Below are 72,089 nucleotides of genomic sequence, written 5' to 3'. Positions count from 1 at the left end.
TCTTAACTTCACATCTTGTTATTATCTTTGAGGTGGCGAATGTTAGTATGGATGGTGTCATTTACTAGATTAGAGTCAAAGAAGCCCTCGTGTAACATTCTAAAGTCAGAATCAAGAGTTCAGGGGGTAAAGTGTAAGTTTGGAAAAGAGGAACTCGGCGAGTAGGATCTGCAACTCGTCGAGTCTAAGCATGTGCTGGGTACATGTTATGTGACCAGACTAGCCGAGTTAGAGGCTGGACTCGATGAGTCCGTACTGGAATGAGAAACCCTAATTCCTGGGGTTTGCACCCTATTTAAAGAATGATATGCCTTCATTTCAGCCTCTATCTTCCCTGAGTGTTCTAGAGAAACCCTAAATCGTGAGAGACTCCATTGATGAGAAGATTGAAGCTTGGAAGAAGACATTGGTGAAGAGAAGTTGGAGGAATTTGAGGATAGCATCAAGAGAGCTTGTGGATCTGAAGTCTATATCAGTTTAGACTCATCTCTAAGGTAAGAGGACCTTACCTTAAGTTATTTCCTTGTTATTTCATCCATGGTATGTGATTTGGGGTTCTTTAGCATGGTTGGGATCTATTTCGGGTATAGAGACTAGATTTGGGGTTCCAACTTCAGATCTAGGTTGGTTTCGAGCCATGTGATCAGAAAGTGACAGCTTTGGGGCTTGATTGAGAGTGTCCATGCCTTAAACCTTCATTTTAGCTAGATTAGAGCTTGATGAGCCTTGCATGCACGTAAAGTTGGAAACTTTACGTGTGAATCTGGACCTAGGAGTCCAGATCTATGTATTGGAAGCAATAGAATGGCATGTGATCGTCTGAATGAAGATATTACATATGCACTCGGTGAGTCTGGGAGATGACTCGGCGAGCTAGGCTAGATACCAGCCTTGAGTTGCATAGTAACTCGGTGATTCACATGGGTAGACTCAGCGAGTTGTATGAAGATAGTTAGGAACTCGACGAGTTGGAAGAATAACTCGGCGAGTCTGTTGCATATTGCCTTGGACTCAGCGAGTCTGGTCTTGGACTCGACGAGTCTGGTCGTGAAGTCCTAACCACTATGGTTGAGTTGTGAATCGGTGAGTCGGGGGATGACTTGGTGAGTTGAGCAGGAAGGGACTCTGAGTTTTTTGGACTCGACGAGTCTTGGGGCAACTCGGCGAGTTGAGTTGTGGCATGGGAGTTTCTGAGCATAGGAACTCAACGACTCAACGGGTTGACTCGGCGAGTAGGGTCAACCAGGAAGGTTGAATTTGAATGAGGACCTTGACTTGGACCAAGGGTTGGCTAGTTTGACTTCCAAAGGGTATTTTGGTAATTATGGGTATTTATTGGTTTTGGTTATTTGGTAATGATCAATGGTGGAGTTCGTGCTGGTGGTCGGAGCAGTGTGGGCTTATTTCTTCAAGTCGGCAGTTGCAGGTGAGTTATCCTTACTATATCGATAGGGTCTAAGGCACCAAGGCCGGCCCTTTATCGGATGGGAATCTGGGTAGTTGTTTGATATGTTATTGCTTTTCTATGTTTGCATCCTGGTAGATAGGATGGTATATGTTAGAGACCTGGTTAAGGTCGGTATCCCGGTATATAGAATGATGTTATGTTAGTGACCGGTTAGGTCGGTATCCTGGTTAGGATGTTGCTATCTTATGTGATCTGCTAGATCGGTTGATTAGTTGTAAACTGCTATATGATTATATGTTTATATGCACATGGTTGTTGGACTGGGGTTAGGTTGAGGCGGGTCCTGCTTTGTGTTGTAGGCCAACATACCCAGGGCGGACCAGTTATACCGAAGGCCTGGCGAGCGGTCCGGATAGGCTGAAGGCCCCAAGAGGGCGGACCAGATGTGCCGAGGCTCGGGGAGGGGACCAGACAAACTGAAGGCCCGGTGCGGGCGGACCAGTCATTCTATAGATTAGGAGAGAGAGTGGACTGGGTGGACTGAAGGTTTGGCGCAGGCGGACCAGTCACACTGTAGACTTGATATGCATGGTTGTTCTGTTTATGATATTATATGTTATGTGTATGGTATTGTGGTTGGTATTTTGGGGGTAACTCACTAAGCTTTCGGGCTTACTGTTTCAGTGTATTGTTTCAGGTACTTCAGGAGACCGTGGCTAGGCGAAGGCATGATCATACCGCTCCTCATGTAATATGACTTATGTGATATGGTTATGGGAAATACTCTGATGTTTAAACTATTTTGAAAACAAATGTATGAACTTAATGGTTTTGAATGAATTAAAATGTTTTAATTTGGCTCAAATTTTATGGTCGTTACACCTCGGATGGACTTAGACTATCTATTGTGGTTACAATAAAATGGATGATGGGGAGGATGAGGTGCGTGTACATTTTGAAGAAGGGGAGTGATATTTATTTAAATAAAAATGATGATTAATTAAAGGACGCGTTTGGGATTCATGATGCTTTGGAAAAACTCGATCAAGAAGAATTGCAAGCCTTCTAAATAAATTGGTTCGTTGGCGGTGGATAGTTTATCACTATCTTGATTTGTTTTGGGTAAGGGTGATACAAATCTTTATATGGTTCAGATGGAGGTTGCAGGTTTTTGAACCATAGGGTTCTGGTTTGAGTCCTTGTTATGGGATTATTTGTATGTTCATTTAGTTTTGTGATAGAGGTATTGATATTCATTCCTTGTGCTCTATCAGGGTTGGTGATGGGATGTATGCGTATTTTTGGTAGGATGTGTGGATTGGGGAGGCACCTCTTTCTGTCACTTTTCCAAGAGTTTTCTCCTTGGATAATGTCAATCATGCTACAATCAGAGATCAATTGACATTGGGATGGGATCGTGCTACTTTGCAAAGAGGTCCTGAAGGTGATATTAAGCACGAGCAATGGGATGGAGTTCTTTCTCTTTTGCAGGATTTTCAGCTGCAATTGATTCTATATTGATTGGGTTGGATTGTTAATGTCTTTGATACATTTTATGTTTCTTCTGCTTGGTGTTTCCTAGATTAGAGTTTGCTTTTATATGGAAGTATTGAGCCTATATGGAACAATTGGGTTCCCATCAAGCTCAATTTTCTTTTATGAAGGATTTAGTTACTTTGTATTCCCACGCGAGAGATACTTTCTCATAGGGGAATCATGGTCAACTTAATTTTATTCCCTATTTGTTCTCGTACAGTTAAGACGGTTGATCACCTTTTTGCAGGTTACATAAAGCTCTTTGAGATTTGATTTCATATTGATATTTGGTGGGGAATTTAGATCTTGATTCAGATCTTTGTTCCCCAATTTATCATGTATCCTAATTATGTTACGATAAGAAGGTGCCAAGGACAAGCCTTTGGTGATATGATTATGACCTCTTTCTGGTGTATCTAGAATTTTTGTAATACAGTTGCTTTTGGAACGACTACCCCGAAGAAATCCTTACTTTTCGTTAATGTTGTGTATAGATCATTTTTTGGATTTCTAATAGGTGTAGTAAAACCAATATTAGCTGGAATTATTGGCTTCATAATCTTGCTTCTGCTACTTTATTATTGTCATGATTTTTTTCTAACTTCTTCCTATATCTTTTTTTTAATAAAAATCAACCTTTCCAAAAAAAATGATCAAATTTCAAACAAAATTTATAGTATGTATAAAAAAAGGAAGTAGTGACAAATTAAACCTAAGATAACATATAAATATATATAAAAAAACTATAAGTTAACTATGCTTTTAAATAATAAAATACATTTGTTACCCATTTAATATATTTTAGATTTTTTAAAAAAAATTGATTGATAATCTTTTTACAAATGTCACTACGTCGCTGTCAAAAAGTTGTATAATCTTATAAAAATGATACTCTTATCAAATATATAAATGAAAATGGGAATATGACTTATTAAGGTAATTAACTTTTTGGTTTTTTCATTTTTGAGTTACTTTTTTTATATACATCTAGGTCACATATGACCATTATAACCTGCTATAGCAGGTTACATCCGATCATAATGGTCATATGTGAACACTTTCAACAAGTTTGTTACATAGATGTGTACAAAAAAATTAGTTACCCAAATATGAACAAAACGAAAAGTAAGAGTAAATTACACGAAAGGTCCATGTGGTTTAGGGGAATTTGTGTGTTTGGTCCCTAACTTTTTTTTTTTTGTAACTCAGATGGTCCCTTTTTTTTGCGTGCTTGGTCTTGTCTTACCAAAAAAGACTATTGTGCCCATATTAATTTTTTTAATTAGTTTTCTTATTTATGTATTTAATTTTTATATATTTAAAAAAATAATTAACCCTGTATATCTGTATCTCATCACCCTAAACATGAAACCATATTTAAGAAATTTAATATGGGTCCCACCGGTCACCATCTCATCTCTCATCATCGGTGATAGTGTTAATAGAATTTCAGTTTTTATTTGCATTTAAAGTTATGGTTTTCAATTGATCTAGTTCTCCATTTTTTCTTTCTGATGTCAATTTTCTTTTCCTGCAAGGATTGTGATGCAGTGGGTTGTGGTGGTGGAAAATTCGATGAAGAGACAGTGGATTGTGGTGTTGGTTCGTCGGAATTGAAGGATCGAAAAAAAAAAGGACGATGAAGACATTGATGAAAGATGGAAAAGAAATAAAGTTAAGGAGGATGAGAAATGGGATGGTGACTGGTGGGACCCAGATTAAATTTCTCAAATGTGGTTTCGGGTTTAGGGTGGGGAGATATAAATATGTGAGGTCTATTAATTTTTAAATTAGTAAGGGCACAATAGTCTCTTTAAGTAAGACAGTGATCAAGCGCACAATATAAATAAATATTAGGGACCATCCGAGTTAAAAAAAATAAGTTAGGGACCAAACACGCAAATTCTTCCAAACCACAATGACCATTCATGTGATTTATTCTATATTTCGTTTTGTTCATATTTGGGTAACTAGTTTTTTTGTATACACATCTAGGTAACGAACTTGTTGAAAATGTTCACATATGATCATTATGACTAAATATAATCTGCTAGAGTAGGTCATACTAGTCATATGTGAACACTCCCAACAAATTCGTTACCTAAATGTATACAAAAAAAATAATTACATAGATTTGAACAAACTGAAAATTAATCCTCCTTAATAAATGAAGGTTTTTTGCCACTTGTCAATCTCTCATGAGTTTTGACACTTTTCATTTTGTGGTAATTTTGAAATAAATATTATTCACTTGTTAATTTTTAATTTGTTTTAACTTTTAATTAAAGTCATATACTTATATATGTACAGTATTAAATATCATATATATGATATTAAATTCTAATAAATACGTTTCTTTTTTTTTATTTTAAAGTTATACATGAAAAATTATTTTATTTTTATACTTTAAGTTTAATCATTTTTTAAATCAACTCGTATAATATACGAGTCTTACACCTAGTTACCTTAATAAATTATATTCCCAATGAAAATTAGAGATGTGTATTTTAAATAATAAAATACATTTGTTAACTAGTTGAATATACTTTAGATTTTTTAGAAAATAAATGATTGGTAACTCTTTCTACAAATGTCACTAGTGGTTGTCGAAAAGCCGTATAACCTTAAAAAAGAAAAATGATACTCTTTGCAAATATACAAATGAAAATTAGACACGTGAATGATTATTTTCGTTGCTTCCTCGACCAAAAGTATTGAACTTGTTTCTTAGCCAAACAAGTAAAATTGATTTGAACGGAATTTATAAAAAAAACATGTTTTTTAAGTAAAAACATATAAACATTTAAAGAAGAACACAAATAACGAAAACAACGAGTATTAGATTCGAAATTTCATTATTTTTGGAATGGTTATTTCTAGAAAATCATTTGATGATATTGTTTATTGGTCTTATTTTTTGATTTATAATCTCTATAGCAAGACTAAGTATGGATGGATCATGTAGTTACATAATTTTGCTTATGTTTGTCCTTTATTGTAATGTTTTCTTTTTAGGATGTCATTAGTCATACATACTTATAAAGGTAATATTTTTCATTAAACCTTATGTATTTGAAACCCTAATAAAAATTTGCAAACACCTCATGCATTTAAAACTTCTTATTTTAATGAATATCACTCAAAGATCTCTTAATAATGATTAATAATTCAAAGGTTCTATAACTTATATAATATATTTAATAAACAATTAATGAATATTCTACTATATAAAAAAAATCAATCTTTTTGAGTAGACAAACAAATACAAATCACATAAAAATTCACAAAGAAAACAAGTTTAAAGTTTTTTGTGTTGGTTTGAGGGATTTAAACAATTTTCCGAGCCATGTTATTATGTTAAAGTTTTTAATTTGTAAGTTTTTTATATATTAATTCTTTTTTGTATTTTCTTGATTTAAGTATTCTTTTAAGAATATTATTCTATGTTGTTGTTGAAATTTTAATGTAAATTAGATTAGATTCATGTTATCGATCATTTGTTATGGAAGGTGATATATATATATATATATATATATATATATATATATATATATATATATATATATATATATATATATATATATATATATATATAATTAACTATTGTATACATGTTTGTATGTTCATATTACTTCAAAACAATAATTAATTAAAAATCATAGATATGTTATATTATCCATATTATCCATGTAAGCATTTTTTTAAATTGCAAATTGTCTATCTTATCACTTTATATTTTAGTATATGTTTAACTTTCTAATTATAATAATAAGTGTTTTTTTAAAAGTTTCTTTCACGTATTAATAATAACAAGTGATTTTAAAATTAATAAGCAATAATTATAAATAATAAAATCAAATAACATGGATATGTCATATTATCCATACATGTTTCTTTTGAAATGCAAATTATCTATGCTATCACTTTATTATTTAGTGTATGTTTCACATTTTAATAATAATATTAAGTGGTTCTTAAAAGTCTTCTTTAACTTATTATTAATAATAAGTGGTTTAAAATTAATGAATAATAATGTTAAATGATAATAACATCAAATTATAAATTACATTTACCTATAAATAAATTGTATTTTAAATGAACATCATTATTGAAATTAGAAAATGATCGCATAAGTAAAAATATATTTAATCAATAATAATAATTGTTAAAAATAATACTAAATAGATAATTATATTTAATTCTATTAATGAGGAATGTGGGTTGATATTAATGAATATTATTGTTCAAAATAATAGAGATTATATATATATATATATATATATATATATATATATATATATATATATATATATATATATATATATTAGTGTAAAAATATTATCACAAAGTTAATGTCAATAACATAACCATTTTAAAGATATATTTTTCAATATTTTAACAATGTATTTTTAATTTTCGTTGCGCAACAAGCGAGAATTCGTCTAGTTTTTAATAAAATTGTGTCGTTCTAAAAAAACGAGTATCATCTTTGAACAGAGGGTCTCCTTCAAAAGCAAAGACTTATCTCATTTAGTATAAATGGAAAATAACCTATAAGGGTAATATCATTTTTATTTTGTATATGTTTTAGTCCTAATGTTTTTTATTGTAAAATAACTATTTTAACTTCTTGTTTTGTATATAATTAGTACTTATGACTGGCTACTCCAAGTTGAATTCTCAGTTTGTACATATTTAGTCTTTATGATCGATTTGTTTTAGGTTTTGCTCACATTATATCAATAATATAATTCTCTCACTTATGCATAGTTATTCTCTGACTTATATCAATAACATAATTCACGAATCAGTCAAATAATGGTGGTTCCCTAGTTGTCTCCAAGAAAAAGATGTATTCGGCTTTAGTTTCATCTATCTCAATAATAGACAATGAGATTCTTTATGATTGCTTTATTAGAACTTAAATTGGGACTTCCAAGACAAAATAACATCCTAAAAAAATGTTCATAGTCTTCATTAACTCCTTTGTATGTAGATTTTGACCATTTTTCAACGAATCGATTTTTTTTATTATTATTTTCAAATTCACCCCGGATTTTGAGGATGAGTTTGTAGTTGTTACACATGAGGTTTCATGTACTTACGTGTAACCCAAAATGACTATGTTATTATTATTAACAATATAGTTAATTGTTATGAGTGTGAACATTATTTCCAACAATTGAAATCATTATAGCTGGTGTATTTTCTTCATATGATGTAATGTAGTTGATATTACAATTGAATAAAAATTTTATTGTTGTTAAATATATTTGGTATTGCACTATCATAGTTACTAGTATTGAAGTACATTGCTATTACCAAAACCATGACAAGTAACATTTGATTCCAGTATTCAAACGAGCCATGTATGAGAACACATCATTAATTATTGTCACATGTAGGATGCTAAGTGAGCAAAACTTGAAGAAACATATCATAATGGTCGAATGTTTACAAAAATAACAAGGACTTATTTTACAATAAAATATTAAGGACTAAATATATACAAACTGAGAAATTAACATAGAGTAATCAATCATAATTATTAAATGTGTACAAAAACAATAATTTCAAAGGCTTATTTTATACAAAAAAAAAAAGACAATGAGGACTAAATTGTACAAAAAGAGAACTTTATTACCATTTTAGTTCATTTTCCTTAGTATAAACTACGCAACTCTTATTGTTGTGTGTTTTTCAAACTATATAGCATCAATATCGATAGTTACATGGTAATTAAAATAATTAAGAGGTTTCAATCTTCATAGGTGTTTGATTGAATATAAAGTAGGTGAATTCAGATGTGTTTCACATGTTAAGATTATATAGTTATTAATTATGAAATAATAATTTTTACATTAAGTTTATATTTAAAGTTGCAAGATCATAACTTAAAGTTATTGTCACCTCAATTTATTATTAATTGACATCTAAATAAATGACTTCATTAATAGTTCAGTTTATTCTAATACCTTTTTTTATATATAAATTTAACTAATTTACCCCCATCTATCTAAAATGTTTTATAAAACATCTTATTTAATTAATCACATTTTAAACACAAATCATATCTTAATATAAAAATATAAAATAAAAATATATCAGGTCTTTATTTATATACATAAAATATGAAAAATTATTATGTTTTAGTTATACAAGTATAATAAAAACATATAAAATATTATACAGTAGTTATAAAATAAAGTATGTCTAAAATGGAAGGGGTTAAATTTACAACCTATCATATTATATTGACCACTCGTTATATATTTATTGGTCAAAATAAAAAAAAATAAAAAAATTGTTTACACGAGTAGCATTAAGTGATCATTTAAAAAAAACAAATAATAATACACTATAAAAAAACTTCTCATTAGAGATGCTCTGAGGTTTCTTAAATAATATGATAAGATAAATATATATTGTAATGATTAATTAATTTAAAAATTACTTATTTTATTGAATATTATTTTAGGGAAATTGAGTAAACTAACCATTTTTTAATCTTATTTTTAATAATAATAATACTTTTATATTTTGTTTTGCAAAATGACCACTTGATCCAAAATGGATCATTCCGGAGCCGATTTAGTATTTGGTGCACTTATGGGTAACAGATCCGACCCAGAAATGTCCCCCCTCCCCCCTAAAAATATCATTTAATATGTTTCGGATTTTATTTCGAACTCTCTCATTTTGGATTACCCTACAGAGCATTCAGGACACTACTAAAACTGAAAATGTCTCCTGAGAGCGGTGATGAGATGCATTTTTTTTATATATAAGTTTCCATTATGCTCATAATTATATGTCTTTATTTTAGATTATACATTCAAACCTGTATAATTTATGCATTTAGATAGGCAGTGATAGTTTTCCTTTGAATTTTATTGGTTTAAAGACAATTATAGGATTATATGTAGGACTATATGTATGCTACATTAAAAATGCTCATCAAAAAACTTCATTTTCACTAGTCCGGAATAAGTTCGAAATCTGAAAAACATGGCTGGAATAATAAGAACTCATCCGCGATATGATGAACATTTCGCAATTTTGTTCCGGAACTTAGGTCCGGATCTACATTACAGATTGTTGCTCTGGAGTTATGTTCCGGAATTTTGGTCAAGTGTTGTGTATTTAGTAATGTCCTCCAGAACATACATAAAAAATATCTAATTAAATATTCTTTTGATTATAGCACAACAAAACATGCAAAGTGGTTGTTACTACAACATGCAGGCCTGAACTTGGGTACAAAATCATGGCTCGTTTAAATAACCGGCCAGTTTGTGGGCTCTGGTTTAGGAAATCATGTTTAGGTGATTACGTGTACATGCAGATAGGTTTAAAATATCAACCTTTACTCTGCTACTATCTTATGTGCAAGTAATTTACTACATTTGATCCAGTAGACCTACAAGAGCTTCTATTTCTGGATGGCAACTATAACATCCCGATGATAAGGTACATCTAATTTTAATCCTATAATTTATTTAGGTTGCATTTTGGTCCCTAAGTTCAAGAAAGAGTGCATTAAGGGCCCTAGTGGCATTTTTGTAATTTAGCCTTATAGGAATACGCCATGCGTATATGTGTACACTGAGCATACTAGGGAGCGCCATAGTACGTTGGGCAGACATATCGTATGCGGGGCGTACTTGCCAGAGATGGAAACCCTAATTTTTAGGGTTTGGCTCGTATTTAAACACCTTTATGGTCTCATTTCCCCTCACCTCATCAGCCTTCATCCCTCTTGATACGTTGTGCAACCCTATTTCACCTTGAGAAGCAATTCCAAGCCTAAGAGTGTGTGTTTTGTGCTTAGAAGAAGAAGGAAGGAAGCCAAGCTCATCTTAAAGGACTGAATCACTTTGGATATAGGATTTGTATTTCATTTGCAACCCTTGGAAGGATTAAAGTTTGCAACTTTATCCCTCTACCGTATAGATCTAGATTTAGATGTCTTAATGATGCGTTTTGGTCCCAAAATGTTAAATCTTAAGCATGACATGTTCTTGATTCGTTAACTGGTATTTTCAAGCCTTGGTAGAGGACATATGTCATAAAAATGGAGTCCTAATGGTTGGTCTTGTCGCATGCTTGTTATTGAGAGTCTTAAGGCAATAAGAAGTTGTGTTTTTATGGATTAAGCACTTATTAAGCATGAAAGGTCATAAAGTTGGAAACCTTCTTACTCCTAATGACATTTGACCTTGGATCTGCATGTGGACGTACAAAGTTGTTATATTAAGCACTTAATGAAGAATAGAAGAGGACTATGATTACATCGAGCATACCTGGGCGTACGCCTAACGTACGCGGTTAACGGGCACGATGTGGTCAATGAAGGAGTATGTCCGGCGTACCTTCGGAGTACGCCTCGCATACTTGCTCTATGGTGACTCGACTGAGTTGAATCGGTTGGATTGACCTAGTTTGACTCTGGCTTTGACCAAGTTGACCTTAGGGTATTTTGGGTATTTCGGGATCTAATTGTGACTGGTCACCTGATTAAATAGGTGACAGTTGGAGTTGAGATTCGGAGTTGAGACCTCGTCAACTTTTGTCCAGTCTGTAATGTGAGTTTTCCTCACTGTACTTACGGCTCTAATGTACCAAGGCTGGCCCCTGGGATTGATATCCTGCTATACATTAATATGTTGAGCATGGAATAGATCTATATTATTATATGCTAGTTGTTGATATGCGTTGACCGGTAGATCTGTGTGACTACTTGTGATCCTGTTTGCATGATTATCTGTATATGTTTGTTATTTGTTATATGTCGACATATTGTGTTGGGTTAAGGTTGTACTGCTTTGTGCAATAACTAACAAACCCTGGAGCATTCCAGATATGAGCTGAGGGCAATTGGCATGCCAAACTCATACTAAGGGCTCAGGAGCAATCTGTTGGATTATGTGTCTGAGCCGATAACTATAATTTGTATGTACTTGACCCGATAGTAGCATGGTCCTTTTGGGTTGCCTTCACCGGAATAATTTGATAGGATGGATAATTAAGAAAGAGTTATTTGTGATTTATTAATATATTATAAGAATAATATATTAATTGAGAAATCATATTATTTAATTGGTATTGGTTAAGAATTAATTTGGAATTAATTTATTGATCAAAAGAGACTGATTAAATTAATGGGGACTGATTAAGTAAATCAGTAATACATATAGTTTGGGCTAATGATCCATGTTGATTTGGATGGACTAATTTTATGTGGGAGTACATGAAGAGCTAGTCCAAAGGGCTTATTATATGGATTATTACACTAAAGGCCCAAGGAAGTGAATTAGAGTTTACAAGTGAAACCCTAGGAATTCCACACTATAAATGTAACCCCTAGCATCACCAAAAAGGATCCTAAGAGTTCCAAGAAGAATCCTAGCCATTTTTGGTGACTCCATAGCCTCTCTCTCATATTCATCTATTGTTCATGGTGTTTGTAACACATTAGAGGCATCACACTTGAGGTGCTAAGCTCTTGAAATGCCAAGTTCTACAAGCTACAACTAAGAGGTATTCATCTAACTAGTTTTTTATGTTGTAAATATCAATGTTGTATGCTAATTAGGCTTCATGCTTTGGAAAAATGAATATTGCACATATAACTAGAGAAAACATAGATCCAAAGCATTAGGGTTGTATGTGCACCATAGGAGTGTTATAGTACTTAAAACCCATTAGTGGTATCAGAGCCATGGGTGTTTTCTATTATATTGATGCATTGGTTAATTGTTCAAAAAAGTTGTTTTTTTGGAATTTGACAGAGGACCACAACGTGGTCAAAGCTACCATGACATGGTGGACCATCTGTGTGTAGATTTTCAAGTTCTTTGTCCATTTTTTGGATTAAGATCATTACCACAAACTGTTTTGGACTGTCAAAATTCGTTTTTCCTAATAAGGTAATGATTAGCCTCATCCAATTGAAAGATAAATTATCAAATTTTAAGATAATTACTAGATTATATGATAACCTAATTATTTGTATTATTTCATTTGAAATTATCTTGCTATATGAGTAGTATTATGTCAAATTGGTAAAATATAAAATTATATGATTATTTTATTAGTTTAAAATTTGATCTAAATGGTTTTGAAGAGTTAAAAAACTTGTCATCAAGTTTTGGAATCCAAAAGGTTTTGAATAGTTTCAAAACTTGCCCTCAAGTTTTAGAATTTAAAAGGTCTCATTTATGAAACATTAAGTTCTAAAATTCAAGAGTTTTTGAAGAACTTCAAAACTTGCCATCAAGTTTTGGAATTTTAAAAGTTTTAATTTTGAAAGCTTAAATTTAGAACCTTGATATTTTGAATAGTTCAAATTATACCCTTATGGTTTTATTAAAATAATTAAAAGATTAATTAAAAGAATATTAATAAATCTATAATAGAAAGGTTTAATGTTTAATTGAATTAAAAGTCTAATTAATCTAAGAGATTAAACCTCCTAGCATTTTAAAGGTTTAAAATACAGCCTTATACTATATAAAATTAAAAGTTTAATATATTATATATGTATAAGTTAAAATTCAGTCTTACCGTTAGTAGGCCTCATTGGCAAAGCTGGTCTATAGGGGGTGTTTAAGGAAGCTAGAAAGTAAATTGACCGCCATTAGGTATACACTCTTACCCACCGCACCCTTGACTAGTGGAGGGTCGTTAGCCGAATGGGTTTGATAGTACATTTAAATCCTCATTAAAAGTATAATGAAATATAAAGTAACTAAACCTTTTATGAATTCCCAATCTCAGTTTCTTTAGGTAAAATGTGAATTTGATGATAACCCATGAAATTGCACATTGCACCTTATTGTTTTTCAGTGGAGTGTGTGTGGTTAACCGGCACACTAATCTGGGACTAATGTAGGATGAAAATGGGTAACTCGTAGATTTTTGAAGTGCTTAGACATAGCACAAGTTTGTTGCAGTGTTCATGAGTATTCCTGTAGTTAGATTTGAGTATTGGATTAAACCCACTCTCACATGAATCACTTCATGGATTTTATCACGAGTGATTGTGAGATGATAATATCTTATATTCTTGAAATAGATACATATGAGTTATAGTTTACAAGTTGGTTGCGCATTGACAATATGTAAACGGACCCGTAACTTGGTGTTAAAAACATATTGTTCGGTGTGATTGGATGAGTAATTGAGCAAGCATATGAGTCAAAGTTTATCCGTTCCTTTTACCCTAAAAGGACAACAGGGATATTGGTGGGCTTCTTGATGATTTAGTGATGACACCCTAAGTGCTTGGCCAAGCGTGGACTGATTTGATATGTTTAATTATTCAGTCGTCATAAATCAGAAATCAGGAAACAACGCATGGACAAAGAGAATGATTACAATTCATTTCTCAGTTCATAGGATATCTTGAATAATGGAGGAATAATCGATCCCTTATCAAAAGGATACGTCATTGACTAGGTTAGAGTTCGATAGCGGCTTTTCAAAGCTACGATTGCTAGTCGGTTTTTGAAGTCGTACTTGCAGTTATAGTTATTAGACTTATCCAAGTAGGAGACGGTTGGATTAGGTTTCTAAGCTCATAACTATAATTGGTATGTGCTTGACCCGATAGTAGCATAATCCTTTTGGGTTCCCTTCCCCGGAGCAATTTGATAGGATAGGTATTTGAGAAAGAGGTTATTTATGATTTATTAATATATTATAACAATAATATATTAATTGAGAAATCATATTATTTAATTGGTATTGGTCAAAAATTAATTTAGTGATCAAAAGACAATGATTAAACTAATGGGGACTGATTAAGTAAATCAGTAATATATATAGTTTGGGCTAATGATCCATGTTGATTAGGATGGACTAATTTTATGTGGGAGTCCATGAAGAGTTAGTGCAAAGGGCTTATCATACGGATTATTCCACTAAAGGCCCAAGGAAGTGAATTCGGGTTTACAAGTGAAACCCTAGGAATTCTACACTATAAATGTAACCCCTAACATCACCAAAAAGGATCCTAAGAGTTCCAAGAAGAATCCTAGCTGTTTTTGGTGACTCCATAGCCTCTATCTCATATTCATTCAGTGTTCATGGTGTTTGTGACACCTTAGAGGCATCACACTTGAGGTGCTAAGCTCTTGAAAAGCGAAGTTCTATAAGCAACAACTAAGAGATATTCATCTAACTAGTTTTTTATGTTGTAAATATCAATGTTGTATGCTAGTTAGGCTTCATGCTTTGGAAAAATGAATATTTCTTATATAACTAGAGAAAAATTAGATCCAAAGCATTAGGGTTGTAAGTGCACCAAAGGAGTGTTATACTACTTCAAACCTATCACAATCCAGATACGAGCTAAGGGCTGGAAGGCATGCCAAATTCGTACTTAGGGCATGTGAGTAATCAAGACAAAAGTTGTCGGACGAGGGTAAGCCAGACTTATGTTGTGGGCTCGGGAGCAAGCCAGATCTGAGATGTAGTCCCGAGGACAATCCAGACTCATAATGTGGGCTCAAAAGTAATCCAGTCTTCTAGATGTGGACCCAGTGCATGTTGTATTATATATGTTATCTGTTTATTTGTTGGTACTTTAGGGAACTCACTAAGCTTTGGCTTACGGTTTTTAGTTGTGGTTTCAGGTACTTCAGACTATCATGGGAAGACGAAGGAGTGACCGTACACATCCTCTATTTTTATGTATTTTGATAAGTGTTCTAAAAGGCATGCCATGACACGCGCCATGGCGTGTCATGGCATGAGGCATTGTTTCGTCGTTACGAAAAGCCCCATCATGTTTCTATTAGGCATGACACGTGGCAAGGCGTGATCTGGTGTGCCATGGCATGTTATGGCATGTTATGGCACGTGCTTTTTCGTTTGAGACACGGTTTTTCTCTTTATTATGTCTTTTCTAATCAGGGATACAAGTATTGCGTTTTTTTTTAACTTTTGTTATTATTTATTGATATAATTAACACTCCCAAAAAGTAGTTATATTTAATATAAATTTATATTTAAGTGGTAATATAATTATAAATTAATACAAAATCGTCGCCTTACATCACGCCTTCAAAAACGCCATGGCTCTTTAAGCTTGAGGCTTGACCTTGTCGCCATGCTACGCCATTTAGAACCTTGATTTTGATCTATATGATACTCTGATATGGAACACTATTTCGAAAAAAATGATTTCGTAAACATTATATGATGTGGGATTGTTTTAAAAAGTTTAAATTTCTTGTGATTTTTATGGACGTTACAAGTTGGTATCAGAGCCTTGGTTTGAGTGAATTAGAGGAACACTTGTGTGAATTCAATCTCAAACTAAGGAAAAAGGTTTTAAAAATGATTTTCAAATTGTTTTCAAAATAATCAAAGAGATGGTGATGTGTACAATCAGCCGGAGCCAATAAGTAGACCCCAAATTACCATACCATTGTTTGATATTCTGATATTTTAGACCAACATGCTAGTGATAGGCTAGGGATCTTCCAGAATTGCATGATAGAATTTCCTGATTATATGATGCCTGATAGCCTAGGGTTTCCTTGTATGAAATTGACATCATTATTGTAGTTGTTTTGTGTATGCATCATGGTTGTACATAACTAAGATTCTATAGCCTAAAAATGTTCGATTTAGCTTTATTTCTTGTTCCTTTTTTGGTTGTGGACTTAAGGTTACGTTAAATATTCGATTATCTATAGGATCTAGTGTTATGTATGATTAGCTTATACGAGTGTTGTAGGGTTGGTGGAAGTTTCATGGATGAGTTGTGTGTGGTCAGTCGGCCAATTGTGTAATGTTTAGCCTTACTCTAGGAAGTGGGGATAGATAACATGAGAAATATAGTATGTATTATTAGGGTTGTTGTGACTATCCCCTGAGACAAATACGTGTAGGTGTGGAAGGTAGTATGGGTTCATACTACTGGAAGCACAGGACCCGTACACGTAGCAGGGAAGTCACAACCCCTAGATTTTTGTTGGGAATTGGTCCTTGTGGTGTTATATGTGTTTTATATGATATCTCCTTGGTTTATTTTCAGTATGGCGATTACAAGACAATTTGACAGGGGATCCAGATCAGGATCAGTAGCTGGTGACCAAGATAGGCCATCATTAACTGAGGAGTGGGTTAGCGAGATCCTTCAGGAGGAGGTTGTTTCCCTCTTCTGGGTACAGTTGTCGGAGATGTTTGGGTCTATTAAGAACATGATGGTTGAGTGCTTTGATGAGCGTTATGTTTCACTTTGTGAGGTTATTGCTGCTATAGCCACCACAGTCATGACTACTGTTAGGATTTGCGTTGGGAGAGGCTTTCAGTATCAGAACTTCGACAATATGAAGCCCCCAAAAATTGATGGAGTTCAGGACCCGATCATAGTCATGAGGTGCTAGTCTAATATTGACGGATGTTTCTTCACTTGCTCTTTCCCAGCTGACCAGAAGGTCAAGTGCGCTCTAAACCTTCTGCGGTCTGGAGCGAAGGATTGGTGTAGACTTGTTACAAGCTCGTATTCTCCTGGGCAGAGGACTGTAGTGACCTGGGAGCAGTTCTATGAGATGTTCCGTTCTAGATACGTTCCGCTGGTGGAGTGGGAGAGGTTAGCCCAAGAGTTCTTGTATTTGAGACATGGGATGGAGACGGTGATATTTACAAAGAGAGCCATGTTTTGCCCTAGGTTTGCTACTTATGAGCAAGCTCAAATGACCCGGTACTTGAGCATGCTTAAGACGGATATATAGAATTTTGTATCCATACAACGTTATGGTTCATTGATTGCGTTGTAGGAGGTTGCTAGGCAGCAAGAGATCGAGATGGAATTCCAAACGAGGGAGCATAGATAGGCCCCGGTGCAGTCGTAGCCTGCACCGAAGCGGTTTAAGGCTGTTGATGTTAGATCTGGGGGTCCGAGGGACTGCACTTGTGGAAAGTACGGCAAGGTTCATGAGGTTACTTGTTGATATTCTTCTAGATGCCACAATTGTGACAGGCAGGGCCAAGAATGACCTTAACTTGTGTTTACGGCCTGGGGACCACTTCCCCATGATTTTACGGCCGTAAACTCATGGTGGGAAGTACCATTTCGAAGTTTGAAGTCCCTAGTTCAATGGTGGTTGGTTCTGGCCTAGGTTCTAGTCATTTAGAAGGACAAGAGGGAATCAATGCACCCTTATAGGGACTTTACAGCCTTGGGAGGTCCTTGGCCATAAACTCTCATTAAAACCTCTATTCTTGATGATTCTAAGCTCTAAACATGTTAAACCTAGTGTACAACGAGTTATAACAAGAGTACTTACGATCTAGGAGCTTGGATGGTCGGTTTTGGCCAAGAACACTAGTGTGTGTTCTTGGTGAAACTTGAAGATCTACACAATGGAATGATTTCACGGATGAAATCATGTAAGATCACTAGTTCATGTAAGATATCAACTAGTTAGGGCAAGAAACTTACGAGATTTGAAGATCGGGGATGAAGATCGGGATGATACTTGTGAGGATTTGGGAGGAAATCAGCCAAGGGAAAGGAAGGGATGAACAAATGGCTGGCATATAATCATATAAGGGGGAGTTTATGGCCCACATGGAGTTTACGACCGTAAACTCCCATGTGGTGTCCGTGAACGCCTTGTAAAGGGGTTTCATACTTGTTCTTTGTGCTATAACTTCAGCAGATAAACCCCGACACTTATCCCTTAAGTGTACAAGGCTCAGAATGCTCAAACAGACTCCAAATTGTGCTAAATAATAGCAGGAATGAGTTTGACTTTCAATGAAGTGTTTGACTGTACAGGATAGAAAATTTCGGGTTGTCATATCATCCCCCCGTTAGAGGGAATTTCATCCCGAAATTAGAATTTAGGCAAGGGAATAGGTATGAATAATTGAGCAAATAGGTGGGGATAATTCCTATTCGATTGATTCTCGCGCTCCCATGTGAATTCAGTTCCTTGGTTGGCATTCCAAAAAATCTTCATTAATGGGAAGCGGCTCTGCTTCGTTCGTCTGATCTCTCGTTCTATGGTCACTATGGTTCTTTCACGAAGGTGAGGTTCTTGTTGATATCGATCTCATCGAGTGGGATTACAGGAGTCCTAATGGAAAGGTACGCTTTCATGTTCGAGACATGGACGGTAAAATGTACGTTACTGAGTTCGCGGGGTAAGTTGGATTTGTGAGTTACAGGGCCGATTCTGGAAAGAATCTCGGAGGTCCTAACTATCTTGGATTTAGCTTTCCACACTTTCCGAAGCGTATCAAGCCTTCCCACAGTGAGAATTCCAAAAGAATTTGGTCTCTCACATGGAATTCCAAAGGTTTCTTCCTCTTACTTCTCTTCCCAGTCAAGGGTCGCTCCCTTCTGGGTCAAAGCCATAAGAGGTTCCGTAATTCGTGAGGACTTCCGAATGAACTTACGCCCATAGTCAGAGAGACCTAGAATTTGGCGAATTTTTGTAGGCGTCTTCGGTGCTGACCAATTCTCAATGGTTTTGATTTTTGGAAGGGTTCTCAAGAATTCCCACAGCACTAATTGTGTGTCTTAGGAACTCGACTCTTCATTTCCAAAACTCGTATTTAAAGAACTTCGCGTAAAGCTTCTCTGATCGTAATGTTTCCATGGTTTGTTGTAGATGCTTTTTATGATTTCCTTCTTACTACGAGAGTAGATAAGTAAGTCATTTATATGGACAATGACGAAATGATCCAAGTAAGAATGGCGTACCCTATTCATTAAGTTCACGAATACTACGGGAGTATTGGACTCATCTGAGGGGTATCACTACGAACTCGTAGGGTCCGCATCGAGTTTGGAAGATCGTCCTCGGGACATCCTTCTCTAACACTCGTAACTGGTGATATTCGGATCTTAGGTCCAATTCTAAAAAGTAAATCGTTCCTTGCGGTAGGTCAACCAATTCATCTATGCGAGGCAGAGGGTAATGATTTGTAATGGAAATCTTGTTGAGGTTCCCATTAGTCAATGCTCCTACGAAACAATCCGTCTATCTTCTTGAAGAATAAGATTGGAGTTCTCCAAGGTGAGGAGCTTGGTCTTCTAATTCCATTGTTGAGTAGTCGTTAAGCTTTCCGTACGGTTCTTGTATCTCCATAGGTGTTAGACTGTAGGGCGATCTGGTTAAAGGACTAGTATTGGGTTCTAATTTTGTCCGCATGACGATGCGATTACTCATAGTCTTGAGCAGTCTCCGTCCTGAAGTTCATATTAGAAGTCATACATGGTTCATCAATCACAGTCTCATGTATACGAGTCCTATATAATTAAGATTGAAAAGGTAGTCGAATAAATGATTCTTATTTAAGCTCACATCCCAACAAGGATAAGAAGTTATAGTGGTATCATCAATTCGAAACCTGTAGAACCTTGATTATATACCACCCATGTGTATACATTCTTCAGCGATAGATCAATCGTAAGGGTCTTTGGTTTGAACTTGACGTACTGTATGAGTGGTACTCCGGGGAGGTTTGCTGAGGTTTCTTCGGAAAGGATAAGAAACATGAGGTACTCTATGCATGAGTACTTCGGAGTTTTGGAATGACAGCTTCGCCAGAAAGGCGATTTAGGAGGAAGAGGTTTACGCACGAAACTGGTATTGTGCGGATCGAATTGACTCAAGTTGTATGATGATATCAGAATCACTTGGAAATAAAGGCATTAGGTTTGATCATAAAGGCGTTACAGACAAAACACTACAGTGCAACTTTTAACAGAGTTATAGTACTTTAGATTAACTACAAGATTATTGTTGCGAACATGGTATACTACAAAACGCAAGTATACATGGCACGAGGGTCCCTTTGACTGATGGGATCTCTCAAAAGATAAGACTCGATTTGCACTAGTTTTAAACAGTTTATGAGTCTGTTACAACGAACGCCTGAAATACTTTAATGTGGGTCCGGGGTAGTTTCTCCTGCGGAAATGATCCTTAGTATCTTCCCGTCTGCGCTGAAGTTCTTTGTTATTGGGAAATCCTTTTTGAGGTGTCCTATCTCGCCGCATTGGTGACATATCTGGCTTGTACTAGCATAGGTGGTGGAAGTGAGGTGTCGAGTTAGATTTATGTGGACACAACTATTTTCTTTGTTCATCCACTTTGAAAATTTCCTTTTATAGGGTCCGGTTTTACCACCACCATCATGTGCAGGGCTGATCCTGATGTTAGGGACTTGAGAAATGGGTTGTCCCGGTGCTCCACAACTATGGGCATGGTTCCCTAATTTGTGGCAATTGCAGCTTTGCATGTCATGACAAGCCCTATTACACTTCGGAAGTTTTCCATCGTATGGTCTGATCGGTGCTGAAATGGCAGGAGTTGCCACTTGTTGATGTTGCATGGCAAGTCTTTGGGATCGCTTGCGCTCCTTTCAGGCTTGGCGATTTCATTTCTTCTTCTCGGTTTTACGGTTTTGCAAGTCCGTGACTATTGTCATTTGTTGGCTTCCCGGATCGGTACAACAATCAGAATTGTCAACTCCTTTGCCAGTCTTGTTTGCGTTGTTAGAGTTGAGGTGTGCAAGGAAAGCTGTCGTGGCAGTTGTTACCGCGGCTTGTAACATAGCGGCGTCGATATGAAGGATAGGGGTTTCATTGCTCGGTTGACTATTTCTGGATGACGACATGATTCTGTTATGCGGAAAGGAAAGGAGTTCGTGAGCTATTATGGTTGAACCTATATTATTTTGATTCTGACTAAGAGATGAGTTATTATACATGAAAACTTAGCTTATACACGTTATGATATAATCAAGATTGGGCGGATAGTAAAATGTGTGATTCTACTCTAGTTTCACATCCAAACGAGGAAAAGAAACTAAGTGAGAAATCTCACATTCTATTGTCTACCAGGTCTTCGTTATATATAACTCGGGAATGTATAAGTGAGGAAATCATAATAATAAACTTCTTACGAATCCTTTTTAATGGACTAGAATTCCTCGTTAATGTTACTAGAATACCTAGAAAATGTTACCATTAAACCTATATGTGTTTCGATCATTCACGTAAAGGGTAGAAGTATGTTCTCGAATGTTTGACCTACATCCCTATGATGCAGTCCTAGTACGGAGTAGAAGTAAGTTCACAGAATGGTCTCAAGACATTTGTCGTCCAAACCAGGGTTTTATTGGTTAGTGGATAACATGATCCAACCTTTGAAAGAAACTTGGAAATGATTCCAGAGTTAAATTAATATATTCCAATAACTTGACTAGATGAGGTTTTAGATAGACTCCAATGAAAGTATGATGAAATTATTTGAACAAAAAGCGACACAGAAGTTAGCCGACTATCAATATCATCGATGTTTAAGATGTAATAAGTTCGGGGAAAGTTGACCTTGTACTAGGTCTTACATCACATTCGGAGTAGAAAAGTCTTTGACAGCATAAAGGCCTAACTGAAAGTACTTGCAGTACAAGGTAGTTACATAGAAAAGTGCTACACAGAACATAGACAGGAACACGGTTCTTTAAAAAAAAGGAAATTAAGGCATCTCCTACTGGCAACGGTCACCCTTATGGTGAACCCTTAGTTCAGCTAGTTGACGTTCCATATCATGCAGATATATTCCGTACACTCTCTGGTGTACTCGGAGTTCTATGACCTCGGCTCGAGTTTTAGCTAGTGCTTGCAGCAGGGTCTCATGGTCTCTCTCTGATCTCTCACGAGTGTTTTCAAGGCGATTGGTGAGGATGGTATGCATTCTTGCATTAGCATTAACCTACTCAATACGATGGGGAGCCATCATGTCCTGAATTTCATTTCGTGAAATTCTACGGACTAGGATTGGTAGAACTCAATTTGCAGAGCCCCCTTCGCTTAAGTTGTAGAAGCTTCGGTCTCCATTAAACGGCATAAGTTGATCTTGCTCTTCGCTCCATGTTTCCATGCATTCTACCCAAGGAGGCGTCGAGCAATGAAAAGTCAGACGAGGGTTAGGATTTGAAATGGGAGCTACTGGGGGTAGGTTCTCAACCTCGGGTTCGGAGTTATCATCATCTGAAAGTTCTTCAGCATGGTGATCATTCAAAGGGATTGGATGATCATTCTCGGGTTCTTCTCCAAACCATCCAGCATTGCCTTCGTTCGGAAGGTACGGGTTGCCGTGGGGATGGAGTCCAGCCATATTATCAGTTATATGTAATCAAAATAGGATAGGCCTTCGAATAAGTGACCTTAACTCCAAATTCACAATGAACAGGGGTAAAGCAAAAATTCACAGATTCTAAGTCTATGACATCCTAGTTACATATAACCTTGGTGTATCCACTTAGAAACTATCAACTTAGTAATGAAGATCCTTTTTAGTTCTCAAGTAAGTAATTATAGTAACACAAAATACTCCTATAGTATTTTAGATTTATATTCTGTTCGAGTGTTCTCATTGTGGTTGTGTTGGTAAGTTGTAAGACTTGTTGCCACATCACAACCATTCTTGGGCATGTGTTAATCACTCCTCAGACCACCATAGTTGATCAAGCTATGTCACTCCTAAGACTGACCATACATCCCCGAGCTTACTTGTGATACTCAACAATCGTAATACTTTTGTTCTTGTCATTGTGACACGGATTTTAGTATGAATGCAGGTATGTATACTTAGTTAAATATTTTATTAATTAAAAGTATAAACTCTTGGTTAGAGTATTTTTAATCCGATTTTATTTATAGTTAGTATATCTTTTATGGTTTGATATACTCAATTCACTATAAATAATGCTCTAATACCAATCTGTCACACCCCAAAACCGAGAACAGCGGAAACATTTTGGGGCGGAGGACGTCATGTAATGTGTCACAACAATGTAAAGTAGTAAACAAGCAACAATATCATCCATTGCATTAATAGTATAATTTTAAATACAAGTGTGTTCTTTCATGGTATAAAACAACATAAAGAATAATCAAAATAAAAGACGAGTCTTGACGGCTCCGTCTTCACAAAACCTGGTCGTCGTACATGTCCATCTGTGACCTGAGAATACAAGTTATTTTGAAAGCGAGTATCGGCAATAAAGCTGGTAAATTCATAACTATTTATGTGTCTTTGATTTGTAAAATTGTAAAGGAAAGACTTATAAATGTTTGTAGAAAAGTTTGTATTGATGAAAATGTTTGTAAGAAATTGTAAGCGTTTGAAAACCCTAGAAAATCCCATATTTCCTACTAGTATAAAAAGTAATCTTCTACCAAGACCCAATTGTTTTGAAAGTAGGCATCACTGTAAATGTGACAGTTTTTCCCCTGTATAACTATTATTATAAAACTATAGTCTACCTCATCGTTTATGTGAATGAGTCACAAAATAAAGGTAATAAGGAAAATATTATATTTATACCAATTATAATCTACCTCGTCGTTTATGTGAATCCGTCACAAAGTAAAGGTAATAAGGAAAATAATATAATTATTTAAATCGTATGCTTTTGTATTTGTCGTTTGTAGAGTGTAAATATTGTAATATTGTATAATGTGACTACTATTGTATTAATTTCCTTAAATTGATTAGTAAGGTATAATGTGATGGCTAGATCTCATACTAAACGCTCTCCCTGTCAAAAGATTTTGGGAACCAAATGCGACCCCTGTAATGATTGCAAGTCGTGAACATCCATATTATGATTATATGATCATGTATACCCAATATAACTATCACCTTTTGTTTAAAACAATATGTTAGTGATTCATTGGTATAGTTAGATCATGTTCTTATTCCATGCTATAGCATCTTATTATGTTTGTTCTGTTATCGTGTATTGTATTTTCCTCCCTGGTTCTTTTATTGTGTGTTCGTTTATGTTATCGCGTATTGTATCTCTTCATATAGTATGTATTGTATTAGTATAGACTCATGAATGAACCGACTCTTGTGTGATTCCTTGTACTTAGAATAGTAAGTAGTATCTCCTAACTATACCTATTATAGTTACTAGTAATGTATGTGTATAACCGAAAGTATGCCTTTGCTACCCAAAGGTACTGATCTGACTGATGGAACTTTTATGACTATATATGTATACATGATATACAATTAATATTTAGACGACATTCGGACGAATAACCAATGCCCTAAGGCCACATCCCAATGAGGAAAAGGAAATAAAGCGAGCTAGTCATCCTATGTGACAACCGTCAAATTATGGTCAATTCAAAGTCAAATAAAGTCAACAAGTCAAACCGGTCAGCTCAACTAACCCTTGTGTACTTGGACTTACGTTCAGTATTTACTAAACAACTCGCTATTCTAATAAGAAAACATGAATCGAAAAGTACGTACAATTAGATCTCTTTAACCTAAAAACTGTAGTACGTGGCGAGCCAAACCGATAAAACAATGATGCATACTCATCGGGAGTGTGTAAGATCCTTAAACAAGGCTTAACAGGGTTTACGAACCATGCATTGCGATGCCGGACACTCACAATTGTCACACATGGATCCTCTCTCAATCATTTTCACTCTATCTCTCTCTATGTCAAATCTCTCCCAAATCTCTCCAAGTATGTGAAACCTCTCTCAAATATCTCTTTGTATGAGGAATCTCTCCAAGAATGTCAAATCTCTCCCAAATCTCTCCAAGTGTGAGAAATCTCTCCCAAATCTCTCTCAAAAGTTTCCCGTAACTTTTTGGAATCATTCGGGTCATTCCGGCCCTTAACCGGGTCAAAAACGGCTTGAAACGGGGCGAAAACGAGAAAAATAGGCTTTAGGAACCGAAACCGGAGTGAGAGGCCTCTTAGGACCAGAGACCGAGCCTCTGCCTCTGTCGCTTCACGCTCTGCTCCTCTCGGTCTCTGTTCGCTACTCCGCCGCTTTGTTGCTCTCTGTTCCTTATCTCTCGCTCTGTCTCTGTCTCGGTCGCCCTCTGTTCCTTATCTTCTCGCTCGGTCTCTACTCCGCCCCTCTGTCTCTTCGCGCGCTCTGTTCCCTTCTCTCCCCTCTGTCTCTTCGCGCGCTCTGTTCTCTTCGCGCGCTCTGTTCTCTTCTCTCCCCTCTGTCTCTTCGCGCGCTCTGTTCTCTTCTCTCCTCTCTGTCTCTTCGTGCTCTCGGTTCCTTCCCTCTTCCTTCTTCCCTCTCGGTTCTGCCTCCCTCTCTCTCTCGGTTCAGCACCAGAAGGCCGAGCCTCGGCCAGAAATTCGCATATTTGTCATTTTTAGCCCATTTTTGATATTTTTAACATTTTAAGCCCGTTTTTCGTGATTTTAAAGCGGGATTTTCTCCAGAAATTATATTTTAACATAATAAACTCTAAATATTCATAATTTAAACATATTTTGATGAAAATCATTATTTAAATAATAAAAATCAAATGGGTGAATTATTAAAGGTGGAGTGTTGACTTTGCCTTATCCAATGTCACAAGCAACCACCCCACACCCACTCTTTGACTAACCACACCTCTCCACCTTACCTAGGTCACATCAAAGTCCTTTCCATCCAATTTACACTCATTCCCACGTTTTTAGAGCTGGAACAAACATCCTCTCTCCTCATTTTCTCTCATTTGCCCTCATTTCACTAAGTATCAAACACCACTTTCTCTCAAACTTTTCCCACTCCAAACTCGAGATTCAAGGCTGATCTTCACGAGTTCTTCCACTCTTAGTAAGTAAAATTCATCCTCCTTATGATTGTTTCACTTCATTCTACTCAAATCATGAATATCTTACACAAACTCCATCATATTAGCGTTAGAGCTTCGAATCTTCAAGTGATTCTTCAAGTGTTCTTGGGTTGAACACTTCTCTTCTTCAACACTTATCTAATGAAATCACTCAAGGTGAGTTCATACCCCTACATTTTCATGTTTTCTCAAGTTTTCAGGGGGTGAATACAAGTTAAAATACTAAGAACATAACTAAATTTTTCTAACAGCCTTCATCAGAAAAGTTCAACTCCATTCACGGACTGTTTTGGGCATCTTAAACATTTTTGTTTTCAAAACTGTACAAGTTGAAAATAGTTCAAGTTTTTATCTTTAAAATGGCTACTTGCACATCTCCATACGATTTTTCTACAATTTATGGTGATTTTTACAAAACTGCCTATCATTTCAAACAACAATCCGGACCAGTCTGTGATTTTGGACTTTTTCACCCAAGTTGGAGGTCATTAAAAATCGTAATAAAAATTATGAGTAAACTAGACACATTTTTTGAACTCTCAGAATTTACGGATCTAGTTTTCGACTTCGTATGATTTTTCTATGATTTTTCCAAAAACAGGGCAGAATGGCTAAAGTTAGCCAACAGCATGTAAATATCATAACACTTTGTATTGTGTTGAGCAAAGTGTATAATCATAAGTTCTAATATTTGAATGTGTTTCCTTATTAGTTTATCATTATGAACTGAAACTAAGACATTCATATTAAATACTATTCATTCATTTTGGAACACGTATTATTTAACTATAAAAAGTATAGTTTGAATATATTTATAACACTAATACATTTCCATAAAAGAGTTCATACATATTACATACATTTTAGATAAACTATAATAGGTATAGTTTATGATACATCACTCTACGCACTCGTACAAGAAGGGTACATTCATACAAGAAATATTTATATTCACACACATTTCACGTAAACTTGTTACCCTATATTGTGAGACTCTCTCTCTCTCTCTCCCCGTACGTCCGAGTGCGGGATATAATTCCTGGTAGTTATAATCAGAATCTCCTTGAGGGAGAACGTGATACTTGTATATAGATCTATATTGGGATTGACACCCCACACCTTGCTGCTAGCTACAGTTGGACCTGCAGGTCTACGGGTGACAAATGTCATTTCATTTTTCGCGACACTGAGAACGTCGTGGCAGGTTCACATAGTCATAGTATGATTATAACGACTCACATAGGGATATAACAATCCATAAGTTTACGGGATTTTATTTTTAAAAATCTAAATGAGTTTTATGTCGATTTAAAATCACCTTTTCATCTCTATGAGTACAAATATTACTGTACACTTTTGGTTTTGGTAGTTACGACTACACATCATTTGAAACCACATTTATACTTTTAAGTATGGTCAATACTTGTTATTTCTCAGTCCTCTAATTTAGGACTACGTATATACAAACTACCGGGTCTCTATACAAAAAGGGGTACAAATACAAAGTGTCGGGTCTCTATACAAAGTTATTATGATATTAAAACTATACTTCCTCTAGAATTGTTAGACTTCAACTATAGTCGCTGAGCGTATATGTTTGAGTCATATAAGAATTTAGTCTTGGTTGGCCTAGAATTGGTGGTGCCCGCCTCATCTCCTATTCCTCGTTGGGTTGTGGACCTAGGGCAGACCCACTATATTCAACGTTTTATCTAATTTAGATCTTATATAACTTATATACACTGGACGATTATAGAGGAACTCTACGGGTCATTCTAGGGTTCATTAATGCATCATATAGGAATATTTCTATTCACACTTAACTAAGAAAATATTGGATTTTCTGGAAATCAAACTATATCGATTTTACAAGGAAAAACGGTTTCTACTTCAAACAAAACTCTTATGAACTCACCAACCTTTGTGTTGACACTTTTTAAAACTACTTGTATTCTCAGGAAATCAGTGAAACAGGAAAACATCATCGCTTTGAGGATGGGACGTTAAACCGTCAACAATTTACTTTGTCATCATAATGTAATTGCTTTTGAAACATGTAAACATATACTTTGGTGTAACTTTTGCAATTATATTTATGGTGGTTGTTTTTACTTTGAACACTATTATACACGTTGTTGTGATACTGTACATGAAGTCCTCCACCCCCAGACGTTTCCGCCATCCTTGGTTTGGGGGTGTGACAGATTGGTATCAGAGCATTGTTTATAGTGAACTAAGTATATCGAACCACATAAGATATACAAAGTATAAATGCATTGGGACTAAGGTCTCTGATTTTAAGATTTCAAAACCATTATACCTTTAAGAATAAATAACTTTTGTTAAAAGTATACATGCATGCATACATACTAAGTTCAGCATCATTTTAGGACAAAACAAAAGTAATGATTGTTGGATATCACAGGTAAGCCTGGGGATGTATGGTCAGTCTTGGGAGTGGCATAGCCTGATCAACTATGCTGGTCCGAGGAGTGATTAGCATATGCCCAAGAATGGTTGTGATGTGGCAACAAGTCTAAAAACTTACCAACACTACCACAATGAAATACCATAGGGGTATTTTGGCATTATTAAAATTACATATGTGAGAACTAAATAGATCTTTATCAATAGGTCAATAGTTGCTTAGTGGATACATTAAAATTTTATGTATCCAGGACGTCATAGACTTAGAATCTGTGGATCTTTGCTCTGTTTCCTGTTCTCGTTGGATTGGGGATTTAGAGTTAGGGTCGCTTATTCGAAGGTCTATCCTGTCCCTAATACATATAATTAGTATGCACTAAACAATTTGTTGAAGTACCTGATAAAGATCATCGTATAATTAGCTAATTAGTACGTTTGCTTAGTTATTTCTTATATCCCCATTTCTCGCGAAGATATCATGGCTGGATTCCATCCACACGACGACCCGTACTACCCTAACCACGACAATACCAAATGGCTCGGAGAGGAGCCAGAGAATGATTACCCAACCCCTGTGGATGGTCACCAAGCTGAAGGCTATGCTGACGGTTCTGACTCCAACCTTGAAGTGGAGAACTTAACCCCGATGACTCTTGTTCCGAATCCTAACCCTTGTCCAACTTTTCAAGGCTTGACGCCTCCTTGGGTAGAGTGCTCGGAAACCTGGAGCGAAGAACGAGACCAACATATGTCGTTTAATAGAGAACGAAGTTTCTACAACATAAACGAAGGAAGCTCAGCAGATAAAAATTTTCTAATCCTGGTCCATAGAGTTGCCCGAAACGAGATTCTGGGTAGAACAACTCTCCATAGTATCGCAGAGGTTGATGCAAATGCAAGAATATATACGATCCGCACCAATCGCCTTGAGCACACTCGTGAATTGTCTAAGAGAGACCCTGAAACCTTGCTGCGAGCACAGACTGAAACACGAACCGAAGTTATAGAACTCTGAGTACACCAGAGGGTATACAAAAGGCACCTGCCTGATATGGAGTGGCAACTAGTTGAACTGAGGGTTCACCAAAGGGATGATCGCCGCTAGTAGTAGATGCCTTACTTCCTTTTCCCTGTTAACAAGAAATTTTTCTTTTCCCTATCTATGTCCTATGTGGCATTCTATATGAAACCATCTTGTACTGTAAGTACTTTTAGTTAGGCCTTGAGGCGGCCAAAACTCTCCTGCTCCGGATGTGATGTAAGACCCTCTCCAAGGTCAATTTTCCCCAATTTTCTACATCTTAAACATCAATGACGTCCTCAGTCAGAAGAATTCCATGACACTCTTTGTTCAAATACTTCCTGATGAGTCTATCTGAAGCCCACTTTAGTCAAGTTGTTGGACTAGAGTAATTTAGCTCCGGGATCGTTCCCAATTTCTTTCAAAGGTTGAATCATGTTATTCACCAACCAATGGAACCCGGTTTGAACGACAAACGTCATTAGATCATTCTATGATCTTACTTCTACTCTATAGGTGGACAATCGAAATACATCTAGGTTAAATGATAGCCCTTACTAGGAATTCTAGTTCATCAAGAGGGATTAATAAGAATGTTATTTGTTATGATTTCCTCACATATACATTCCCCAGTTATATACAACGAAGACTTGGTAGACAATAGAATGTGAGATTTCTAACCTAGTTTCTTTTCCTCGTTGGGATGTGAAACTAAAGGAGAATCACACATTTTACTATCCGCCCAGTCTTGGTTATATCATAATATGTATATGTTAAGTTTTCATGTATAATAACTTATCTTTAGTCAGAACCAAAATAATACAGAGCCAACCTTAGTCACTCACAATTTACTTGTCTTTCGTATTACAGAGTCATGTCATCATCCGGAAATAGTCAGCCGAACAATGAAGCCCCTAACCTTCATATCGACGCCGCAACATTTCAAGCCGCGGTAACAGTTGTTGTGACAGCTGTCCTTACAAACCTCCACACTAACGACGCAACCACAACTGACAAGGGAATTGAAAATTTCGATTGTTGTATCGATCTTGGAAGCCAACAAAGGACAATAGTCTCGGACATACAAAGTCGTAAAACCGAGAAGAGGAAACGAAATCGCCGAGCTCAAAAGGAGCGTCAATGATCCCAAAGACTTGCCATGCAACAGCAACAAGTGGCAACTCCTGCCCTTCAGCAGCAGCACGACCAATTCCTCAAATCCCTGGCATCGGGACAAACCCTGCACACAAGGTTGATGGGAAAACCGGCCCCCATAAAAGGAAAGTTTTGAAGTGGATGAATGAGGAGGGCACCCGTGTCCATGTAACTCTAACTAAACACCTCACTTCCACCACCAATGCTAGTGCAAGCTAGATATGTCATCAATGCGGCGAGATTGGACACCTTAGAAAGGAATGTCCAATCATAAAGAACTCTGGTGCAGACGGGAGGATACTAAGGATCACTACCGCAGGAGAAACCACTCCGGAACCACCCGCAAATATCAGTACGTGTTTCTAACATCGACATTTAAATCCCGAATTTCTCTATATGCTAAATCTAGCATCGATTAAAGCATGCATAGTAGTAATCATGTGACATCGGGCGAGTTATTCCTCACCATAATCAAATTCTTGTACTACGAAAAGTCATCCCCATCTATCCCCTAAATCCCTGGATTCCCATTCGAAATGCAAATTTCGGGACGAAATTCCCTTTAACGGGGGGATGATGTGACAACCGTCAAATTATGGTCAATTCAAAGTCAAATAAAGTCAACAAGTCAAACCGGTCAGCTCAACTAACCCTTGTGTACTTGCACTTACGTTCAGTATTTACTAAACAACTCGCTATTCTAATAAGAAAACATGAATCGAAAAGTACGTACAATTAGATCTCTTTAACCTAAAAACTGTAGTACGTGGCGAGCCAAACCGATAAAACAATGATGCATACTCATCGGGAGTGTGTAAGATCCTTAAACAAGGCTTAACAGGGTTTACGAACCATGCATTGCGATGCCGCACACTCACAATTGTCACACATGGATCCTCTCTCAATCATTTTCACTCTATCTCTCTCTATGTCAAATCTCTCCCAAATCTCTCCAAGTATGTGAAACCTCTCTCAAATATCTCTTTGTATGAGGAATCTCTCCAAGAATGTCAAATCTCTCCAAGTGTGAGAAATCTCTCCCAAATCTCTCTCAAAAGTTTCCCGTAACTTTTTGGAATCATCCGGGTCATTCCGGCCCTTAACCGGGTCAAAAACGGCTTGAAACGAGGCGAAAACGAGAAAAATAGGCTTTAGGAACCGAAACCGGAGTGAGAGGCCTCTTAGGACCAGAGACCGAGCCTCTGGTGGCTAAGAGACCAGAGACCGAGCCTCTGCCTCTGTCGCTTCACGCTCTGCTCCTCTCGGTCTCTGTTCGCTACTCCGCCGCTTTGTTGCTCTCTGTTCCTTATCTCTCGCTCTGTCTCTGTCTCGGTCGCCCTCTGTTCCTTATCTTCTCGCTCGGTCTCTACTCCGCCCCTCTATCTCTTCGCGCGCTCTGTTCCCTTCTCTCCCCTCTGTCTCTTCGCGCGCTCTGTTCTCTTCGCGCGCTCTGTTCTCTTCTCTCCCCTCTGTCTCTTCGCGCGCTCTGTTCTCTTCTCTCCTCTCTGTCTCTTCGTGCTCTCGGTTCCTTCCCTCTTCCTTCTTCCCTCTCGGTTCTGCCTCCCTCTCTCTCTCGGTTCAGCACCAGAAGGCCGAGCCTCGGCCAGAAATTCGCATATTTGTCATTTTTAGCCCATTTTTGATATTTTTAACATTTTAAGCCCGTTTTTCGTGATTTTAAAGCGGGATTTTCTCCAGAAATTATATTTTAACATAATAAACTCTAAATATTCATAATTTAAACATATTTTGATGAAAATCATTATTTAAATAATAAAAATCAAATGGGTGAATTATTAAAGGTGGAGTGTTGACTTTGCCTTATCCAATGTCACAAGCAACCACCCCACACCCACTCTTTGACTAACCACACATCTCCACCTTACCTAGGTCACATCAAAGTCCTTTCCACCCAATTTACACTCATTCCCATGTTTTTAGAGCTGGAACAAACATCCTCTCTCCTCATTTTCTCTCATTTGCCCTCATTTCACTAAGTATCAAACACCACTTTCTTTCAAACTTTTCCCACTCCAAACTCGAGATTCAAGGCTGATCTTCACGAGTTCTTCCACTCTTAGTAAGTAAAATTCATCCTCCTTATGATTGTTTCACTTCATTCTACTCAAATCATGAATATCTTACACAAACTCCATCATATTAGCGTTAGAGCTTCGAATCTTCAAGTGATTCTTCAAGTGTTCTTGGGTTGAACACTTCTCTTCTTCAACACTTATCTACTGAAATCACTCAAGGTGAGTTCATACCCCTACATTTTCATGTTTTCTCAAGTTTTCAGGGGGGGAATACAAGTTAAAATACTAAGAACATAACTAAATTTTTCTAACAGCCTTCATCAGAAAAGTTCAACTCCATTCACGGACTGTTTTGGGCATCTTAAACATTTTTGTTTTCAAAACTGTACAAGGTGCAAATAGTTCAAGTTTTTATCTTTAAAATGGCTACTTGCACATCTCCATACGATTTTTCTACAATTTATGGTGATTTTTACAAAACTGCCTATCATTTCAAACAACAATCCGGACCAGTCTGTGATTTTGGACTTTTTCACCCAAGTTGGAGGTCATTAAAAATCGTAATAAAAATTATGAGTAAACTAGACACATTTTTTGAACTCTCAGAATTTACGGATCTAGTTTTCGACTTCGTATGATTTTTCTATGATTTTTCCAAAAACAGGGCAGAATGGCTAAAGTTAGCCAACAGCATGTAAATATCATAACACTTTGTATTGTGTTGAGCAAAGTGTATAATCATAAGTTCTAATATTTGAATGTGTTTCCTTATTAGTTTATCATTATGAACTGAAACTAAGACATTCATATTAAATACTATTCATTCATTTTGGAACACGTATTATTTAACTATAAAAAGTATAGTTTGAATATATTTATAACACTAATACATTTCCATAAAAGAGTTCATACATATTACATACATTTTAGATAAACTATAATAGGTATAGTTTATGATACATCACTCTACGCACTCGTACAAGAAGGGTACATTCATACAAGAAATATTTATATTCACACACATTTCACGTAAACTTGTTACCCTATATTGTGAGACTCTCTCTCTCTCTCTCCCCGTACGTCCGAGTGCGGGATATAATTCCTGGTAGTTATAATCAGAATCTCCTTGAGGGAGAACGTGATACTTGTATATAGATCTATATTGGGATTGACACCCCACACCTTGTTGCTAGCTACAGTTGGACCTGCAGGTCTACGGGTGACAAATGTCATTTCATTTTTCGCGACACTGAGAACGTCGTGGCAGGTTCACATAGTCATAGTATGATTATAACGACTCACATAGGGATATAACAATCCATAAGTTTACGGGATTTTATTTTTAAAAATCTAAATGAGTTTTATGTCGATTTAAAATCACCTTTTCATCTCTATGAGTACAAATATTACTGTACACTTTTGGTTTTGGTAGTTACGACTACACATCATTTGAAACCACATTTATACTTTTAAGTATGGTCAATACTTGTTATTTCTCAGTCCTCTAATTTAGGACTACGTATATACAAACTACCGGGTCTCTATACAAAAAGGGGTACAAATACAAAGTGTCGGGTCTCTATACAAAGTTATTATGATATTAAAACTATACTTCCTCTAGAATTGTTAGACTTCAACTATAGTCGCTGAGCGTATATGTTTGAGTCATATAAGAATTTAGTCTTGGTTGGCCTAGAATTGGTGGTGCCCGCCTCATCTCCTATTCCTCGTTGGGTTGTGGACCTAGGGCAGACCCACTATATTCAACGTTTTATCTAATTTAGATCTTATATAACTTATATACACTGGACGATTATAGAGGAACTCTACGGGTCATTCTAGGGTTCATTAATGCATCATATAGGAATATTTCTATTCACACTTAACTAAGAAAATATTGGATTTTCTGGAAATCAAACTATATCGATTTTACAAGGAAAAACGGTTTCTACTTCAAACAAAACTCTTATGAACTCACCAACCTTTGTGTTGACACTTTTTAAAACTACTTGTATTCTCAGGAAATCAGTGAAACAGGAAAACATCATCGCTTTGAGGATGGGACGTTAAACCGTCAACAATTTACTTTGTCATCATAATGTAATTGCTTTTGAAACATGTAAACATATACTTTGGTGTAACTTTTGCAATTATATTTATGGTGGTTGTTTTTACTTTGAACACTATTATACACGTTGTTGTGATACTGTACATGAAGTCCTCCACCCCCAGACGTTTCCGCCATCCTTGGTTTGGGGGTGTGACATCCTAAGTCCTTTAAACATTACTTATATAACTATACATATATGGGCATGCATTTGACAATATAAAAGTATAAAAGAAGTTTTGTAAAACCTTTGAAATTTTTAATAACGAAGAAATGATGACTTGATGTCAGTTTATAAAACGATTTGAAAGTAGTTTGTTTGATAAGACAGTTTTAAGTATAAGAAAAACCTTTGTTTGAAACACGATTGTAACAGAGTTTGAAAGGAAACATACAGTATGTAAGGCAGTTTGATAAAGAGTTTTAACATGTAAAACCGGTTGATAAAGTGATTTGAAGTAATAAGTTTGGTAAAACAGTTAAAAGTGTAGTAAATCCATTTGTATGCCAGTTATTAATCACATGCAATTGATATAATAACTAGCATGATTCAACTTGTATTTCCCCCGATAAAAGCATTTATAAACATTTAAAAACATTTAAAAGGTTAATTAAGGGGTATGAACCCACCTGTAGTGAGTGGATCGTATGGAAGTGTCGGACAAGTGCTTGGTGTCAAGTGAAGACTTAAACACACACAATGAGCCTAATAACATATAAAGACATATGTGTGTGTGTGTGTGTATATATATATAATTAGTGATTATAACACTAATTAGACAAGTATAAACATCCTAATGTGTGGAAAACACTTTGGTCAAAGTGATAGGAGGCCATTGGGTTGCAACAAAGGATTGCAAGGCATTGTATTTGAGTTTATGGTCTATGGACCATACTTAATGGAGTTTATGACCCAGGGAAGTTTACTCTCGGTCGTAAACTCTCTAATGGGTCACCATTTGTGGCTTAAAGGTAATATTTTTTAAGTGGTTAAGTGTTCCAAGGCTTAAACAAGAGGCTAGGTGAGTTTAAGGTCCAAGAATGACCTTAACCTGGGGACCACTTCCCCAAGAGTTTACGTCCTGGGGACCACTTCCCCATGAGTTTATGGCCGTAAACTAATGGTGGGAAGTACCATTTCGATGTTTGAAGTCCCTAGTTCAATGGTGGTTGGTTCTCGGCTAAGTTCTAATCATTTGGAAGGACAAGAAGGCATCAATGCACCCTTATAGGGAGTTTACGGCCTTGGGAGATGATTGGCCGTAAACTCTCATTCAACCCTCTATTCTTGATGATTCTAAGCTCTAAACATGTTAAACCTAGTGTACAACGAGTTAGAACAAGAGTACTTACGATCTAGGGGCTTGAATGGTCGGTTTTGGCCAAGAACACTAGTGTGTGTTCTTGGTGTTCTTGGTGAAACTTGAAGATCTACACAATGGAATGATTTCACGGATGAAATCATGTAAGATCACTAGTTCATGTAAGATATCAACTAGTTAGGGAAATATCATTACGAGATTTGAAGATCGGGGGCGAAGATCGGGATGATACTTGAGAGGATTTGGGAGGAAATCAGCCAAGGGAAAGGAAGGAATGAACAAATAACTGGCATATCATCATATAAGGGGGATTTTATGGCCCAAATGGAGTTTACTACTGTAAACTCCCATGTGGTGGTCGTGAACTCCTTGTAAAGGGGTTTCAGACTTGTTCTTTGTGCTAGAACTTCAGTAGATAAACCCCGATAATTATCCCTTAAGTGTACAAGGCTCGGAACGCTCAAACAGACTCCAAATTATGCTAAATAATAGAAGGAATGAGTTTGACTTTCAATAAAGTGTTTGACTGTACAGGATAGAAGATTTCAGGTTGTCACAGCTTGAATATACACTCTCCTCGGCATCTTTCGTAATTCTACATTTCTTGATATTATGAATTTTTAGATGATTGTATTTTGATACTTATGGTTTTCTTGACTTGGTTTTTTAGGAAACAATGTTTTATTTAAATTAAAAATGAATATTTGGTAATGATTATGGGACGTTACAATATATATATATATATATATATATATATATATATATATATATATATATATATATATATATATAGGGCTTGGGGAATATGTGGTTGTTATGTTACTAATATTAGGTACAGAACCATCACAAACTAGAAACTTTTAACAAAATTCAATCAAATATCTCTACCATATTTCTTTTGTCCTCTATTAGAGCTTATGTTAGGCATTGTATATATATCTTTTATGGAGTTTTATAAGTTTAATTTTGCACCACAACCCATTTATAAGAATATTTTACCAAATACATGTAGTTCAGTATATTGCAATTTATTACAGAAAACTATTGTGAAAGATTGAAATTGTTCATTAAAACGCTGATAAATCTCTTCCCATAATCCATCAAAAAAACAATGCAAGTATACATAACATAGGTGTCAGAGGAAGTTTTGAAGCTTTTACTAGAGGTCTAATAAAAAACACATTCGAAATACATAGATGTTGAAAATGAATTCCAAAATAAAAAATAATTTTAGTTCAAAATCAATAGTAAGAAGCTAACGGTGAAAGAAAATTGTGTTTGTTAATCAAAATGAAGTCAATTTAGATGGTTCTATACTTGATATTACATACATGACAACCACATATTCACTTTCCCCATATATATATATATATATATATATATATATATATATATATATATATATATATATATATATATATATATATATATATATATATATATATATAGGCAGACTGTAACATCCCAAAAATTTAAACAAATTTAAACCTTTCAAAACAACCCATTTACTAATAAAAGTCTTTTCAAAATCATTTTTTCCAAAACATTATTTAAAACCAAAGTCTTCCAAGATTCAAGCTATCGTAAAACCAAGGGTGTGTACAGTCACGCCTTTGCCTTGTCACGGTCCTCCTAACTACCTGAAACCATAAACCTAAATTGTAAGCATGAAGCTTACTAAGTTCCTGCAAAATACCACAGTAAAAACAAATCACATACACAAACACTCATGATGGCTCAATCAGCCTCGGGTTGGAATACCATACATGTCTACGATGGGTCCAGTCATCCTTGGGATGGAAAATGTCTTATCATAAGCATGTTTGGTCTAATTAACCATAGGGTTGAAATACCAAAACATGTCGGGTCTAATCAACCATCGGGTTGGAATACCCCTGGCTTGTTGACTGATACACGAAGTTGTCCAGTCTTACCATATACCATATCAAGCATATCGATTCCAATCAACCATCGGGTTGGAATACCCCAGTATACTATGAGTCCAGTTAACCATCGAGTTGGAATAGCCCAGGACCACTCAACCATCGGGTTGGAATGCCAATCTACAACAGGTCATGTCATCCTTGAGATGGAATATCCTTGGGACCAATCAACCATTGGGTTGGTATGCCCCCGGCCTATTGTCTTACGCACAAAGTAGTAAAGCCCCAATCACTAACAATGTGTGACCATATAATAGAAAAACATATAAACTGTCTACAGACAGTCATACAAATCTACAGATCACTAAGCATAACATCATTTTATATACCAGGATACTGATCTAACATATCACTACATCTCGATGACATACTATCACATAACAGGATATCAAATCCAAAGGGCTGACCTTGGTGTCTTCGACCTGCAAGTACAGTGAGGAAAACTCACATCAATCCGCTGATAATCAAATGCATGTTCGGGTTACTGAACTGGATAACCTCACACCAACTAATAAAATACAATCTTAATCAATAATTATCCTGATAATTTAAAATCTGAGGCCCACTCCGTAAACCAACTTCCTAAAGGGTAAAAGACCATTTTACCCTTTTCTTATTTGGCCCAAGACCAAGGCCCAACCCAATCACACAAATGCTCAATATGTCAACTCAAAGCCTAAAATGGCCCAACAAGGCCCAAAACCACATCTCACGTCATGACCAGTCCTGGCCACATCGTGAGAGTTCAACGGGACCAAGGAAAACTCAACGGGGCTGCCCTCACGTCGTGAGAAGCCTTATCATGTCATGAGCCTCAATCAAATAACCAGAAACGGGACCAAACGATTCTCACGTCGTGAGACCTTGTGACTCACATCGTGAGAATAGTCTAAGGCTAATAATCCAACATTTTAGTCCTTAATGCATTAAGCTTTCAATCCTAGTTCTTCTAGAAGCTAACAAGGACTCGAAATGTCACTAAAAACGATTACTTGATGGACATGCATGCCCGAAGCATGACCTAAACCCATCTTAGGTCAAAATGACAAGAAATGCACCCAAACTAAAACAAGATTCATAAATTATAACCATTCTTCAGATCCATAAGACTAAATCACAGAGAATGACGCATTGATCCATAAAGTTGCCAACTTTTTGGATCCCAGGCATGCAATCCATCATAAATATGCAAAAGGGAGCTTAGAACTTAGATCTAGCAATTTGAGCTCATAAAGATTGGATCTTAGACACTTACAATGGTCCAAAATGATGAAGCCTCCTTGCTGAACTAACACTCTAGAACTTCTCCTTCTTCTTCTTCTAGCCACCAAAACACTAAAATGGATTCAAACTCACCAAGATGGATTAAGGTTAGGGTTTTTTCTAAGTTAGGGGAAGGTGGAGGCAGAGAAATGAACCCTAAAATCGAGTTAAGGGGGCTTAAATACGTGGGAAACCCTAAAATTTCGTGGGCTTGGGCTATAGCGAATCTCACGTAGTGAGCTCTTATAGCTCACGTCTTGAGCTCAGTCCCAAATAGAATTTTCATGCGGCCCTCCTCAGGTTGTGAGCCTCCATTCCTCACGTTGTGAGGACCCCTATTTTCCAAAAGTCCAACCTTTTTACCCTCTAAAAGCCTAATTTGATTCATCCAAGAAAACGGATGTTACACAAACCTTCAACAAGAAACCATTTTAAACCATGAAAACAAGGAACCAATCTTGACCGTTTGAAAGAAAATGATCAATGGGCAAAACGGGATGCACATTAAGAGATTTAACGCACATGCACTGGGTCATAACAAAAAAAAACCCACTTTTTCGTTTTTTATGGCTATTATTGTATCAAAAAAAAATATACTAAAATTCAAGGTTCTAAATGGCATGAGGTTTGGCGTGGCGGCAAGGTCAAGCCTCAAGTTTAACGAGCCATGACATTTTTCAAGACGTGATATAAGGCAGTAATTTTTTAATAATTTATAATTATATTACCATATAAATATAAGTTTATATTAAATATAACTACTTTTTAGAAGTGTTATATCAATAACTAATAACAAAAAATTAATAAAAAAACACAATATTTGTATCCCCGATTAGAAAAGACATAACAAATAGCAAAAACCATGTCTCCAACGAAAACGTGCGTCATAATACGCCATAACGTACCATGTCACGTCATATCACGTATTGACACGTGTTACGCCTAACAACAACGTTATGAAATTTTTCGTAACGGCGAAGCCACGCCTCATGCATTGGCACACGCCATGACGCGTCTTTTAGAACACTGTCGAAATTCATAATTTTTTATCATCTTTCCATAGATATCAATGATATACAAATAATGAAAATTTTGTTTTATTTCAAAAAAGATCACTTCGTTTATTAGTTTTTTTAATATTTATGTTTGTTTTTTATTAAAAAAAATAAAATAAATACATCAAAATTCGTAGTTGTTAGTAGTGTGAATAATAATAAATCAAATTCATATTGTCAATCTTTGAAAATTGAATTATATGCACTTCATATTCACAATGTGATCTAATTTAGTTGTGAATTTTACAAAACTAATTTATAAGTAATCAAAACATTAAAATATTGTAAAACTACAAGGAAATATATTTTGATTGACATGTATATTTCATTATATTAATTTTTGAATTATCAAAAATGATGAAGTAGTAAGACAAATTCACATTTTAAATGCCAAAAACAAAATTACATGTAGATCAGATTCACAGTACGAATCTACTGTGAATCTAATTCACAATGTGAATCTAATTTACAGTGCGAATTAACTGTGAATCTGACCTTTAAAGTGAAAAAATATATATATATATATATATATATATATATTTACATTGATTTCAATGTCTATTTAAAGAGTATACAAAAATATGAATTTTGATATATTTATTTTATTTTATTCGAAAAAAATTAAGTGTAAATATTAAAAATAATAATAATGATAAACTGATGTGAGTTTTTTTTTTAAGAAATAAAAATTTCGTTTTTTATATATCAATAAAAAGGTTTATGAAAGAAGGATAAAAAAAATGATTAGAGCATCCATCCACGATATTCAAATAAATTCTATAAAGCATAAAAAAATTATTGTAAGGGCTTTTCATTTCAAAACTTTTTCATGTAGTTTGAAAATGTACAAGCTAAATCAATAGAGTTTTATTTATTTATTTATTTATTTTGTATATTTTTAGTATTGGTTTAATTAGCACTCTATAAACTGATATAGTATAACCCATAAATAAGCTTGTAGAAATGTTTTGCTACAATGAAAGTTTGTCAAACTTTGTTGTTTATTGATAATTTGATAGTGACACCAAAAAAGGTTATTAAAAAAATCTCCATTTGTGTTACTATTAGCCAGTTATTTTTCATAATTATAAGAAAATAATGAGATACATAATTAATAAACTAAAAGACTTTTACTTTAAGTCTTTAACGGTATATGATGTTTACACCTTTTTTTTTTAAAATGGTGGGTTTATGAGACATATGGAAGTTTGAATAGTTTAAGGAATCACCAAAAGTCAGATTTAAAGGAAAAAAAAAATAAAGAAAAGAAAAAAGAAAAAAAGGGGGCTGGTGTACGTTTTCCCTGGGTGATTGATGTTTACCCGCTCGACTCTCCTACCCCATTTTGCGTTTTCAACTTGACTCCTAGTCCTATCGATCCCACGATTATTTCCCTATAAATACCATTATATTAATCTCTCTTTCTTCCTCACATACAGAAAGATGGCGATTAGCGATGACGAAGTTGCTATGGCGACAGTGGCACCATTGGCACCAGTCACATTTCAACGACCTGTTCGGAGTGACCTTGAAGAATTCTTTCCTAAGCCCTGTAAGTTCTTATACCTTCATGATTGATGAATTAATTTTTCTTTAACTCAACTGATTAATTAATTAACTATGGTTTTCTCAAAAGACATGGCTAGAGCTATGGCTGCACCAGACACGGAGCATCCCGATGGCACACCAGATCACAAAGCTGCTGGCATGAGTGTCCTCCAGCAACATGTCGCTTTCTTTGATCAAAACGACGATGGCATTGTTTATCCTTGGGAGACTTACACCGGTAAACACCAAATAAAACCAACTTAATTCCCGAATGTTTGATTTGAATATTATATATATAACGATAACGATGCTCTAAACTCTTTAAGGGCTTCGAGATATTGGGTTGAATGTAATCTTCGCTGCAATCGTGGGATTAGCTTTCAATGTAGTATTTAGTTACCCTACCCGCAAAGTAAGTTGATGTTTAGTCTATATGCTTTCAATCATGTTATCAACTACATGCAAAGTGAGGCTCATGTACACCTTTACGTATTCTGAATGTTGTTGTTTGGCTGAAGGGTTCCCTTCCGAATTTGCTGCTTCCAGTTTACATAGAAAACGTACACAAAGGCAAGCATCCAAGTGATTCGGGAACATATGATACTGAAGGAAGGTGTGTAGTACGTTACTCTCAAAAAAGAAAATAATAATAATATAATACTGACCCCAAATCAGATCAATATACTATATATAACATAATAATAAGTTTTTTTTAGGTATCTTCCTGTTAACTTCGAGAATATGTTTAGCAAATATGGAAAAACATTCCCAGATAAGCTAACATTGAAAGAGTTATGGAATATGACAGAAGGAAATCAGACTTCATTCGACCTTCTGGGATGGTTTGTGCTTGGATCACATTAAACAAAATCATTTTGTGCATTTTAATTAAATCGAGTGTGTATTAAATATATGTGTTCGATGTCATCATGTCAAGCAGGATATTAGAAAAGGTGGAATGGGCGCTTGTATACCTTATAGCTAAAGACGACGAAGGTTGCCTTTCAAAAGAAGCCATGAGAGGTCTCTTTGATGGTAGTCTCTTCGAGAAACTTGCCAAAGCGAATAAAAAGACGGATTAAAAGCCATCATGTCCTTATGCCAAATTAAATAAAATTGTACTCAGCTACAAAACCGTTGGTATCATTATATTTATGCAATCTACCTATGTGAAGTGGACAATTCCTTATCTATTCCTTATTTATGTAATTCACTAATTACAAGACACGAGATATTTAATTTATTATTTAAGTAAACTATCTTTTCTTTGTTGCACTATTTTAGGAAGATGATCAAATAATTTAATCTTAAATATTACTAAAAGAGAAACTTTATGATATCATCTTAAATAATCTGGATCATTGATTGTATTTCAATCTCATTTTTTCCACCCTTAGATCAAATTGCTGACATCATCTTCCCCATATGGAATGTATTTAATTCCAATAAATGATTTTCAATCATCAATCAATAATTTACATTCGTTGAAATGGAATGTATTTAATTCCAATAAAAACTTTCCATATTTTACATCTTGAATTTTCAGTTATGAAGATTTTAATATGATCAATTTTAAAAATATATTACTAACAAATCATTTCAAATAAAGCCTTAATATCAACCATTAATATAAATCCATTTATATTAGTAAGGGTAAATTACACGAACGATCCCTATGGTTTAGGGTAATTTGCGTGTTTGGTCCCTAACTTATTTTTCTAACTCGGAAGGTCCCTACTTTTTTATCTTCGTATAGTAACAATAAAGTTTATTAATTTACACAACAAATATAGATATTTCAAATTTTGTAATATTATTATACCTTACAGAATACAACTCCTTCCAAAATAAATTTTCATCAGTAATTTCATCCATAATTTCAACAAATTTAAATTTGTATTTTCTTTATATAATATTTTTTAATGATCCTGATTTTTTTTTCTCCAAAAGTATATCAAACATTTACGTTTTAGATAATGCTGCCCTATTATAATTATTATTTTCCAAAAGTATATCCATTTAATGAGGAATTTGATATAATAAAGGAAGTGAATGTTAATTAAAATGAGATATATATATTCCATAATTATTACATGAGTTTATTAAAAAAATTAATATCAAGGTGTAAACATTAAACATTTTGAAAGTGAAATTTCAGAATACATACAAACGATAATGTTGTACAATGAAATATAAAAGTGAATAGACTAAAAAAAACACTATTAAAGCAGTCAATCTTGAAAATAACATAGTTATGAAAAATTATAAAGTAAGATTAAAATTATAAGATATTAGGAGATTTGTAAATAGTACATTTAGTAAAAGCGTTACGGTTATTAGAAAAAATAAGAACGTTAAGATTACTGAAAATACAATATATAAACTAAATTATCACAATAGTAATGAAATGTGATTATTTGATATTTCATATAATTGACAGATATATCAAATTAAATTAATATACTAAAATTATTCAAAGTTGCGCCAAAGCTAATGCAAAATTTTTACGAACACTAAATAAATAAGAACAAACATAAAAGCTAGCATTTATATTTATAATCAATTTAAAATAAACCAATCATGATTTAGAAAAGAATCTCCATTGATGATATACTAAAATTAAATCTATATAACATTTAACATTTTATAAATTATATTACATAACTTTATTTGAATAAATGAAATAGTTGTTAATATTTAATGCAATAGAAAAAACGGTATATTGATTGTCAATATATGTTTAAATTAGTTAACATTATTATGCAATGAACGTCTAATTAAAATGCTTATAAATATATAAATATTATAACTATATAAGACGAGGAAAATCGTTCAACTAATAAAACAAAAAAATGATGTCTACAAAGAGTTCTTTCAATGATTATATATATTTATCGTTTTCAATGTATTTTCTACATATTTCAATAATACCAATAACCATATATTTTTTTAATAATCATTATACAATATCTATAAACGATTATATGTTTTTTTATGTATTTCCCGCGTTTAACGCGGGCTATAATCTAGTTAATAAACGAAAGAAAGATTATTTAATATATTAATGAAAAAAGAAATCATTTGTTACGCAATTATTGGGAAATCTCCAATAATGTTAAAAAAAATTAGCTCAGTTTACGTTTTAATCTTAAGTTAATTTTATTTTATTTTTTACGAAAAAATCTTAAAAACCATCAAAAATTTGCATTTTGACCGTTGAAACCGATAATAAATTAATTTGGGACTATTTCGTAAATTGACTCAAAATATTGTGATTTTACTGTAAACAAAATATTATGACTTTTATACAAACAAAAACCTTATTATTATTATCATTATTTTATTAAAAATATAAACAAGTATATTATTTTTTAAAGTTCATTATTAATAATATTGTTAATAATACATATAAAATCATTTAAATGAAGAAAAAAATATGTTAAAGACATTTTTTAAGGGTGGAAATGGAAGGAATGGTGATGCTTTAAACATTGAAATTATAAATGTGTGCTTATATATTCTTACTTTGTATATGACTATTTCATATTTGTTATTATTGTTTCAACTCAGAATTTTAACACTTCAAATTTTAAAAGAAATTGTCCATTTGTAAACTAATTTATAAATAGTTTAGATAAAAGGATTTCTTACTTTTTATATAAAATTGTTTAAGATAGAAGAATGTCTTTTCGAATCCACTATATCCACTACAAACATCTACATAGGTAGTCATATCAAAATTCAGAAGTATTAATTACAATATCTTGTTTAATAAAAAAATAATATGATATATTTTGCTTTATCACACTACATCTACTATGTTTACAAAAAAAATCATAGGAATAAAATAATAAAAAAGGGCAACAAACATGATGGTAATGCATATACTTACACACAAGATATACACACATAGCACATGTTGACATATTAATATATGTGGTAGCAACTTAATCATAATCTTGATCTAATCTCACTTGTGGACCCAAATTCAATTCAAAAATATATATATATATATATATATATATATATATATATATATATATATATATATATATATATATAAAATGTTCCATTACAAGTTAAGAATGATAAACAAAAAATTAAGAATTTAATGATAATATTTATAGTCCATGACACAAAATCACTATTTATAAACAATTTTAGAAATAGATAATTTCTTTTAAATTGTTAAGTATTAATATTCATAATTAAAAACAATAACAAATGTGAAATGACCATATACAAAGTAAGACTATACAAACAGACATTCATGATTTCAATGCTTAAAGCATCACCATCCCTTCCACCTTTACGCTTAAAAAATATTTTTAATTTTCTTTTCTCATCTAAACGTATTTATATGTAATATTAATAATAACGAATTTAAAAAATAGTTTATATATTTATATTTCTAATAATAATAATAATAATAATAATAATAATAATAATAATAAAGTTTTTGTTTACAGAAAAATCCTAATATTTTTATTGTAGAAAAGTATCAATATTTTGGATCATATTACGAAATACTCCCAAATTAATTTGTTATCGGTTCCAACCGGTCAAAAATATCAAAAATCAAACTGTTGTTGGCTTTTAGAACTTTTTCGTAAGTAAATAATAATTTATGATTAAAAAGTAAACTATGCCAAAATTTGGAACTTTATTAGAGATTTCTTGACAATTATTAACTGGAAAAAATCGATAATATTAGTGAGACATAGTCAATTATTATTCAAATAATAAAATATTGTAATGGAAACCGGCCAAGTGATGTCGGATTGATATAAGGTTGGTTGGTCTGCTCTCTTACTACCTTTCATTTTTTTTATTTGACGATTCATTATTATGTCATTTTTTTAATACCTTTCTCTCACCTTATGAAATACATACCTCTCATTTATTTCAATCCTTTCAATCTCCTCACTTTTCTTAATATCCAAATATATAAAAACTAGTTTATAACTCGTGGGAATTACAATTTTGAAATTAATTAAACTTTCATACTAAAAACTCAAAATTATTAATCAATTATTTTAAATAAATTATTAATTAAGATATATTTTTTTAATTATATAAAATTATAATCATTGATTTAAATAAATATTTGACCTTATAATTTGTATTAATTTTATTTTAATTTTTATTCTAATGTTATTAATTAGTGTAATTATAATAGAAAATTTGAAATTTGAAATTTGAAATGGAAAATCAATAGGTTGACAAGTAGCATGATATTAATTAAGATACCTAATAGGATGATACATGACAAAACGAGAATAAACATATTCTTTTGTTAGAATATGGAGATAACTTATCAATATTATACTTTATTTATGAAGAATTAAAAACAATGAATTTTGATATAATGTTCATATTAAAAAAATATGTATATAATTTAATAAAAAAATTAAACAAGTTTAAAAAAGAAAAAAATAATAAAAGAAAGAAGGATGTGGAGAAATTGAGTCACGCGGGAGATCACTACACCACCACTTGGTGGTCACCACACCACTACAATGATAGATTACCTCACTATAGTGTCAAATAAAAGTACTCCTACCAAACTAAGGGTGGACATCGTGGCAAGCGGATTAAAGGAGGGAGGCGGCACTACTGCCAATGGTGTTTTGTAGGTTCTTCAACCCATTAAGAAATGCATCTTCTTTATCTTTCTCTTCTCTCTATTTATCCTTTCTTTCTTTTTCTTTTTATTCACACACACACACATATATATATATATATATATATATATATATATATATATATATATATATATATATGAATTAAAATATGTTATGTTTTATTTTATTTTTAGTTTTAGAATTCAATTATAATAACAATAGTGATATGGTAAGTGTGTTGGGAAATGTATCATTTACAAATGTTGTGGTTTTTGAAAGATTTAAGTGAAAGAAAAGAAAAAAGTTAATGCAAAGTTGATATGGCAGTGAATTTAATGGGTTGGAAGAAATCCGTTCCCTCTACCCTAACAGTTGAATCAATCACCGAGTGAACTCCGATATTTAAAGTATCAATTTTTTTATAGAATATAATATAAAAATTTTAAAACTTTGATACAAATGATAATAATAATAATAATAATAATAATAATAATAATAATAATAATAATAATTGAACATAAACTTGAATATAAACTTATAGAGTAATGCGTAGCTTTAGGAACATGTGTGAGTCGGTCACACGGTGGGTGATAGGGGTGATAACCTAGGTCCTATCGTTCCAATGGACCCAAAAAAATTCCTTAGTTATGTAATTTTAGTATATAATAATTAGTCTATTTTAAATAAAAATAAGATAATTGTTTTTTAACAGCCAGTTAGTGGTTGGAAGTTAGTATCACCAAGTTAGTAAAAGTCACTAACGCCCATACTAGAACTCGGGACCTCCAATCTAAGAGGCAAAGTGTATACCAAGTGGGCTAGTCCATATTGGGAAGAAAAAATAAGATAAATTACATGAAGTAGAAATGAGCCAAAATGTAACATTCGGGATTTACCAGGTATTAATATTAATTATTTTATTAAGTAATGGGTTATTTTGGTTTGGGCCAAGACCGTTGGGCTTCAAGAATTGGGCTAAGAATGGTTGTACGTTGGGCGTACTATGTCAGGTACGTTGGGCGTACTATGTCGGGTACGCTCAGCGTACTCAAGAGAGCGGGTCATAGAGGCCATACACGTACGCCCGGCGTACCAAAGGGTACGCGTAGATCCTAAACCCTAAATTTGAGGGTTTGACCCCTCCCTTTTTAAAGGACCTTATGTCCTTGGATCAACCTCCCTATCACTCTTAGGCAGCCACCATGAAAACCCTAACCCGTATTCTGTATTTTTGTCATTTGAGAGCTTCTATGTGTGATTTTGGTGTTTAGAAGAAAATGAGGTTGAAGAAGAGGCAATGATTCAAGAGGATTCAAAAGGAGCTAGTAGATTGATAGTTTATTTTATTTACTTCTTTTTATTAGTTTATTTTATATTTTTTAGGTCTTTTTATTAGTATTGCATTGTATATTCTTTATATTCTTTATCATGGATCGTATTGGATATTTTCTATTTTGCATGAGGTATTTTGCAAGGTTTTGGAGCTCGTTGCGGTTGCAGTTTGATTAGAGATAGAAATTGGGGGCTTTCGAGACATTATTGAGCTTTATGAATCGATCAAATGAGATTTGGGCTTAAAAAGCTAAAGACTTCGAAGAAGTGGGCTTGTGAAGATGGATCATAGATTGTTATTTTGGGTTTAGAGCATCCATATTTGAAGCTAGAAGATGATTGGTTAATTTGAATCATGTGGGATATGGAGGGGACCGAGGAAATCTTGGGTAGTGGAATGGTGTAGTGGAGGAAAAATAATCCAATAGCACTCCAACAATATTTGCGAGAGTGAATTCTCACGCGCGCGGGTACCCGCGTTACTGCCTAATTTTGCGCATTTTGGTCATTTAGCTTACCATTTACCTTGGGGTTTGGATCTTTTAGGAACAACTTCGATTTTACACCATTGGAGACCATGAGAGGCAATTTTTGGAGCTTGAGACTCATTTCTTATCATCTTTCTAAGCAATTGATAGTTTCTTGATGCAATTAGACTTTTGTGGTTGTTTTTATTTTGTTGCCATGAGCGGCTAGTTTATCTTTTTTAGTTAAATTTGGCTAAAACCCTTGGATATTTGTGGGTTTTGAAGGATTCATGTTTGATTATCGATTATCTTATGTTTATGATTCTAGTTCATATTTCTTATGCTTGTTTGATACTTTGATCATGAGCTTGGTACTTGAATGAACAATTGTTGGTTTATTTCTTTGGTTTAGCATTGAATCATTGAATTTACTTAGAAAAAGGGCTTTATGATGGTAGAAATCATCTCTAGCTTATGGATCATAACTCCTTTATGGATGTGTAAGCATTAACATCCTCTAGCAATTGAGGATTCCTTCATTCTTAAGGCTAATCAACTTCTTGGATTTAATTGCTTCAACTGAATCTTTGATTTTGATTAAGACGGTGTGTTGTGGGCTTCCCCAACCTCCATACTACCTATGAGGAATCTTGGTATATCATGCTTCATGATTGATATAACCAATTTAGGATGAATGATAAGCTTCATATTGAATCCTAATGTTAAACATACAAATGTTCATTGTGTTGAATTGCCTTGGTTAGGCAATTATCCCCAATATTTGAGCATCTCATAATCTTGCTTAATTGCAAGATTTTTAGTTATTTAAGTCTTTTAGTTTTCATGCAATCACCCCCCCCCCCCCCCCCTCGTTTAGTTTACTTGTAGTTAATTATTTTATTTACACTACTTCTTTTGGATGACATTTGTGATTGAATACAACCATTTCCCCAAGGATCGATACCCCTTTTTACCATTATATTACGTTTTATTTGCAAACAAAGGGTGTAATTTGCTTGGTGGAGTTGACATCCCACCAAGTTTTTGGCGCCGTTGACGGGGAAATTGGTTATTGTTATTTGATTTTTTATGCCTAGGTCTACAAGAACCGGTGAACTAATCTACAATCCGGAAATTGAAAAATAAGTAAAAAAGGTTGAAAAAATTAGCCAAACAAGAAAATCAACAACTCATTCAAGCTTCTTCCTCTTCTCCACTAATCAACATAGAAGATCAAGTTCTCACTTCAAGTGATACCGACATCGAACCGAGTTCTCCAATTGTTGGCCATTCCTTTGAAGATATTCCGTTTGAAAACTACATAGCCATGAATCATACTCCACCTCACAATCCCAACCCAAACCCAAACAATCACGATGCCAATACACCACCCCGACAACCAAGACAACCACAACAAGAACCTTTCATTGATATGCCACCTTGGAATCAAGCCCCTCTTCAACCAAATCAACCCAATTATCAACAACAATTGCAACCATAAAACCCAAACTTCCACCAAAACAACCAACCTCAAAACAATGCTTTTCAAGTCCAACAGCAAGCACATTACCCAAATCAACCCAATTACCAACACCATCCAATGTACCAACACCCAATGTACCCCCAATAACAACCCTCCTACAATCAATATCCCAATTACTAACCTTATCCACCACTTATGTACAATCACCAACAATACCCATACCCACCTTACCAACAACCTCCCAATTACATGCAACAATACCCTAATCCACCTAATCCCCCTCAAGAGTTGACACTTAGACAAATGATGGAGACGAATGTTACTTATACACCTCTTGGTATTTTTTATCCTACAAACCGCGGAGGGATTAAATTGAAGTCAAGTTTCACACTTCAACTCACCAACTTCCATGGGTTGGATAGAGAAGATCCTCAAAAACATTTGAAGTCCTTTCATATGATATATGTTAGCATGTTGCCCGAACATGTGACATTAGATTATTTCAAGCTAACTGCCTTCCCACTCACCTTGGAAGATAAAGCTAGAGTGGTTATTCAACTTACCACCATGATCTATTCACACATGGGAAGAGTTACTCAAGGCCTTCAATAGCAAGTTCTATCCCACTTCCTGGATATCAAGTCAAAGGAGTGACATTTTGGGGATTCAGCAAGGGGAGACTGAGACTTTTCATGATTTTTTGGAGCGATTCAACAACTTGTATACAAGTTGTCCTCAACACAATATACCCGAACAATTACTTCTTTAAAAATTTTATGAGGGTATGAATGAAAAGGATCAAAGGATGATTGATGCTTCAAGTGGTGGTGACATATTCAACAAGACCCCTTGCGAGATCCGATCACTTCATGGTACCATTTCTAAAAATCAAAGAAACTTTGGGACTCGAAATGAAATGAAGAGAAATTCCCCAAAAGTTGTAGGTGAAATTAGCAACACCCAACATTTAGAATCAAAGCTCTTGGATTTGACTAATGTGTTAAGTCAAATGGTGGTGGGAAGTGGTTAATAATTGATGGTGTGTGGTATTTGTGCAATGACGAGGCATTATACAGATAAGTGTCCCACACTTGCAAGTGAACCAGATGATGTTAATTCAATGGGAGGATATCAAGGTCAACCAAGTCCCATGGGATTTCAAAACAAACATAAACAAATTTGGAGGAATAATCCAAAAAACCCATACCCACCAAAGCAAAACCCACCAAATGTTATGATGACATCCCAATATCCACAATATTCTTCCCAAAAACCTCCATATCCACAAACATCTTATACCTCTTCAAATTACCAACAACCTCATCAACAAGTCCAATTAAGTGGTAACCATCAAATGAGTCTTCAAGAACTTGTTACTTCTCTAGCTCAAAGCCAAACCCAATTTCAACAAGAGACCAAGTACACCTTCTCCAATATTCAAGCACAAACTGGAGACTTGGACACCGCTCTCAACAAGATGGAACAAAGGGATAAACTTCCATTTCAAACGGAGAAGAACCCTAATGTGAGTGCAGTCACCTTAAAAAGTGGGAAAAAACTTAGAGAAAGAAACCCTAAAAGAGTTTCAAGAGAAGAAGAAGATGATGTTATTGTTGTTGAACCTTCGAAAGTGGTAGTTCCTCCAAAGGAACCGGTTGTACCAAACATTGAGCAACCCGAATATTCCAATAAGCCTATCAAGTCATTGGTCATACCACCACTCTTCCCTTCCCAGTTAGCCTTTTCCACGAAGATAGCGGAAGAAAATGAATTCTTTGAAACTTTCCGCAAGGTTCAAATAAACATTCCACTATTGAATGCTATTAAGCAAATTCCAAGTTATGCAAAATTTCTCAAGGATTTTTGCACCAAGAATAGGAAATTCAAAGCGAATGAAAAGATTCAATTCAATGCAAATGTGTCTGTGGTTATCCAAAATAAATTACCTCCCAAATGCAAAGATCCGGGAATATTTGCTATCCCTTGTACCATTGGTGATTTACATATCGACAGTGCCATGTTAAATATTGGAGCCTCCATCAATGTCATGCCATACTTGGTTTTTCAATTTCTCAATGTTGGACCTTTGGAAGAAACCATATTAATCATTCAATTAGAAGACAAGTCAAGTATTTCTCAAAGAGGAGTGTAGGAGGATGTGTTAGTACAAGTTAATCAACTTGTCTTTCCCGCTGATTTTTATGTCATTGATCATGAAGAGAAGACTCCTTCCAAATCATCTATGATCCTCCTTGGAAGACCTTTCATGAATATTGTAGGGTTTTGATCATTCTAACACTCTTATGGTTTACATGCAACCCTAGATACCTTGGATCTATGTTTTCTCTAATATACATGCAAACTTTCAAATTTCCAAGGTATCATCCTAACTAGCATACTATGGAGTTATACAATACAAAAATCTAGTTGAATGACATACCTTTTGTTGTAGCTTGAAACTTTAAGCCTTTAAGAGCCTAGCACCCCAAGTTTGATGCCTCAAATGTTTCACACAACACCACCAACAATGGAGGAACTTCAGAGGAGGTTACTTGCACTCACAAAATCGGCTAGCCCTCTTGTATATCACTTAAGTGCCGACTTGGTAGACTTAGGGTCCCTTATATAGTGTGGAAAATTTGGGTTACACCATGTAAACCCTAATGAACTTCCATATCCCTCATGCTCCATGGGTTAAAACCTCCATGGAGTATCCATGGGTCACCACATGGGTTTATCCCAACATAAGGAACTATGGATCATAAGCCTATAAGAATGAATGATTTACCAAATCAACCCCTTATATTTAATTAATCTCTTTTGATCACAAACTTAATTCCAAATTAATTCTTTAGCAATACTAATTCAATAATATGATTTCATATTAATATATTAGAACTTATAATATATTAACAAATCATAAGTATCCTCTCCTCATAAGTCTATCCTTACAAATTGTTTCGGTGCCATGCAACCCAAATGGACCATGCTACTCACGGGTCAAGTACATACCAATTATAGTTATTGTCTTAGACACTAAATCCAACAGTCTCCCACTTGGATAAGTCTAATAACTATAACTGCAAGTATGACTTAAAACACCGACTAGAAAACGTAGCTCTTAAAAGCCTCTGTCGAACTGAGACGCTCCATTTTAGATAAGTCATCATATAATCCTCTGTTCTCAAGATATCAGTTGGACAAATACATGGAACAACGTCATACTTATGTGCAGCAGTTTGTTTCCCGATTTCCGATTTGTTTGACATAGAACTTAATCAAACACATCAATTCAGTTCTGACTGGGCCCGACACATAAGTCAAAACAAAATCATAGAGGGGCCCAACATATTGCTTTTAATCCTCCAAGGACTAAAAGGAAAAGATAAACTTCGACTCATATGCTTGTACTAACTATTCATCAAATTGTACACAACAGCACGTTTTATAACATCAAGTTACTGAAGCGGTTTCGTACTATCAATGCACAACCAACTCATAGTTAGCAACTCATATCTCTTGGTTTGAAGACTTATATGATATTATCATCTCACGATCACTCGAAATAAATTCCATGAAGTGATACAAGTGAGTGCGGGTTGAATCTAATACTCAGACCTTATGAGCACTCATGAATGTTACAACAAACTTTGCTATGTCTAATACAATTCAGACAGATTTACAAGCCAAATTCATGACAGTCTTGATTCAATACCTACTTCCAATGTATGATCGACTGTGGATAGTTTGAATAATATAATTATTCTGGAATTCAAAACATGAAAAGTGAAACAATAGTAAATAAAAAGCACCTTTTATTTAAACATCAAATGTCAATTACATTTCAACTATTACAAGTTTCAAAAGCTATCTAATCATTAAAACTAATATCATCCTTCAACTCGATGCGCCTGGCATGCTGTAAATGCTTAACCCTACTTAGTCCCTTCGTGAGGGAATCTACTGGGTTCTCACCAGATGATACCCTCTTTGCCACGAGGAGTCCTTCTTCTATTCAATGTCTAATGAAGTGGTATTTTCTATCGATGTGTCTGTATCTTCTATGATCCCTTGGTTCCTTGGCTAAGGCAACTTCACTCTCACTGTCACAAAAAATCTCCATAGGATCCTTTATAGCTTGTACAACTCCAAGGTCTCCAATGAAGTTCTTCAGCCATATTGCCTCCTTCGCGCCTCACTTGTTGCTATGTACTCTGATTCACAAGTTTAATTAGCTACTATCTCCTACTTGGAACTTTTCGAAGTTATTGCTCCTCCATTCAGGGTAAAGACATAGTCCGACTGAGAGCAGAAATTATCTTTGTCGGTCTGAAAGTTGGCGTCACTATACCCCACCACTCTCAAGTCATTACTCCCACAAAGGGTAAGGACCCAGTCCTTAGTCCTCCGCAGGTACTTGAAAATGTTCTTAACTGCAGTCCAGTGAGCCTTACCAGGATTCCCTTGATATATCCTGACCATGCTCAAAGCAAAGGGTACATCAGGGCAAATACAAGTCATAGCTTACATGATCGAGCCAACAGCAGAAGCATATGGTATTCGACTCATCTCAGCTATCTCATCCTTTGTACTCGGACTCTAAGCTTTACTCAATTTGACATTGCTCTGGATCGGTAAGTCACATTTCTTGGAATCCTGCATGCTAAATCTTTTCAGCACCTTATCCAAGTAGGTACTTTGACTAAGTCCAATTAGTCTTTTACTCTTGTCTCTTAATATCCTTATCCCAAGAACATAGGCAGCTTCTCTGAGGTCCTTCATAGAAAAACACTTCCCAAACTAGGACTTAACCTCCTTTAAGGTTGGGATGTTATTTCCTATAAGTAGTATGTCATCCACATACAATACCAGAAAGCTAACTATGCTCTCAATAGCCTTGACATATACACATGACTCATCCTTGCTTCTCGAAAAGCCAAGCTCTTTGATTTTCTCATCGAAACAAAGATTCCATCTGTGAGATGCTTGTTTCACTCCATAAATGGATTTCTCAAGCTTACACACTCTATTAGGGTACTTTGCATCGACAAAACCCTCTGGTTGAATCATGTAAACATCCTCAGCCAACTTTCCACTAAGGAAAGCGGTTATGACATCCATTTTTCATATTTCATAATCATGAAATGCAACAATGGGTAGCATAACCCTAATAGACTTAATCTTCGCTACTGGTGAGAATGTCTCATCATAGTCAACTCCCGGAGTTTGAGTAAACCCCTCTACAACCATTCGCTCCTTATAAGTGTGTACTTTCCCATCCATGTCGGATATCTTCTTAAAGATCAATATGCACCCGAGTGTCGTACGACCCGGTCAGTGTTCTAAAAGGCGTGCCATGGCATGAGGCGTGGCTTCACCGTTACGAAAAGCTTCATAACGTTGCTGTTAGGCGTAACGCGTGGCAAGGCGTGATATGGCGCGCCATGGCGCGTTATGGCATGTTGTGGCGCGTGTTTTTTCGTTTGAGACACAGTTTTTTTCTCTTTGTTATGTCTTTTCAAACCGTAGATACAAGTATTGTGGTTTTTGTTAACTTTTTGTTATTAGTTATTGATTTAACACTTCTAAAAAGTAGTTATATTTAATATAAATTTATATTTATGTGGTAATATAATTTTAAATTAATACAAAATCGCCGCCTTACATCACGCCTTGAAAAACATCGTGGCTCGCCATGCCTCGTTAAGCTTGAGGCTTGGCCTTACCGCCACGCCACGCCTCACGCCATTTAGAACCTTGGACCCGGTACATTGTCAACCAAGTTCCAAAATTGATTGTCATACATGGACTGAATCTCGTTTTCCATAGCCTCTTTCCATTATGCAGACTCGGGGCCTGCCATGGATTCCTTGTAGTTGTTAGGTTCATCCAAATTTATCAGTGTGTTGTCACTGATAAATGTATCACCCTCAGATGTTATATGAAAACCATATAACATAGGTGGAACACTAACTCTACTGGAACACCTTAGAGGTACGGACTCGTCAATCGGCTCAACAGGAGTTTCCTCCTCAGGTTGATCGCTAGTGTTTGAGGTTCCTTCACCACTTGACTCATGAAGTTATTCAAGGTCAATTTGCCTCCCACTGTCTCCTTTGCCTATGAGCTCTCTCTCGTGAAAGACTAATCTCCTTGCAATGAAGATAACATTGTCTCTCGGTCTGTAGAAGAGATAACCAAAGGATTTATGTGGGTAGCTGATGAAAATACACCGCTCACTTCGAGGTTCAAGCTTGTCGTGAGTTTCGTGCCTCACGAAAACCTCGCAACCTCAAACCTTGATGTGGTCTAATGTGGGAACCTTCCCAGTCCACATCTCGTGAGGTATTTTGGCAACCTTCTTAGTTGGGACTAGATTAAGAATATGGGCGGCAGTCTCTATTTCATACCCCCAGAATGAGATTGGTAATGAAGCTCGAATCATCATGGAACGAACCAAGTCCAACAAGGTTCAATTGCGCCTCTCAGCCACACAATTAAGTTGAGGTATCCTGGGTGGCGTCAATTGCGAAACAATTCCACATTCCTTAAGATAGTCTAGGAACTCAATACTAAGATACTCACCACCCCGATCGGATCGAAGCATCTTTATCCTCCTGACCAGCTGATTCTCTACTTCATGTTTAAACTCTTTGATTTTCTCAAAGGTTTTTGACTTATGCTTGATTAAGTAGACATATCCATATCTACTGTAATCATCAGTAAAAGTCACATAGAAGCGGTTAGCATCCCTTGTGGCGGTTCTGAAGGTCTCACACACATCGGTGTGTATGAGATCCAACAAACATTCACCCATTTCACAAGTACCAGTGAAAGGTGACTTATAAGCAAGATTCGGAAGTGTCATCCGACCTTAAGTCGAATGACTTCAAAACTCCATCCTTTTAGAGTTGGCATATGTGCTTCTTGCTGACATGTCCAAGACAACAATGCCACATGCATGCCTTATCCAATTCATTGGAAGAATCAATATGCAACACATTATTTCCTAAGTTGTCTACAACCATCACAGTTTCATATACACCATTACAAGGTAATGCTTTAAAATTAAAAACACCATTATAATAGGCATTAATAGCACCAATTTCATTATCAAATGAAAAGATAAAGCCTTGTTTGTACAAACCATGAAAGGAAATAATATTTATCGCCATATCAGACGACTAGCAACAATTATTCAAATCTATCCTAACCCACTACTAAGTAATAAAGAGTAAACTATAATCTTGGTGACAGGTGAAACCTTCCTATTCCCCATGGTCAAGTTTATCTTCCCATGCTCTACATCCTTACTTCTTTTTAGGCCCTTCACATCAGAACAAATGTGAAATCCACAACCTGCGTCAAAAACCAAAGAGTTAGTGTAACACCCCGAGTTCAGAAGTGCAAGTTCAGGGTTGGATAGACTCGGCGAGTCGAGTCGCAATTCTGGTCACATGTTAAGTGACCAACTCGGCAAGTCGGAGGCTGGACTCGGCGAGTTGGTGCTGAATAGAGAAAACCCTAATCCCGAGGGTTGTGCCCTATATAAAGAGCCTAACACCTCTTCCCCAGCCTCTTTACCTTCCCTTTGAGTTCCAGAAATCCTAGATTCGTGTGAGCTTTCCTTTGTGAGTAATTAGAGCCTTGGAGGAGGGATTCTTGGAGGGGAATTGAAGAGCAAGAAGATTTGGAGCAAGGGGCTTTGCAGAGATTTGGTTCATTCTTCAGTGGGAGCTTGCATTGGAGGTAAGAGATTTGTTCTTGAGATTTTGTGCATCTAGATTTGTAACATCCCGGAAATTCAGAAGTAAAGTTGAAGGGATAATAGTGTAAATAAGATGGTCAACTCGGCGAGTCGATGGATAGACTCGGCGAGTTGAGTCGCGTTTCAGGTCGCGTGTTAAGTGACCAACTCGGCGAGTCGCATGGGTGGACTTGGCGAGTTGGTGTTGTATGGAGAAAACCCTCATCCCGGGGGTTGAGCCTATATAAAGAACATAATACCCTCTCCCCAGCCTCTTTACCTTCCCTTTGAGTTCCAGAAGCCCTAGATTCGTGTGAGCTTTCCTTTGTGAGTAATTAGAGCCTTGGAGGAGGAAATCTTGGAGGGGAATTGAAGAGCAAGAATATTTGGAGCAATGGGCTTTACAGAGATTTGGTTTATTCTCTAGTAGGAGCTTGCATTGGAGGTAAGAGATCTGTTCTTGAGCTTTTGTACATCTAGATTTATCAATTGTGGGGGGTTTTGGAGCATAGATGAGGTCCATCTCGAGTTTGGTGTAAGATCTGAGGTTGCTACCTCAGATCTGGGATTGTAATGGTTCAGGAAGCCATAAAGTTCATGCCCAAGAGTTGTTAGTGAAGCCTTCTTGTCCCAAACCCTAGCCTAAGAGCGTTTTATGCTTAGATCTCTTTGGATTCACGTAAAGTTTGCAACTTTACGTGAGGAATAGCTTATGGAAGGGTAGATCTATGGATTGGAGCCCCTGCATGGCTTGGAAAGCCACTGTATGGATTAAGAACTAGAGGTACTCGGCGAGTCACATGGGTGTACTTGGCGAGTAGGATGAAGATAGGCAGGGACTCGACGAGTTGGAAGAACAACTCGGCGAGTCTGTTGAAGGTGGCCTTGCACTCGGTGAGTCTGGTCGTGAAGTCCTAACCGTTTTGGTTAAGCTGTGAATCGGTGAGTTGAACAGGAGGTGACTCAGAGTTCGTGGGACTCAGCGATTCTTGGGGCGACTCGGCGAGTTGGGTCGTGATATGGGAGTTTTGAGAGCATGGGGACTCGACGAGTCAGCAGGATGACTCGACAAGTAGAGTCAGTCAGGAAGTTTGAACTTGACTAAGGACTTTGACTTTGACCAAGAGTTGACCAATTGACTTATAAGGGTATTTTGGTAATTATTGGTATTTATTGACTTTGACCAGGCCGACTGAAGGCCCGATGCGGGCGGACCAGTCATACTGCAGACTCAGAGAGTGGACCAGGTGGGTTGAAGGCCCGGTGCAGGCGGACCAACCACACTGCAGACTCAAGGGATATGGCTAGACTCGAAGGGTGGACCAGGTAGACTGAAGGCCCGGTGTGGCGGACCAGTCACACAATAGACCCGAAGTGCATGGTTGTTCTGTTCGGTTATGATATGTTATGCATGGTATACGTGGTTGGTATTTTGGGGGTATCTCAGTAAGCTTTCGGGCTTACAGTTGTGGTTTAATGTTTTTCAGGTACTTCAGGAGACTGTGGCAAGGTGAAGGCGTGATCGTACCGCTCCACATGTTTATGTTTTATGTTATGGTTCTAGGAATACTCTGATAATAAATGTATTGAAAACCTTTTGTAATAACTTAATGAATTTGGGTTGTTTTTGAAAAGTTTAAATTGGCTTGAATTTTTAGAGTGTTACAAGATTTATCGATAGTGGGATTTTTGGAGCATAAATGAGGTCCATCTCGAGTTTGGTGTAAGATCTGTGGTTGCTACCTCAGATCTAGGCTTGTAATGATCCAAGGAGCCATAAAGTTTATGATCAAGAGATGTAAGTGAAGTTCTTTTGTCCCAAGAGTGTTGCCTGGTATGAGTAAGTGGCAGACTAGTGGGAACACATCCGGGTTGGGTGTCTGTTGAGGTTGCGAATGGATTTCTGGTAAGGTAGAATTAGAGGAGTTCGTAAGAGATGCAAGGAGGGAGCCTTGGATTTTCGGTATGGTTGTGATCAGGAAGTTATGAATGTATCGGTAATTCATCATGGGGATGTTTGAAGGTATCGTCAGTGTGTCGGGTTATCCAGCCCGAGGATGTTAGAGCAGGTTCAGCATGCGGTTGTGACCGCAAGGGAGAGCTCATGGGAGTTGCTCAAGAGCTGGAGGATGCACCAACCTGTCAGCTCGAAAAGAAACAAGTAGGATTCGGAAAGGGAAGCGGGATAAGTCCCAATAATTGGTACCGGGTCAGACCCCGGTGGTTCAGGGTGATATCTAGCTTGGTAAGGGTCAAGTGATTGTCGTGATTTGGAATGATGAGAGTATCATCGGGTGGTCAATGGTTAATAAGGGGTGTTGTCAGAGAAAGAAGTCGGTGGCCAGCTTGAATCAGTTGCCATAACTCTCGGAGAGAAGATTTTGACTTTATAGAGGTTCGATAGCACCGATCGGAGGAACCTGGGTTGGTCGACTCAGGAGGTGCGTTGTGGAAGTATTATCGGAAATTGTGTGCTGCAGTAGGCTTTGAGGATGAAGCCTAATTTAGGTGGGGGGGAATTGTAACACCCCGAGTTCAGAAGTGCAAGTTCAGGGTTCTTGGTGTAAATAAGGAAGGCCAACTCGGCGAGTCAATGGATAGACTCGGCGAGTCGAGTCGCGATTCTGTTCACACGTTAAGTGACCAACTCGGCGAGTCGAAGGCTGGACTCGGCGAGTTGGTGTTGAAGAGAGAAAACCCTAATCCCGTGGGTTGTGCCCTATATAAAGAGCCTAACACCTCTTCCCCAGCCTCTTTACCTTCCCTTTGAGTTCCAGAAGCCCTAGATTCGTGTGAGCTTTCCTTTGTGAGTAATTAGAGCCTTGGAGGAGGGATTCTTGGAGGGGAATTGAAGAGAAAGAAGATTTGGAGCAAGGGGATTTGCAGAGATTTGGTTCATTCTTCAGTGGGAGCTTGCATTGGAGGTAAGAGATCTATTCTTGAGCTTTTGTGCATCTAGATTAATCAATTGTGGGGTTTTCTGAGCATATATAAGGTCCATTTGGTGTAAGATCTACGGTTGCTACCTCAGATCTAGGCTTGTAATGATCCAAGGAGCCATAAAGTTTATGATCAAGATATGTAGGTGAAGTTCTTTTGTCCCCAAGCCTTAGCCCAAGAGTGTATTATGCTTAGATCTCTTTGGATTCACGTAAAGTTTGCAACTTTATGTGAGGAATAGCTTGTAGAAGGGTAGATCTATGGATTGGAGCCCCTGCATGGCTTGGAAAGCCACTGCTCGACGAGTCACACAGGTGTACTCGGCGAGTTGGATGAAGATAGGCAGAAACTCGATGAGTTGGAAGAACAACTCTATGAGTCTGTTGAAGATTGCCTTGGACTCTGCGAGTCTATTCTTGGACTCGGCGAGTCTGGCCGTAGAGTCCTAACCTTTTTGGTTGAGCTGTGAATCGGTGAGTTGAGGGACGACTCGGTGAGTTGAGCAGGAGGTGACTCAGAGTTCATAGGACTCGGCGAGTCTTGGGGCGACTCGGCGAGTTGGGTCGTGATATGGGAGTTTCCAGAGCCTATGGACACGACGAGTCAGCGGGCTGACTCGGTGAGTAGAGTCATTCAGGAAGTTAACTTTGAGTGAGCACTTTGACTTTGACCAAGAGTTGACCAGGTGACTTCCAGGGGTATTTTGGTAATTATTGGTATTTATGGAGTTCAGTCTTTTGGTATTGATCAGTGGTGGAGTTTGTATCGAAGGTTGGAGCAGTGTGATCTTATCTCTTCAGTCAACAGTTGTGAGGTGAGGTATCCTCACTTTATCGACATGGTCTAAGGCACCAAGGCTGGCCCTTTATCGGATTGTAACCCGAGCATTGTTGTTATGTTATTGCTTTGATATGTTTGCATCCGGGTAGTTAGGATGGTATATGTTAGAGACCTGGTTAAGGACGGTATCCTGGTACATAGGATAATGCTATATTAGTGACCGGTTAAGGTCGGTATCCTGTTTAGAGTATGTTATGTATGTAATCTGCTAGATCGGTTGATTGATGATTAATTGTTATGTGGTTATATGTTTATGTGCACATGGTTGGTTGACTAGGGGTTGGGTTGAGGCGGGTCCTGCTTTGTGCTGTAGGCCAACATACCCAGAGTGGACCGGATATTCTGAAGGCCCAGCGAGCGGTCCGAATAGGCTGTAAGCCCCACGAGGGAGGACTAGACGTGGTGAAGCTCGCAGAGTTGACCAGGCCGAATGAAGGCCCGATGCGGGTGGACCAGTCATATTGTAGACTCAAAGAGTGGACCAGGTGGAATGGAGGCCTGGTGTGGGCGGACCAATCACACTGTAGACTCAATGTATATGGCTAGACTCGGAGGGTGGACCAGGTGGACTGAAGGCCCGGTGCGGTGGACCAGTCACACAGTAGACCCGAAGTGCATGGTTGTTCTGTTTTGTTATGATATGTTATGTGTATGGTATATGTGGTTGGTATTTTGGGGGTATCTCACTAAGCTTTCGGGCTTACAATTGTGGTTTAATGTTTTCAGGTACTTCAGGAGACCGTGGCAAGGTGAATGCGTGATCGTACTGCTCCTCATGTTCTTGTTTTATGATATGGTTCTGGGGATACTCTGATAATAAATGTATTGAAAACCTTTTTGTAATAACTTAATGAAACTGGGTTGTTTTTGAAAATTTTAAATTGGTTGGATTTTTTAGAGCGTTACAGTTAGAATGTGATGAGTTTTTAGATAGAATAGTATAAATACATGCATGGGTGTCCTTAACCTTCCCATCTTTAATAACCTCCAAGTATTTGGGGCAGCTTCGCTTCCATTTCCCTTTTTCGTGACAATAGAAACACTTTGCTTCCTTATGAATGGTCGAGGGAGTAACAGAACCAGCCTTGTTCCCACTTGAAGAGGATCCATCAAGATACTTCCCCTTGAGGCTCTTTGAGGGAGCCTTCCTCTTCTTCCCTTTCCCTTGTCCAATTTCCAGAACAGGGGGTATTAGGAGTAGTAACAACCTATTTACCTTTGAGACCACTTTCGGTAGTCCTGAAAAACCCTTGAAGTTTGCTAAGTGTGACCTCCTCCTTGTTCATATGATAGGTCATGTGGATCTAATAATAACATAGAGGTAAGGAGTGTAGAATGATATCTATATCCATCTCCTCATGAAAGTTCACATTCAACTTTATCAGTCGGTCCACAAACCATTGCATTTTCTACAAGTGGCCTGTGATGGGTTCACCATCCTTCATCCTGGTTGTTATCATGGAAGAGATGATTTCATACCTCTCTTGACGAGCACTCTGATGGTATCTTTCCATCAGGTCCTGGTGCATCTCAAAAGGGTAGAAGTTCTCATAGGACTTTTGGAGTTCAACTCTTATGGTGCTTCTACTCGAGATTCTGAGCTAATCATTGGGATAACTGGTTTTGACGCAGACTCGAACGAGGCAGAACAACGGCAAGACCTGGACATGCTTGATTAGAAACGTGAATCCGCTCAATTACAACAAGCGGCTTACAAAGCACGTGCAGAAAACTTTTACAACAAACGGGTATGGGTAAAGAGCTTCAAGATAGGAGAATGGGTGCTAAGGAAGAACGAATCTAACCGCTTGGAGCCACTGGCTTGGGAAGGACCATACAAGGTAATAGGGGCTCATCAGGACGGATCATATACGCTAGAAGCACAATACGGAAGGTCGATACCTCGAACATGGAACGTGCACATCCTACGCCATTTTTATTCGTAAAAATGGAGGATGTAGTTGCACCCGGGCCGCCGGCGAGGAACCACACCTTGGCCAAGCGTCGTCAAAACTATCTTTCAGTTGTCACCAAAACGTTCCGGTTAATAAAATTTCATGAGTCCTAAATAAAATAACAGTGAGCAAATTTATATACCAACATACGCACATACATGTGTGCATATAAAAAATAGAAAGAAAAAAGTGTGCGTGTTTACCAAAGGGCAATATTGGCTAATCACCCATGTCATTTGAGCAAAACAAACCACTAACATGCAACCACAAATCTATGAATATTATAACCCCTCACTGTAAACATGTCGATTCAAACAGCAACAAAGCCTCCAGGCTCTTGAACCATACATACTTGAAGGGTTCGAAGGATCATAACCTTCCCCTCATAATTTAACATACACAAGTACAAGGAGTCTCGAGGCGACGACCTTGACTCACTTTAAGCATCCACAAAACAGAAGCAATTGGTCACTTGACCAAAAGCCAAAAGCAAGGCTCGCAAAACAATCTTTAGGGAGGCACCTCTGAAAACAAAAAGAAAAACTCACAAAAACAGGTGAATGCTACGAAAATCCAATCGATCTTTAAACACACAACATTACAGACCCCATAGAGCCAGATATAAACATGTTTCAGGAAATACATATAAAAGAACAAACACACGAAAAACATACAAAAAAGATCAACCCTGGCGGGGACGAGCCAAGGTAGTGCCCTCAGCACCACCATCCGAAAAAAACTCCTCCTCCTCGGAGAAAGCCCTGATGGTAGCTTGCATTGCTTCAACAGATTGTGCCACATCATTCGGTTTAGATAAGTTGGGACCACCGCTAGTCGGGCACCCTTGTGTCACATGCTTCCCACTCTCTATACCAGCAGCCACACATGTGGCCTTCACGCGTCGGATCCCAAGCGCAAACTCACTTCTCTTAAAAATATGGTCTACCACACGAACCATCCCCTTTTGAAGAACCCACTCCAAATTATCCTCCAAGATCTTCCTTCTCGAAACCTCAACCGCCAGTTGATCATTTTGCAGCACCAAGCGCTCTACCAATGCTTCTTTCTCCGAGCTCAAGCTCTGTACCTACTGGCACAGTCAATTGACCTTCCCATCTAGAGTTTCCACCTGATCCTCAGCAACAGATTTCTCCACGGACAGTACAAGGAGACGTTCATCGAACTTGTGCCACTCCTCCTCGAGAATCCAAACTATCCCCGTAAGCTCGTCACGTTCTGATTTGACGGCAGCTAATTCCGCTAAATCGGCTCCCACATAATGAAGATGACCGGTAACAACCACCAATTAAGGAGAAACCTGGGCAGTGGCATATTGAAGATCGTTCACCATATGAGAATAAAAAATAACATTAAGGGACTCCAATTTAGGAGGTGTTCGCCAACAGGCAGCGGCCATCAAGTAAGGAGGCGTTCACCAACAGAGTTTAACATCCATATGAATCTGATGTTCGCCCCTTTAATCCATTGGGAGTCCAAGCCTCTGTATATGCTTCTGATGAGGAGCCTGATGAAGTTGTTACTGAACGTTAGGATGTTGAAGAAGAAAATAAGAATACATTGATGATAAGGAAGATTCTATAGAAGATGATTCAAATGTTGAGGACTCTGAATCTCCATCAATTACTGTGAAGCAAATTGTTATCCGAAGCCCTTGGTCCCGTTGGTGGTGAATTTCAATTACTCATAACTCTCAACTACATGTTCAAGCTGAGGGAGAGCTTCATCATGTGAAACCAAATCAACCATCTCTTCTAACACTCCTTGGGTTAGTTGACATTTTTTCTGAGAATCAATATAGATTGGAAAGATATATTGCTACTATCAAAGAAGATGTTGCTTATATCAAGATATTTGTTTTCTGCTCCATCATCGATTGTTCCACCACCACCATCGTTAAATGATCAACAACCTCCAAAGGATGATTCTAATACATTGCCACCACCTCCTCCCTCTCATGTCAATCCTTCATTGAATGTCATGCCAAATGATACAGCTCTGCCTCTATCACCTCCATTTGTTATTGGTGCTTCCTATGATAATGTCAAAAATGGGGAGAGTTCAATATCACTTGCATCCAATCTACAAGTTGCTTGTGTATCTACAGATTATGATGGTAAAGCTTATGATTTCTCTAATCAAAATGAAGAAGGATTTCTGGAACTTGGTGACTCTATTCAAACTAGCATTCAAATTGCTTAGTTTTCCTATTTGATGATCAATCAGAAGGGGAGTCTCAGGCTCAGAGGGAGCAACATGTTAATAGTGGCATTGACTCAGATGATCAACCCCTCTCTAGAAAACACAAGTCCTCAGCTTCAACATATGACCTAGTCAAACGCAGGAAAGGTCCCAAGTTCACAAGCTCTTTAAGGTTTTTGTTAAATGGATTCTACCTAAAGAAGATGCTAGAGCTTCTGTTGTTGAGTGTAATGTTGGTACACAAGACAATGTTCTTCTCAAGAAATCAGCCCTAAAAGTTACTTTTGGTAAAAGCTCCTTACCTGAATATATGGCTGCAAGCAAACACTTTAATGTTAAGGTTGACAAGAAAAAGATAGTTGAAGAAATTCTCATCTAGATTGATTGTTCCAAACATGTTGATGTTATTCATAGAAGATACTCTCTAGATCATATTGTGAAAGTTATACGTTCCAAACCTAAAGGACAAAGAGTTCTCACTGTTCATTTAATCATAACAGATTATAAAGGTGACTACCCTAAAAAGATCCATGTATCTAATCTTGTTAAATATGGATATAGTGAATGGTTAGAAACTCAAGCACCCATAAAAAAACACAAGGGTGTTCATGCACTAGAGTAAAAGCTTGTTATTATCTTAATGATCAACAAAGTTAGGAATTTCAACATGGTTCCTCTCCCTAATGCATCCTTTATGCCGACTACTTAATTTTTTGCTAGATATGGATGAAGGTCCCAGCATTGAAGGTTCTTACTTCCCTATGGGACTGTCTACATCAACAACACTCTTCCACTAGGTGTTATAGGTATTCAACATCTTTTCATCAAAGAACCTAAACATGGATTGTTCTATGTTGATAATAATGATCAAATGTGCTTTCAACGATCAATTGATCTTCGCAAAGATCCTACTGAACATCTTTTTCATCTAAGTATGGAGTGTAAAGGAAGACCAGAAGCTTACTATTATCATTGTATTTTCTCTTATGAGTTGTATAAAAGAAGAGATGAGTTAGATTTTGATGGCTTCAAGTGGATCAGGTCAGAGATTATTTTAGATGTTGAAAAGGTCTTTGTTGAAGATTTTTTTGAATAAGTTTCGACATCATCGGATTAGGGAAGATTGTAAAGTCAAACCTTATAACCTGATGACTCAAATCTATATTACGTTGATTACATCTTTAGTGACATATGGCGCTGATTAAGCTTCAGGACAACGTGATATGTTTCTTTGTTATTAAGCTTTCTGATTTGTTATCTTAGTGATAGGGTATTCTTTGTATTATGAAAATATCTTTTATATAAGGTAGTTATCATAGTTATTCAAATTCCTGATATGTAGGGATTTAAATCTAGAATAATCTCATACCTAGTATATAAGTTACACTAGGTATCAATGTAAAAAAAACGTTTGGTGCATTCTCTTTGTATGAGAGATTTCTTTAATCAAAATTGGTTTTTAATTATTTTTGTTTTTGGTTCTTTTGCTTGATATTAACTGTTCCATTACGATCCTTCAAAGGGCGATAGACAGAAATGTGGAACGCACGTATTGGTAGAGACGATGGTCGGCTAAATCGGGCATTTTTTAGATGTGAATATATGATTATGATTTGATGTAATTTACAATATCCAAAATAAATGTAAACAGCTTATGAATATTTTGAAAGATGAATACTATAAAAGCAAAAACATAAAAGCTCCATGTAAAACTTGATGTAAATTTTTGAAAGTGGTATGATATCAAAGCGAAAAATAAAAATTTTAAAAAAAAAAGTTTAAAAATAAAAAGTAAAACTAGTTAATATATTAGAGGAACTAGTTGTGAGACCCGTATGTTATACGGGTTGGATAAAACAAAAAATAAATAAATATGAAAGTTGAAACAAAATTTTATTTGAATTTGAAATTTAAAATTTGAATTTAAAAGGAAATATATTAAATACTATATGAGTTGTAATATTGTAATTTATTGGTTATTTTCAATTAAGACAATTATTAATTAAGGTGTAAATATGATGTGTTAATTAAGAAAGATTAAAAAAATGAGAAAATGACAAATAGAAAAAACATTTATTTAAAAATACCACAAAATGACAAGTGTCACAACTCATAAGAGATTGATATGTGGCAAAAAAAACATTCATTTATTAAAAATTATTTTCAATTTTCTGTTTAAAAATTGAAGCTTCACAATTTTTTTCTTTCAGAGAAGTCATTGATATTTATGAATGTTTTCATACAAATCATTTTTGACCTTCGAAAATCTTTAGGAAAGTTTCTATATTAACTATTAAATTATTATTTGTTTTTTTAAACAAAAATTTAAAGAAAACTTGCAATTGTTTAAAAATTTAGGATTTTATCTAGAATAAAGTCTTCAACCAATATAAAAATCTTTTAGAAAATGTTATTGTTTACACATTTGTGATATTATCTGTGATCGTGATCAGCCAATAGGGACTGGAATTTGCTAAGGGGTGTTTGTGATTGATTGTTGAACTCTAAAAGTTCTTTTGGGCAAAAGTGGTTATTGATATATGGTGGTGGTAAAAATAGTTTTAAAAGATAATGTTTTGATTAGCTTTTGTGGTGTTAAAAGCTAATAAGTTAATAAGTTAAAAAGTATTTTGTTTAAAATAAATTTAAAGCCATTAGGTTAAAAAGCCAAAATGAGTTTCAAAAAATCAAGTCAAGTTTTACATGCTTTTTAAAATCTCATTTTTGAAGCTAATGAAAAAACTAATTTGAAAAGTTTTTTGAGTTTGTGAAACAGTTTTTTTTTCACTTAGGTCGTTTGAGTTGCTTTCTAACAAGGTCTAAGTCTAGGACATGGTCCGCAATCCCAAGTCAACATGTTTGTTTTCCGTCTGCACCCTTAGACTCGGTCCCTTTTTTTGGAAGATTCAGTCTCCTTTGTCTTCCCCTTACAATTTTTTCTTCATTTTGCATCTTATTAGCCCCTCCCTTGGATTTCTTCCTCAATCCACATGTTTGGTGTTCTGTTTTACTTCTAACCCAATCCAAACATCTAATCCAGTTGGCTTAAAGGGAAAATGACTTATATGGGTAACTATATTTCAAAATTGTTCAAAAAATACCATTCAAGTTTGGTGTGTCCAAAAAACATCATCCAAGTAAAGCATTTGTACAAAAAACACCAACGAAGTACATTCTTTGTTCAAATTTGACCTTGCGTAACCGGCAATTACCGGTAAAAAATAAGTAAAGAAAAAAAAACAAGAGGAAATGACTCAAAGGGGTAACTATGTTTCAAAATCGTTCAAAAAATACCATCCAAATTTGGTATGTTTAAAAAACAACATCCAAGTAAACTTTTTGTACAAAAAACACCAAACAAACTATATGTTTTGTTCAAATATTACCCACCAGTAACTGGCTCTTACATGTTAAACGATGATTTGGCTTAACTATTATAACATGGCGTAATAATTATTGACAAAACAATAAATGATATATTCCTCCTTTAAAAATTGATTCAGGGTTTCTTAATAAACGAATAACTTCATCTTGTCCTATGATTGCTCTTCTTCTTCTAAAGTGATGATCTCAAACTCATGTCCAAAACCCTAATACTTGACTTAAGGCAAAAAGGGCTCCTTTACCCCTGCCTCAATGGGCCTCCCTCCGCCTAGGGATGAGCATAGGCAGGTACCCACCTCATTTGGCGAGAACCGGAACCGGCGGTTCCTAGAAAATTAGAATCGGAACCGGAACCACTCTAAGCAGTTTTTAAATGTTTGGAACCAGCGGTTCCGGTTCCAGGAGCGGGTACCCCGGTTACATTAATTTTGTTAACTTTTGTCGATAAACCGCAATTTAGTTTAATCCAAATCAAATCAATTCGAACCAAAGACGAACAAAATCGGACCAATATATTCTAAATTGGTCTAAGTAACACACATATTTATATGAAATAATGTGTGTGTGTGTGTGTGTGTATATATATATATATATATATATATATATATATATATATATACTAGGTGTAAAACTCATGTATTAAACGGGTTGATTAAAAAAATTTAATATTAAAATGTAAACATTAAACATTTTTTTTAATTTTTTGAAATAAGGAAAGAAAAAAAAACATATTAATTACAATTACTATCATATTTATTACATTTAACACTTTGCATATATACATATACAAGTATTATGTGACTTTTTAATTTTGAAATTTTGAAAACCCTAGAAATTGACATGTGGATATTATTTATTTCAAATATATCATAAAATGACAAGTGTCAAAATTCATGGGATAATGAAATATGGCAAAATAGATCTTCATTTATTATAGTTGATATATATATATATATATATATATATATATATATATATATATATATATATAAATCGGCTCCGGCGGGTACCCAGTGGGTAGCGGTTCCTAAAAAACGAGAACCGGAACCGGAACCACTTAAAGCGGTTCCATAACTTTAGGAACCGGAACTGGAACCGCTTAAGGCGGTTTCCCTTCCAAAACCGGCAGTTCCGAGGCAGTTCCAGTTCCAAAAACGATACCCGGTTCCGATGCTCATCCCTACCTCCGCCTAATGCCCAAATCCATAAAAAGCCCAAAAAGGCATCCAATCCCAACTACATGGCCTCTAAAGCCCAATATGGCCCAAGAACCCCCAACATGGCCTTAAGCCCAAAAAATGACCTGCTACAATCAGATGGGCCTGAGGCCTAAGTTAAACAAGGCCATGCATACACCCAACATATGTTGAAGCCTCTACGATCCGGATTTCAAGCCGGTACGCCCGTCATACTCATAGCGTACGCCCAGTGTACTCGGCTAGAGTCAAGAACTGCCAATCTTCTGAAGGCCATAACTTCTTCATTCTAAGTCCGATTTCGTCATTCTTTATATTCACAGGAAGGGAACGAGAATCTCTACACTTCTATCAACTAGCCCTTGCCTTAAAAATTTTCTAACATAAACCTAAACCTCATAAAGGCTCGAACTGATACTTACTAATATG

At 35.9% G+C, this 72,089-nt stretch overlaps 1 protein-coding gene across 1 annotated transcript; it reads left to right on the top strand.

Annotated features, from left to right (window-relative positions):
- Positions 1-42,317: 42,317 nt before the first annotated feature.
- LOC145039176 (putative peroxygenase 3) lies at positions 42,318-43,728 on the top strand. The gene is made up of 6 exons (XM_078987285.1): positions 42,318-42,476; positions 42,561-42,710; positions 42,799-42,884; positions 42,991-43,085; positions 43,189-43,314; positions 43,413-43,728. Exons 1-6 carry the CDS (start codon positions 42,368-42,370, stop codon positions 43,552-43,554), a joined length of 708 nt encoding a protein of 235 aa, XP_078843411.1. The 5' UTR covers positions 42,318-42,367; the 3' UTR covers positions 43,555-43,728.
- The last annotated feature ends 28,361 nt before the right edge of the window (positions 43,729-72,089 follow it).

This window comes from Lactuca saligna, chromosome 1, assembly GCF_052625555.1.
Source record: "Lactuca saligna cultivar CGN05327 chromosome 1, ASM5262555v1, whole genome shotgun sequence".
NCBI lineage: Eukaryota > Viridiplantae > Streptophyta > Magnoliopsida > Asterales > Asteraceae > Lactuca > Lactuca saligna.
The sequence above is the reverse complement of the archived record's forward strand: the minus strand, read 5'-3'. Positions and strand labels throughout refer to the sequence as shown.

Bases quoted from the DNA above. Each gene is read 5' to 3' on its own strand.
- LOC145039176 (XM_078987285.1), top strand. From the start codon at position 42,368: ATGGCGATTAGCGATGACGAAGTTGCTATGGCGACAGTGGCACCATTG. The intron at 43,086-43,188 runs GTGTGTAGTACG...AGTTTTTTTTAG, and splicing joins ACATATGATACTGAAGGAAG to GTATCTTCCTGTTAACTTCG. The intron at 43,315-43,412 runs GTTTGTGCTTGG...CATGTCAAGCAG, and splicing joins TCATTCGACCTTCTGGGATG to GATATTAGAAAAGGTGGAAT.